Consider the following 72,089-nt stretch of genomic DNA (forward strand, 5'->3'; position numbering starts at 1 on the left):
TTTGAATTACCATCCGGGTAAAGCCAACGTAGTGGCTGATGCATTGAGTCGGAAATCATTGCATATGTCTATGTTAATGGTTAAGGAATTGGATTTAATTGAGCAGTTTAGAGACTTGAGTTTGGTGTGTGAGAGTACTCACAATAGTGTTAAATTGGGAATGTTGAAGTTAACGAGTGGTATTCTGGATGAGATTAGAGAGGGTCAGAAATTCGATGTGCTTTTGGTTGATAAGTTGACTCTAGTGAATCAAGGTCAAGGTGGTGAATTCAGAGTTGATGAGAATGGTGTTTTGAAATTTGGTAATCGGGTGTGTATTCCGGATGTTACCGAACTTAAGAAGAGTATTCTGGAGGAAGGACATCGTAGTGTCCTGAGTATTCATCCTGGGGCTACGAAGATGTATCATGATTTGAAAAAGTTATTTTGGTGGCCGGGAATGAAAAGAGAAATTGCAAGTTTTGTTTATTCTTGTTTGACTTGTCAGAAGTCAAAGATTGAGCATCAGAAGCCGTCTGGGCTAATGCAACCGTTGGCTATTCCAGAGTGGAAGTGGGATAGTATCAGTATGGATTTTGTTTCTGGTTTACCGAGGACAATTAAGAATTTTGAAGCTATTTGGGTGATTGTTGACAGATTGACAAAATCGGCTCATTTCATTCCGATCAGAATGGATTATCCGTTAGAGAGATTAGCTGAGTTGTATATTGAGAAAATTGTAAGTTTGCATGGTATTCCATCGAGTATTGTTTCGGACAGAGATCCTAGATTTACATCGAAGTTCTGGGAAGGTTTGCAGAGGGCTTTGGGAACTAAGCTGAGATTGAGTTCTGCATATCATCCGCAGACTGATGGTCAGACTGAGAGGACGATTCAGTCGCTGGAGGATCTTTTGAGGGCTTGTGTTTTGGAAAAGGGAGGTGCTTGGGATTGTTATTTACCTTTGATTGAGTTTACCTACAACAATAGTTTTCATTCGAGCATTGGTATGGCACCGTTTGAAGCTTTGTATGGTAGGAGATGTCGGACACCTTTATGTTGGTATGAGTCCGGTGAGAGTGTTGTGGTTGGACCGGAGATTGTTCAACAAACTACGGAAAAGATTAAGATGATTCAGGAGAAGATGAGGAGTGCTCAAAGTCGTCAGAAGAGTTATCACGACAAGAGGAGGAAGTCACTTGAGTTTCAAGAGGGAGATCATGTGTTTCTTCGTGTTACTCCGATAACTGGGGTTGGTCGAGCTTTGAAGTCGAAGAAGTTGACACCTCGATTTATTGGTCCTTATCAGATTTTGGAGAGGATAGGGGAGGTAGCCTATCGTATCGCTTTACCGCCGTCACTTGTGAATTTGCATGAGGTTTTTCATGTGTCTCAGTTGAGGAGGTACATTCCTGATCCGTCGCATGTGGTCCAAGTAGATGATGTACAGGTGAGAGATAACCTGACTGTTGAAACATCACCTATGAGGATCGAGGATCGAGAGTTGAAGCAGTTGCGGGGTAAAGAGATTGCTTTGGTAAAGGTAGCTTGGGTAGGACCAGCAGGTGGCAATGTGACTTGGGAACTTGAGAGTCAGATGAAGGAGTCTTATCCAGAGTTATTCGCTTGAGGTATGTTTTCGAGGACGAAAACTCTTTTAGTGGGGGAGAGTTGTAACACCCCGATAAAAATATGATAATTATTTAATTTAAGTTAATAGTATATTTATTAATTTAATTAAATAATTGGATTATTATTGGAATTATTATTATTGGAATAAAGTTGGAATCAGTAAAAAGTCCCATTTGGTAAAAAGGGTTTTTTTCACGTGAAAAGGGAGAAGCACAGAAAAATGGAGAAAGGGCAAAGAGGAAGAGCAAGAGAACAAGGGTCGGAGAAAGGGAAAAGCTTGAAGCTAAAGGATTGCCGGATTTACTCAGGTAAGGGGGGTTTATCGTCGTTTAATGGGTATTATGGGTTAACATGTACTGGGTAGTGATAAACCATTGAATCGACTCTAATTAGAATGATGAATGCTGAAATTTGTGAACTTTTGGATGAATGAGATATGAGTATAATTGAAGAAATTCGTAGGAATTGGATGTAAGAAGATTAGAGAGTGTGAAATTGAATGTGTATGATCTGTGTTAGACAATATGAGTGAATGTTGTGTAAAAATTGGACTGTGGAAGGTTGGATCTGAGAAATCTCGTAGCAGAGAAAACCCATAGCAGATCTGGAATTGTGGTTTCTGGTCATACGCGTATGGCACTAGGCAATACGCGTATGAGATGGTCTGGAGGGAAGGGATCTGGCGCTGATACGCGCCATACGCGTGTATTACGCGTAGCCTGTGAGTGGTACGCGTATGGGGTGAGGCCATACGCGTATGGAGGAAGAAGACGATGTTTTAAACGTAGTTTTGTCTTTGTTGGTACGCGTATGGGAGAAGTGGTACGCGTAGCATACGCGTATGAGACAGGTAATACGCGTATGGGCTTGGCTTGGAAATGGGCCATACGCGTATGGGCATGAGGCATACGCGTATGGGCAGAAGTTTGTTTTCTTTTGAGCTGTTGTTGTGCAGTTTTGGTCGTTTCAGCTGAATGATGTAATTTAGCTGATGTGTGATATAGTAGGGATCATTTCCCGTTGTTTTGAGCAGTATAGGTATTAGTAGAGTGTGCTAATACTGTGATTTATTATTTGGCATGACATGACGTGATTATGTGATAAATGTGCTGATGGTGTATGATGGTATGCATAATACTGTGAATATATCTATTATGTATGCAATTGTGGATTGTTGTTGATGTTTGCATGCTAGGTGATTTGGCGTGCATAACATGGCCTTTATGGTGGTAGCTAATTCCCATGGTGAGGAATTAGTGAGTTGTTTATGGCTTAGAGTGTGAGCATATGTCCATTGTGAATTGTTGTTGATGTTTGCATGCTAGGTGATTTAGCGTGCATATCATGGCCTTTATGGTGGTAGCTAATTCCCATGGTGAGGAATTAGTGAGTGAGTCACTAGGTCTCAAATGAGTGGGACTAGTGAGCTTGGTAGCCGTATCTGGGTTTGATCGGTGAGGTTGAACTATGTGTTCACGAATAGTCGGTATCGCATGCATTGAGTCTCATTTCATAATGTATGCATGGCGTATAATATGAATGGATGTATTCCAATATTATACGTGTGTTTTGTGTTGGGTTGAGTATGATTATGATTTTGAGTTGATGTTGTCGTTGCTGAATGTGTGATCTGATTAGGGTGATAAAATGTGTTAATTTACTTAGCATTACATGATATTTTATAATGCTTATTATATCGATTGAGGAACTCACCCTTACAACTATGTTTCAGGTAGCGAGCAGTGATTGAGTAGAAGCTAGTGCTTGGAGTCTAGTGTAGTTCCTTAGTGGGTCATGCTCTGGTATATGTAACATCGGGAAGGGATGTTTTACCTTGTTTTTATTTTGGTGGTTGAACAATTTTACATGTAATGTGTTACATGGATTTGCATGTTGTTAGATTTATATCCGCTGCGCATTGTGCAATATCTTATTTTGATTAATAAATGAGCATGACAAACTATTTTGGTGAATGGTGTGAAGTGTCAAGTGTGACACCCTTAATTGCATATCTACTCTGATTTATATTTTGTTGTTTTAATTAATTATTGGGGTATTTAAGAAGGGTGTTACATAATCAATTTAAAAGAAATGACGTTTGGGAACTTGTCCCTCGTCCGCGAGATCATCATATCATAGGCACTAAGTGGGTTTTTAGAAATAAGCTTGATGAAAACGGAGTGATTACTAGGAACAAGGCACGTTTAGTAGCACAAGGGTATAACCAAGAGGAGGGCATAGACTATGAGGAAACTTATGCTCCAGTTGCTCGCCTTGAAGCTATACGTCTTTTGCTTGCCTATGCGTGTTCTAAGGATTTTAAGCTTTACCAAATGGACGTAAAGAGTGCTTTTCTTAATGGTGTCATAAATGAAGAAGTATATGTTTCACAACCTCCTGGTTTTGAAAATGCTGAAAATCCAGATCATGTTTACAAATTAAAACGAGCTTTGTATGGTCTTAAACAAGCCCCTCGGGTTTGGTATGAAAGGCTTAGCAAATTCCTAATTGATCATGGATACTCAAGAGGTAAGGTGGACAATACTCTCTTTATTAAACACAAAGGGAAGCACATTCTTTTAGTTCAAGTTTATGTCGATGATATAATATTTGGTTCAACTAATATACACTTGGTCGAAGAGTTTTCTAAGGTTATGCAGGGTGAATTTGAGATGAGTCTAATGGGGGAGCTAAACTACTTCCTAGGACTGCAAATAAAGCAACTTGATGAGGGTACAACAGTATGTCAAACAAAATACTGCAGAGAACTACTCAAGCGCTTTGGAATGAATGACTCAAAATCAATTGACACCCCAATGCCTACTAACGGAAATCTAGATAAGGATGAGCATGGTAAGTGTGTAGATGTCAAAAAGTTCAGAGGTATGATTGGATCTCTCTTGTATCTTTCTGCTTCTAGACCTGACATCATGTTTAGTGTTTGTATGTGTGCACGCTATCAATCAAATCCTAAAGAATCGCACCTAAAAGCGGTGAAGCGCATATTTAGATATCTTCACGGAACACCTAAATATGGGCTTTGGTATTCCAAAGGAAGTGATTGTAGTTTAGTAGGGTACTCCGATTCTGATTTTGCTGGCTGCAAATCAGATAGGAAAAGCACAAGTAGTACATGTCACCTGTTTTCAAATTCCTTGGTAAGTTGGCATAGCAAAAAGCAGGTTTCTGTGGCTTTGTCAACTGCAGAGGCAGAATACGTTGTAGCCGGTAGTTGTTGCGCTCAGATTTTATGGCTGAAGCAGCAACTACAAGACTTCAACATTCAACTCAAATGTATTTCTATAAAATGTGACAACACTAGTGCCATAAACCTTACTAAAAACCCTGTTTTACACTCACGCACTAAACACATAGAGATTAGACATCACTTTCTTCGCGACCATGTTGAAAAAGAAGACGTTGTATTTGAGCACGTTGACTCCAAAAATCAGCTTGCTGATATTTTCACTAAACCTTTGGCAACGAAACCTTTCTTCAACATTCGTCGTGAATTAGGGATCTTAGATCTTTCTCATTTGATGTCTTAAGCATGTTGCCTCTTAATTATATTATGCCTCACCTTGGTTAATAAGATTCGTCTTAGATGACACTTATCCATCACAAGATTACGCCAACAGAGGTAATATCAATCCTTTCTACAATTCTCTTACTGCTAAGTGGGTGTGTATGTTAGAACAGACGTTGATATAAATTTGAGTGCATATACTGTTTGCCTATATTGCTTGCACAGTAAAAATTTGACTTATGAATCTTTCTTGGGCATAACCATCATGACTTAGTGCATAATGCATATCCATACTGCATCAAAATTCATTAAAATCTGGTTTAGCATCAGTATGCATCGACACAAAACATGTATGCATCGATACCCATATGCTGTTTTCAATTTCTTTTAACAAACTGGTTCAGGATGCATCGATGCATCCATCGCATGTATCGATACACAAGCCTGTTATAAACAAATGTGTATAATAGGCATCGATCCATGACCATTTGCATCGACACATACTGATGCTATTTGCTTTAAATACGTTTTTTTCTCTCTCATGCATCGACACATCAGCCAACCCTATCACCTCCTATCTCAAGACTTCATATCATCTGTCCTCAAAACCCCAAAACCAGTGGCTAACCCTAATCTTCCTCATCTTCACTCTCTCTAAAACCCTAAATCTCACATCACCATGCCTCCACGCACTATTCCAGCCAGAGCAAAAGGAAAAGGAAAAGGAAAGGAAACAGCCGGTACTTCTCAGCAACCACCAGATGTTCCTTCAATTGCCTTAGACTTACTTCATCCTGCTATTGCTACAGAATTTGAGGAATCCTTCAAGACAAGGTTAGTCATGAAACCCCATGTCTTTGATAAAACAGATGCTATTCACCTGCATCTAAATGAGGTGGTTGAACTCCTACATGCACAAAGACTTGGGTCATTTCTGTCCACAAAGGATGATTACCATGAGGATTTCATCCGGGCCTTTTATGCTGGCTTACAAACTGGTAGAGGCTATATGTTCCGGTGTTCTATCGGTGTCAGAACATATACCTTTGAAGCCTCTGATTGGGAAACGGTATTTCAAATTCCGCATCCGTCGATGAATGTCAAGTCCTGGCATGACCTGCATTTCGATCCTGAATTTGACTTAAAGGACTTTACTCCATCTATCCTAAAGATAGACAGACCGCTGAGTGAGGATGAACACGTCACGTCTGGTATGATCAAGCAAACTCCGCGTATTCTTCACTGGATTATCACACACATTCTGCGTCCAACAAACAGTGGACATTCTCGGTTGGACAGGCCAAGCATACATCTTCTCTACATTCTGCAAAATAAGGTTCTCTTAAATTGGGCTAACTACTTTGTCAAACGTCTATTTTTCGTTCGAGACAACTCCAAGAATGTGGCTCTAGTGTATGCTTCTCAAATTATGAAAATTCTTAAGTTTTGGAAAGTTGCAATACCTATTGTTCCTCTCCTGTCTCCATCTGCTGCTCAAGAGTTTGACTCTTCCACTCTATCGCATATGGGATATCGGTGGGACAAGGACCGCAAATGTTTCTACTTCTTTGAAAGAAAATCCAAAACCAGAATCTACAACTTTGACGTGCCTTCGGAACGAATCCATGTTGCTGAAGAACAGCATGATGAAGAAATGCAAGATGCGCCTGAAACAGATGTGCCTCAAGCTGAGGCAAATGTTGGTTGGGGTGATTGGGTGCCACGAAGGTGGTCTCCTACCAACTACGTACCTGAACCTACAGCCCCTCCATTCTCAGGTGGTACTTCATCCTCAATACCTACTGCGGACATCACTCATATGCTTCAACAGATGGAAATTGCTAACAAAGAACGCCATGAAGAAGCACGGTATTGGAATGTACAACAATCTGAGTGGCACAAGGAGCATCGTGACTGGCATGATGAGCATACACGGATGTATCAGAATCAACACGCTTGGCACCAAGACTTAGTTAAATGGCATCAAGTTTTCTACAACGAAATGTCTGGTATTATGGACAGCTTTAGAAGCATTGAAGTTCAGAACCGATTTAGGCAATACTCCTTCATGGGCCAAAATCCAGACACAATGCCTCCTCCTCCGCCTCCACCAAGCTACAGAGATCCTACCAGAGATGATGAAGAGTCCTGTGGTGGCAACAATCCAAATTAACCCACCATCATTTCATATCACTGCATTTCATCTCATATTGCTCAAGTTTCTATTTTTGTTGCACAATATATGGTTTAGCTTATGTAATTCTTAAACTCGTTTGAATACTTAAATGCTTTTCACCTTCTGTTTATCTCTATGGTTATTGCCCTTATTCGTCATTCTTTGTGAATGATTCTTTACTTTGTGAATGATAGTCTTTTTATCAATATTTTTGCCATGCCCTGCTACAACATGCTACCTTGATAAACCTGTTTCTTCCTCTTTTTGATGTTGACAAAGGGGGAGACAATGCAGATATGCACAAACTCAGGGGGAGTATCACACATCTTGCCAAGAATTTGCCATCATCAAAAAGGGGGAGTTTGTGAGAAAATTCTTTACTTTGAATTAATTTTGAATGATAGCAAATTATGTGATCATCATACAAATGTCAGTTGTGCATTACATTACATGATACATTTGTGTTTTTATTGTGGTTTTATCCCATTCTATTGTTGCATAACTGTACATAAAGACCTACATTGACACAACTCTTAAAATAACACATAAAATCCATTTTGTGTCAGTATGCATCAACACATAAGCCTATGCATCGATACATACAGCATGTGGTATATCATAAAACTCTTTTTGTTCAGTATGCATCGATGCATACGAGTCATGCATCAACACATGAAAGGCAAAAGGCTCTATGGATCGATCCATACGATCCCTGCATCGATACATGACCAATTGAAACAGCCTGTGTATCAATGCATACGCATTAGGCATCGATACATGTTAGTGGAAAGGTCATATGCATCAATACATACAAATTATGCATCGATACATGATTAATCCATTTCACCAAAAACTCACTTATCTTACAGTATGCATCGATGCATACTCTCATGTATCAATGCATAAAGTTGTTTTGTGCTCTAACAGTTTCTGTTTTTGCTGCATATATAAGACATGTTATGACAGGAGTGGAAAATACGAATTCTTTGAGGGAAAAACAATTGAACACAAGATCAAAAAGCAGTGTTGTAGCAATTGTTGGGGAGCACATAGAAACCTGAAAGAGACTTCATCTTCTTCATCTTCTCAATCACTTTTCTTCAAGAACATCAATACATAACCATTCTTGTTCTCTGAATTAAAGATTTATCGAGATAACGTTCAGTGGTACGATCAAGGATCTAGCTGTGGTTTTCAGTGGAACGATCGAGGATCTAGCTGAGTTGAAGATTGAAGGGGGTTTCGAGGAAAAACCTACTGGTTTATCCTTCAAGAACTGGAGTGTTCTTGAAGGCTTGTGAGTCACGTTTGCAGAACAGATTCAGCCGCAGCGTTGCGTTTGGAGATCGGGGGATTTCGCAAGCAGGTCGTGGAACCGGTGAATTGTTTGCAATTTCGTGCAGGAAATTCTTGATCGTGCTCAGATCAAGTGAAGGTTCATACAAGAAGAAGTTCTTGGAATTTAGAATTCCGTCTTTGTATCACAACCTTGTATCAATGAATTCAGCAATAATTGATAATCAAAGTTCTCAATTTCGTTTGAAATTGAGAGGGAGACGTACCCACACGCGAGGACGACGTGGGGAACTTCCTTACCAAATCTCTGCGTATCGTATTCTTACCTTACTCCTCTTTACGTTTAAAACAGTTTTCGCAATTTCAGTTAGTGTGTTGTGATTGTTCCTTTTGCAAGACAGCAGTGGCAAGAAAACCTTTTTAATTAAACTCTACTGTTGTTCACCATTGATCACACACACATCAACTGTTTGACAAAATTGTTAGCTGGGTTTTATTCATTGGAAATAGACTTTAATGATAAGTGCACTCAATTAGCTAAAATTCTGGTGTTGATAGTTTCTGTCATTCTTATTCAAATCCAGCATTAAACTCGTGTGTCCGGTTTTCTAGTAGTGGTTCAGAATAGACGGAAGTCGATTCGGGACTGATATTTTCCGCCAACTTTAAAAACTCTGATAAAACTTTAAATCCGTTAAATTTTAAAGAGGTGATCTATTCACCCCCCCCCCCCTCTCGATCACTAGCCACACCGTCTAACAGATCACTTCTCCTTGGGTCATATCTCACTGTTCCCCAATTCTCTTTCCTCTTGGTCTTATCCACCGCTTCCAGGTTGGTTGTTGCCTTCCTGTCGAAGACTGCACTGCAGCGTGGGCACAACATCACTTCGGTTTTCATCCTTTGGCACCTCTTGATGAATTCCATTAAGTTTTCCTCCTCTCTAGGATACGCCAGCCTTTGGTACTCTTTCCGACGACGATCTTCACCCTCTTCGGCCTGGTCCTTCTGAGATATTTCCACCATATTTACCCCAACATTTCGTTCGTCGGCGATGCTTAATTCATTCATCTTTCTAATGAGTCTCTCTTCTTCGCCTTCGACGCCTTTTGGTGTTTGGTTGAACTCTTTCTCTGGGCAGCAGCACCAAGATATGGTCCTGGGACCATGTTTGCAACAGCATTTGTTCCAATTACTTCTGGGGTCTTCCATTGTCCTACGCAGAATCCCACTGATCACGGGCTTCGAAGGGCCGTTAGCGGCTTCCGCTTTGATTTTTGTGACTTCTTCACTGAAAGGCCCCATAGTGTTGACGCAGTTGGCGATATCACCTTTCTTCGTTTGGTCAGAATCAAGGCCTTCAGCAGCCTTGTTTTCAATAATGAGGTCTTCAGTAACCTTCTCTTTCGTATTAGGGGAATGCTCAATTGCGTCGACTGTTTCTTCATTGTTGTCTGAAGAAGCATCTCCCCGACCGCTTGGTTGGATTGTGTTGATGTCGATCTGAGAGCTTGCCGGCGCATTGTACTTCACAAGATAATCATATTTCCCACTTGGCTGTCCCAAGCGGTCCCAATTCTCCTCTTGTCGAAACTCCACATTCTCGACAGCATTGTCACCGTCCTTCTTGTCGAAACCTTCAGTAGTTTCCATTCTTTTCTGGCTTGCGAGATCATCAGCAATCTCGACCATGTTGACATTTGCGTCGAAACTTCCAGGGGCTTCCACCATTTCCAAATTGCCATCAGGAGCAACTTCGGCCTCCACCATGTTCACGATGGATGGTTCAGCGTAGTGGGCTTCGACTGCCTGCATAGGATTCGAATCGATCTTCATCTGTTGTTTTGGTTTGTCACCAAACTTCAGCCTTCCGTCACGGATAGCATTTTGAACGAGATCCCTGAAAAGGAAACAACGAGACGTCTTATGGCCCAGAAAATTATGGTATTTACAAAAACCTCTCTTTTTCTGTTGTTCCATAGGCGGTTCTTTAGCGCCTGGCGGTTTTATTAATTGACCATCTTTAACCAACAGATCGAAGATTTCGTCACATTTGGTGATGTCGAACGTATAAGTCCTTTTGGGGAACTTATCGTTGGTTTCGACTGGGTTTCCGTTCGACGGAGTTAGTACTTTGCACGAATAAGGTGGGCCTTGCTTTAGTTCTGCTAGGTCAATCTCTTGTTCGTCGAAGTTACTTGGTTCGTTTTCGTCGTACTCATCATCTTGGCGAACCCCTACATAGGCTACCCTCTCTTTTTTATTCTTATTTGCCCTGAATTTTTCGTCCCTTAACCTTTCGACCTGTCTCACTCTATCTGCTAATTGTGCCATATCCCTCAGATACTGGGTATCTAGTTTCTTCCTTATAGAATAATCTAGTCCCCCTGCGGCCATTTCGACCAACTCATGTTCTGGCACCGGGGTGAAACATCTAGCCTTTAGCAATCTGAACCTATTTAAATAACCATCTATTGGTTCGGAGTGTTTTCTCTTAACACTGGCTAATTCTTTCAGACTTATTTTTGTTTGTCCCATGTAGAATTGTTCATGGAACAGCCTTTCTAATTGGGTCCACGTGTATACCGAGTTTGCAGGCAAAGATGTAAACCAAGTAAATGCGTTTTTTGTTAAGGAACTAGGGAAATATTTTATTTTCAAATTTTCATTACGGGCTATTTCCCCTGCCTCGATCAGATAACGTGCCACATGTTCTATAGTGGACTCACTAGTGTCCCCTAAGAACTTTGTGAACTTAGGGACTTTCCACCTTGGTGGCAGTTCTTCTTGCAGAATATATTCCGATAGTGGGGATGCGTAACTAGGCCTTTGTAAACCCATGTTCATCCCATTTTGTGCCATTATCGTTTCGACCATGGCTGCCAAATTGTTTTCGACAGGCGGATTATTATACCGTATCCGTTGTTGCAATACAGCATCCGCGTCTTGGCCTCTCTGGATTACTATCCTTCTAGGCTCTTGTGGAATAGGGACTTCGACACGAGGCTGTTCGACTACATCCTCTTGGTTTCTGACGTTTGTTTGAGGATTATCCAACGGTATCTGGTTTATCGTAGGCTCTTCCTGGACCGCTACCACTGGGTTATGAATCACTTGTTCTCTGTGTCGAGTTTGAGGAACTCCAAAGAAATCAGCAATGCGCGTCATCTGCGCTGCCAATAATTGGTTTGTTTTGGTGGTGTTTTGTATTAGAGGGTTAAACACCGCTCCCATTTGTTGTGTCAACATTTGGACCATATCATGATTACTCTCATCCATTTGTTGTCTAATTACCTGCGCAGAATTATTTGTTATTGGCGGCACATAGAGTGGTTGTTGATTCAGTCTACTCATGTTTCCACCATACCCTGACCCTTGTAAGGGTGAAGACACGTTGGCCATCGAATCAGAATATATTAACGGGGAATTGTGTAAATTTGCCATTACCGAAGTTGGCATTCCGAAGGGTTGTTCCCTACCAGGCGGAGGCATGGTGAAATTCGTTACAAAAGGCCTAGAAGTGCTCCCCACCGGAGGGGGTGTCCCAACGGGCATCTGTTGTGCCCTGAAGGACGAACTAGGCGCGTTTTGCGATATCGAAACCGCTGGCATTGACCCTGTTGACGAAGGTACAACCTCTGACACAGGGACCGATCCTATATTGCCTTCTGTCGAAGAGGCAAGGTTGGATACTGGGATGGATTCGTTTGGATTATTTTGCTGGTTCGCCATTTTCCTTACTCTTGTTCTTTTAGGTATTTCTACGTCGGATACAGCTAATTTACCGCTTCTCAGTCTCATACAACGAAGAACAAACTTTGACTAGTGATTATCTAAATTTCTAGATTTCTGCACTGTCCCACTGGGCGTGCCAATTTGTTCGCTGTGAATTTTGGCGAACAACCTCTGGTTTACCAAAACTTGTAGAATTGGGTTACTTGCAGGATCAACCACACAAATCCTAGGACATGTGCAAATCTAGATGGTCTTTGAAGATGTTTAGAACGACTTTTGTATCTTTCATTTTGGCTCTCTAAATGTTTTATGTCGAAGAAATGTTGATTAAAGCGTTTAAAGAGATGTAAATTTGACGAAATAAGGTAAAATGGCCGAAAATAAACTGACGAAATGTAAAGTGTCGAAAATAAAGCGTAGAAAGGTAACAAACTGGAAAGCGTAAAGGGAAAATATAAATAACTTTGTTTTCTATGAAATATAACTTTGAAAGAAATTGGTGTTTGTTTACACATACATGTTCCAAATATGACTCTTTTCTCTCACACGAGTACTTTGAGTGTTTTCAGGAATTCTGTACAAGTAATTTTCACACCCTTTTTCCGATAACAACTACCCTATTTATATACAAATAACATAACTGTTACTAACGACCAAATCCTAAAACTGTGACACATGGCTTTCTTCCTTTCGCCAGATGCTTCCACGCGTCTTCTGCCAAACGTCACAACTCTTTTGAATTTGAATTTGTACTTTAAGTCGAAATGACGTCTTCCTTCAGGCTTTTTGTCGAATTGTCGATATACTACAATGTTCTCCATGTCTGTCAAAGGTGTCTAGCTGTAGATATCTTGTCGAAATGTCGAAACCTCCATTTTGTCGAAGTGTCGAACCATACTTATTAGCCAAACGTTTATCCCATGTTGTTATTTGTCGGAAGAAACATTTTGTACACCAAATCCCATGGCGTCGAAAACGCATGTATACAGAAAGCTAAATAGTTTGTCATAGAAAATACAATCCAAAATAGTGGAGTTATCGAATCCATTCATTATATTATTTTTAAAGTGTCTTTATTTAATTGCAAGTGGGTTCCCGTCACCATGGCTACTCAAGTAAAAACAACTTTTTTATGTGACAGACTCCGCAGACTTATCGAGGAAAATTTTGATATTCCTTCTGCTCCTTCTTCCGCAACACAAGTGTCTACTTCATATGAAGAAGTTGATTGAGACGATGTGTATGTTATTCGTAACGATCATCAAGAAGGCATATGAAAAAATTAACAAGTATTTTATACTCTTTATTCATAATTTATTGTAAGTTATAATTTCTAAAGTTATTTACTTAACAAGTATATTATTATTTGAAATTAAAGGTGTTTAAAGTCAAGACACCAAGACACCAAGACACCAAGATACTAATATTTGATGTAATTATGTGTAAATTGTAGGTTGTTTTGTTTCATTTTGGTTTTGATGTAATATACAATTTTTTGTTCTTGATGGAATTTTGTCTTTAATGTAATACAATTTTTGGTCTAATACGATTCACAAATGGGCGTGTTGTTGTTTTTTGTCTGACACGATTCAGAAAAATTTAGATTAAAAAATTGAGAATTTTGTAAAATAAAAATATATATATTTTAAAAAATAAATAATTATGCATCGATGGTTTAATACAATTGTTATTATAGGATTAGTGTTATCCAGAATAATAAACACAAAATATGGCGTCGTTGGCTATCAAACACAGAACCTATAAAGAATTTCACAACGGTTGATTAGTACAATTATTGTTATAAGTAGCACACTTTCCAGTTTACTATAACAGACAATAGATCATGGTTGTAAACTACACACTTACAATCACACCCTACCTCACTACGGTTGGTCAACCGTGATGGTAATCAATTATCAACCATTGTGAAATGTGTTTTCCGTAATAGTGATTAGACATAACCCACAAGTCAACCATCTAGAGTAAAAAGAGTATGTCATCCAAAAGACGCGTCTGATAGTGATTGTTGTACAATTGGAAGTGTACATCATTTGCTGCAGTATGATCAAGATACACTTTAAAGGACTCGGTTGACTAATTCCTTCTGAGCGGGGAAAATCTACAAGCATGTGGCATATCCTCAGTGTAGCCATCAACATATGGTCAACCGAAGATACGTGAAAAGTGTTAGAGGATTCATACCTGAAAGTGGCACATATGAATTATTAGTAATGTCGTAGAACAAATGTTATGAAAATGGTACATAAACACCAGCGGATGCAACTATATTATCGTCAATAACGAGCAACGAGCTATCATATGTCTGGTCTTTCAAAGATAACTATTAGCTAACTTGGATTACAGGTAGACCAAACAAGCAACCTCTAATTTGTACTCATGAATTCGCTCCAAGTCAGTGAAGTATTTGAGGTAACATGAGGTGACTGCCTTCTCAGAGAAGATGAAGTCGGAGATGCATGAACCTTGGAAGTTGACGCCTCTGCATCAAATGAACTAGAACATGCCATTGGTTGCAAGGGTCGTGCTCTTTCCATGCGGATCGATGCATGGTCTGACACTTTACCAAGCCTCGTTTGATCTTGGTTATTAGCCATGTTTCCATACACAAGCAATACATCGTAGAAAGGGTCAAACCCAAATGAGACACAATGAAAATCAAGTCAAAGAATGCAAATAGACAAATTATAGAAATGCACTTCCGTATTTCTGGAAAATCAATTTTTTAACAAATACATAAATGATTTTATGTATTAACCTGCAACTCAGAAAAAATGTAAAATGACAGAAATGAATGGAAATCCAACATTCTTGAAATGCATTGCTCATCTAAACTACCTATCAAACACATTGCTCAGTTAAACTACCTATCTAAACTACCTACTACACAACATAATGCTCATTTTCTATAAATGCATGTATAGAGAAATCAAATGAGAAAACCTTGAATTCAAACAACTTACCAAATGTGAGTTTGATGTTAAACACTTTGATTGATTGGATGTTGAAAGTAGAAACTTGGAAGTGAGTTGAAAGAGTTTGAGAGAGTTTAAAAGAGTATGCTGAAAATGAGGAAGGGGTGGTCTCATGCCTTATTAATTAAAGTATGTTCAGAGGTGCATTTCTGTAAGTGATACGGAGATGCATTTTTGTACTAATTTTTGAAAAAAATGAGGGTCTGGCTCACATGAATGGGTTATGTGTGAATTGGGGTGCGTTCGAAAGTACATTACCGTATTTCAAAAAGACTTTTATTTTTCTTTTAAGGTTGTTGCACACAAATTAAGAAAAATAATGACTAAAAGAATAAATATAACAATTTTACAAAATTGTCCTTAATTGTTATTGGTTACACATACGTTGTCATAAATGTAGAGTAAGATTTAATACCTGGAGAGTAGTGCAGACAAAATTAATTAGGAGTAAAACTGGTACAAATGAATTAATGTTGCATTAAAAAATTAAAACGACATTTATTTTGTGGCAAAAATTTTAGACTAAAAAGATATTATTTTGAAACAAAGGAATATCTTTATGTTCTTCGCTCAGCAAACTGGGTGCTGGTGAAGAATATCTTTAAGAATTTATCCTCCAGCTTTTTCCATGTCTGAATAGTTTCATTTGGAAGGCAAAGCAACCAATCATTGGCTCTTCCAGTTAACGAGAACCCAAATAACCTTAACTTTACTTGGTCTTCCGTGATGTCAGTTGGTCTACACATATAAGTTGTTTCGTAGAAGCGAGTAAGATGCTCCCACGGATCTCTAATTTCCTTTTGGTCGAATAGATTGTCTCTTAAACCTGAAAGCGCATAATTTTTTATATCAAAGCTAGTTGGTTTTGTCGGTATAAACCCTCTAGAAATCTGTCCTTCGTCGGTCCTTTTGCAATAATCCCCCATAGTGGGTGGTGAAGGAGAAGGACGATCCAAAACGCAGCGGAATTTAAAATTTCTCCTTTAATGATCCTTACGAATGGGCATGATCAGTGATAGAATCGTTACCTCTTGTGGTGATTGTAACCTTTGATGCAGATCTACGGAGCGATCACGAACGTTGAACGATGACAACGCCTCTACTCAGTCCACACGAACGGATTCCTTCAATCTCAGTGCTAGCTGCTACGAATGAAGGCTTTGAGTGTGTGTGTGTGAGAGAGAGAGAGAGAGAGAGAAAAACGAAATTACAACTGCACAAATGCTTATACACAAGGTTTCTATTTATAGAACCACTTGTGTGGGCTGCAAGCTAAAAAGCCCACTCAAGTGTATATGACCCATATCTTATAATATGCCAAAATCACTTAAGCGCGTGGTATCTTACCATATTTCGTATTCTACTTAAGTACACCGTACCTTACGATGTTCTACAATTGACTTAAAGGAACCGTACATTACGGTATTCCTTAGTTACTCTATCTCTCATCAATTCGTCCTTTGTGTGTGACCCTGTAGGTTTTCGCGGTATTTGCAATTATATTAAATCACGTATTTAACATAACAAACAGTGAGCGGTATCTAGCAACACATCACTGCTACCCAAGACACAAAAATGTCATGTGATCTGACAAATCCTTCTGTGATAATACTTATGTGTATAATTACCCTTTTGCCCTTATGTCTATATTGAACACAAGGCATAGACCGTGTCATCCTTGTCTAGTTCAATATTGGGCCCATAGACATTTATCCTGTTATGCAGGATGGGCAAATTCCATCTAGGTCACTCATGTCCCTTAGCATGCTTCGTGGAATACCCATCAACTGTCTTTATGGTCATCCAGTTACGGACAACGTTTGATCAGCAATAAGGCACCCGACTCTACATCTAGGGTCCATAGTGGTTTCAGGTCGAAGAGTGATATACACCATTATCACCATGAGAATAACTTATGACACTTTGCATAACATTTTATATAGTATTCTCATAGCGGGTCAATCCAGTATAAATATTACTCTTAATATTCATACCTATGTTTAAGACTTGATAACTCCTTATCCATGATCCATGAGATGTGATCATCAGTCTATATATATAATAGTCTTAATGCTTTAATGTTATCCCACTTCACAATAAAGCTCGACTACAGATACTTTAAGAATAGTGTCCTTATGTTTAATGTGATCCCATGATTAAGTCACACTTGATACATTAAACGGACTATCTATTCTATGGACTTTATTAAACAAACATAATAAAGAAAAAGCCTTTTATTATTAATAAATAATTCGATATAAGTACCAAAAGTATTGGCCTCTAGGGCTTACACCAACAGGTGGTGGTACGACTGCCATGGTGATTTCTTCTTCAGGGTCCGAAGAAATCAATTGGTTATTTTCTACTAAGATCCTTTGGGCTACTGTTGCTTCTCTAACTGATCTCATGATAGCACATATAATTCTTTCAATTTCTTGATCAAATGGTGTCAATGTTGATCCTGAGCCGCGCATACAAAAATAAGAAATACCTCAGTAATATGGTAAATAACGAGAAAATAGAAACATCAATAAAAAAACTAAATAAACAAGCATTGCACAAGCATTTCCTAGTTGAAATTATCAACAGTCTCCGACAACGGTGCCAAAAACTTGATGACTTCTCGGCAAGTGTATCGATAATGTCACAGTAATAAAAAGATCGAACTCTTAGGGACTGCTATTTAATAAGACAATATTGTGCAATGCGTAGAAAATAGTAAATTAGTGGGGGTTCAAGTTTTGATTACAAAAAGAAAATAAATTGTTCTGACAGTAATACAAAAGCGGTCAGGTTGTGTATAGAATCTCATATTTCTTTATTGTTGATGTTTGATGCATTACATGAATGGTACTGTCACTATAACCCTATAGTAAATTAAAAAAATCGCTATACCCAATCTCTTGGTGTATAGCTCACTAATTTATACTAAGAGTTTTCTATCCCTAGTACACCAGTGTAAGCAAGATTAGGCGATGCAATAGAACATTAATTCCTAAGCCATTACTCGGAGTTTCCTATCCCTAGTCCACTAGTGTAAGCACAACAACTTCCCTATGTCTAGCAAAGAACCTGATAGCACATGGAAGAAGCAAACACATCGAAATAAGGTTACATTATCTTCGAGAGCAAAGGGAAAATGGAAAGCTGGACTTTAAACACTGTAGAAATGAGAATCAGATTGCAGATATCATGACGAAAGATGTGGAGGTCGAAGTGTTCAAAAGACTAAGAACAGTGATGAATGTAGATAGCTTAGACATAATGAATTAGGGGGTGCATTGAGAATATATGTGTCAAAGCACAATTTCGACAGAGTCTATTGTTGTCGAAATGCTCTGCATGCAGAATTTGTATAGTTATCGAAGTGTCAAAGAAGTGTGTCTTCGACAGAAGTTTAAGACTTGGTTTTATTTTATGTTTTTAGTTGAGTTAGATTAGTTGAAGATTGCTTGGTGTGCAAACAATCTTAGCCTATTAATAGGGAGATACCATATCATTGTAATAATGCCGTTGCATGGAAAAAAGATTTAATAAACTTTAGTTTGAAGGCAGGGAGAAACTCTGCAGAATTAATTTCACATTCTTTCCCTTTTCTCTAAAATCCTAATTTCTCTTTTCTTTCCCAAATTATTTTTTCGTTCTCAAATATATGTGCAGCGGAATCATTTTGTAACCAAAGTTTGGTTGATTCACTCGAGTGAAGAGTAAAAAATAAGAGGAATAATCAATCAAAAAATTGATTATTATTCATCAAAAATACTAATTAAATAATCACCCTCTTCGATTATTGAATCCTAAAGATTATTTAGCTTATGAATAAAATGATCCATAATTTTCATATGAAGACTTTAAAAAAAGAAAAATCCCTCACTTTATATGTTTTAATCTAACACTAAGAAGATGTAAAATGTTTTGCGATCTATATGATTTTCTCATTGAAAATCTATTGAATGATGTTGGATGAAAAATATTAAATAATTGCTTTATATAGAACATGGGTTCAATGAGAAAAGACAACTTAATCCATTTAAAAACTGAAAAAGTATGTTTGTTTGAATCAATTCATGTACCTCGTAGAAAATCTAGAAACACATTTTTAGTTGTCATGAATCAATTCAACTAGTAGCAATAATTCATTTGTTCTTTATAAGTATAGAAGTTGGACTTTTCTAATCATGGATCAATTCGCCATAACAAATGAACTGATTCATTGTTGTGATTTGTAAAAACTTGAGAATTGACTTTGCTAACATGAATCAATTTACCAGATCACATTAATTAATTCGTTGTATTATTTAATTTTCTTAATTTAACATACAAATCAATTCCCAATGTTGTATGAATTGATTTATGGTTTCTCAATTTGATTTTGACTAAAGGACCAAATGTATTTTATTTATTTATTTGTAAACAAATTTAATTCATTCATTCATCCAAACAATTTTAATATAAGATGAAATATGGTTACCTTTAAATTATGTTTGAAAACAGAATAAATAGGAACGGAACGGAACGGAACGGAACGGAATGAAATAAAAAATTTATTCTACAAGATATAAAGGAATAGAGTGAAAAATGAAATAAAAATAAATATTTTGTGATTAGATTTAAGAGATGAAATAACTGTTGAGTACCATTCTAAAATATTAACTATTTTTTTTAATATTATAAATTTGTTTAAAGTATATATCAACTAAATAGTTTTATCAAATTAAATCAATTTTATCATAGAAATAAAAAATTATATAAAAAATAAAAATGCCACATCATCCTATAATAGATGCTGTAAAGCATAGACATAGATCACAGTGTATGTGACAGTAAAAGAGAATCCAAAATCCAAAACTCACACAGCAACAACAACAAAAAAGCAACCTTTACTCTCAAAAACCAAACCCTCGTATCGTGTCTTGTCGCCGAAAAACCTCCATTCCCAATCTCTGTTGGGTTTCAAGTCGTTTCTTGTTTTCTTCAACTTCCAAATAGATAGAGATAGTTTGTGAAAAAAGCTTCTACTTTTAGGGATATATACACAATATGTATGTTGTTCCTCCACCTCAGAGATCCGATCCGGCTTCAGGATCCTCTGATTTGCGTATTTACCAAGCTTGGAAAGGTTCTAACGTATGTAACACACTTTCTGTTTCATTCCTTTTTCCAATTTGTTGTTTTTTAGTTAATTTAGGATGGAATTTGGGTTTATGCTTTGTTTTCATGGATGAGGAATTTACATTTTTAGGGTTTTGTTTAAGAACTTTGATAGGTTTTGAAGTAGCATTAGGAAAAAGATAGGTGATGATGGTGGCTTTTTATTCCTTTTGTTAAGTTAAGAAATAATTAAGTATAACCCTAATGTTGGTGAAGATTTGGTCCTGAGAGTGCGATTCTCTCGAGTCTCAGGTTCAAATCCCGCTAGGTGCTAATAATTTATGTAATAGGCTAAGTCCATACAGAGGTTTGCTCTGGCTTTAAATAGCCCCTGCAAGTTGACAATGAGATTGGTCCCTTTTGATTAGTCGATCGTAAGATCGGATACTATGCTTTCAAAAAAAAATTAAGTGTTGATTCTATAGTGCTGTTTATTTTAGGTTTTAGATTTTTTTTTTCTTTTTCTCTTCTAGTGGTTACTATTTTTAGATAAAGCTACTATTTTTAGTTTGTTTGGACTTTGGAGTATGATTTTGCAGAGAGTAAGCAACTATATAGTGGTGACTGACTGACATAAATTCTCATATTCATGATCAATTCTGTGTTATTAGGTAAAAATTGTATACTCTTTTCCATTAATGGTTTTATCCACAGATTTTGTAAGGAATGAAACTATGTCGGTGACCGTTGCTGCAATTTTATTTGGAATATATTGTTATTTTCGAGTCAATTTCGAATTATGTCGATACTCATTAATTGTTTTAAGCCCTTTCTTGCAGAAATTCTTTCTTCAGGGTCGGTTCATATTTGGACCAGATGCAAGATCGTTAGCCCTGACAATTTTTCTTATCGTTGCTCCCGTTGTCGTATTCTGTATCTATGTTGCCAGAAAACTGATAGATGATTATTCTGATCACTGGGGGATATCAATAATCGCAGTTGCTGTTGCCTTCACAATTTATGTGAGTCTCTCTCGCACGCACACCCTTCATTTGTGTATAAGCATGATCAGAAGCACTGTTCTATGTTGCAACTCATACACACTTGTTTGCACTAAAATATTTACCGTATGCTAATGCTATAGTCTTTTGCCAGATCGTAGTTCTTCTCTTGTCAACGTCTGGCCGTGACCCTGGTATAATCCCGCGTAATGCACATCCTCCAGAGCCAGAAGGTCTTGAAGGCGGTTTAGATGTTGTGGCTGGTCAAACTCCGCAATTGCGATTGCCTCGCATCAAGGAGGTTGAGGTCAATGGAATTGTTGTTAAAGTTAAGTATTGCGATACTTGCATGCTCTACAGACCTCCTCGATGCTCTCATTGCTCAATTTGCAACAACTGTGTAGAGAGGTTTGATCATCATTGCCCCTGGGTTGGGCAGTGCATTGGACTGGTAAGTTGGACCTTTCAATTGTATGTGTATTTCCGCGTTTCAGCATCTTACATGCCGTTCTTGACATTCTGTATATCTGAACATGTGCAAATTATCATGCAGCGTAACTATCGGTTCTTCTTCATGTTTGTCTTCTCGACTACGCTACTTTGTATATATGTTTTCGCATTTTGTTGGGTCTATATTAGAAGAATTATGAATGCCGAGGAGATAACAATTTGGAAGGCAATGATCAAAAGTCCAGCCTCCATAGTCTTGATAGTTTACTCCTTCATATGCATGTGGTTTGTCGGTGGCCTGACAGCCTTTCATTTATATCTCATAAGTACAAATCAGGTAATTGCTTTGTTTTTCAGTCTTCATATTTCTTTTAGAAATCGAACTGCAGATCAAACCGGCGAGGTTCAATCTGTTCGGTTTTTAAAAATAACCTAGCAATTCTAAGGTACTTACAGCTTCATATTGGTGTTCATTGTTCTTGCAGACTACATATGAGAACTTCAGATACCGATATGATCGGCGGGCCAACCCATACAACAGAGGATTGTTCGATAATTTCAAAGAGATATTCTTCACCAGCATTCCCCCATCCAAGAATGATTTCAGGGCAAAGGTCCCAATTGAACCAGTATTACCCGCTCGATCAGTGGGTGGAGGCTTTATGAGTCCGAGTATGGGAAAAGCTGTCGACGACATAGAGATGGGAAGGAAAGCAGTCTGGGGTGACATGGGTAGCAACATCGATCATTGTGAAGGTCAATTAAACAATCGCGTGGCTGTGAAGGACGGGGAGTTTGGCGAGTTGTCTCCGGAAATCAGGACAACAGTAGACGAGACGAGTGACCGTGTTGGAATACATCCTAGGCGATCTAGCTGGGGACGAAAAAGCGGAAGCTGGGAGATGTCCCCTGAAGTTCTTGCTTTGGCAGCCAGGGTCGGGGAACCAAATCGCGTCGGCGGAGGAGGTAGCAGCAGTTTGAGCACCGAGAGCAGACGTACATAGCAACTAAGTGACACTAATTTATAAATGTTAAATCTTGACAACTAAATTAATTGTATTTGAAGTGTGAGGGATTGAAATTTGAAAGGCTTCTAATACATTCTTGTTTAACTTGCTTTCTGGATTCAATATTGAGGATTGTGCATTGAAAATCATACAACAAAATCTAATAACCATGGATATATCTGGTTAACTCCAAACTTTAACTCGTTTGATACCAACAGGTATCTAATATTTGAAAGTTTAATTACAAAGACAGTGAAAACAACACCATAGAGAGAGATCTGATTCATTACAAACAATGTATTTGGTGGAGTTTAACAAGTAGCTGCTAATATATAAGAAAGATTGAGGTTGAAATCTATTGTGGTGGAATAAGAACATTTCCAATGTTGTTGTGCCATGGATCAGCCAAGTGAGTTGCCAAATTCTCCAAAGGTCCAGTTCCTGGATACGCTGATTGTTGAACACATATTCCAACAAAAGCCAACAAAGCAAGACGTCCTAATAAAAAAACATTCAACAAAGTATAAGTAACACTATCGCAGTTGATTAACCACGAGTCAGTTGTAACAACTGAAATCGTGGTTAATGATGTTCAAAGTATGTTAACCATTTCAATGAGATGTTACTTACCATTCTTAACTTCTTTGATTTTGTATTCATGGAACTTTTTAGGGTCTTTAGAGTAGCCCAAAGGATCAAAAGCACCACCAGGATATTTCTTCTTTTCAGGGTCTTTCTCCATACTCCTTTGGTGCTCAACAAAAGCAATAGAAAGGAATTCAATGACCAAAATGGTGGGTAGGGTGCCCCATGGAACAGGGTTTCCTAAGTAGGTTGCTTGTCCTCCAGGAAGTGCTGCCCATTCCTGTGCTTTCACCCAGTTTCCTAACCCCAATGCCTCTGGTACCAAAATCCCCGGCTGCAAAATATAACAAACTTACTAAGGTGTCACCGTGCAAAATTAACAGCGAAATCATCACTCACCGTGATGATTTCACTGCTAATCCAAACATGCGTTTCTTAAAAGGAGAGATACTCACAACAGCAAGCATTGCCCATCTGCAGTGAATGAGTTCAGACTCTTTGAATCTCTCAAGATTCTCAGGTACTTCACCAAGACGAAGAGGATCAAATCCAAAGTCACTGAAACACAATCATTCATGCAATAATTCATTACTACATTCTCGAGAGAATTTGAACCGAGTATCTTAAGTTTACACAATTAAACTCTTATCATTAAACTATTAATGCTAACATATGAATTCAACTATTGAACTGAATTGACCAATCTACGTAACCAAAAAAAGAAAGAAAAAAAATGAAAAATGAATCTATACATACCCTGGAGCTGAACCATCAAGATAGGAAGGTCTAGGTTGACCAGGCATCCAATCAGAAGTCATGGTGAATCTAGAAGAAGCATTGGCAGAAGCAACATAAGGAAGTGGAGTTGAAGTTGAAAATCTTGATTTTGAGGAAGAAAGAAGAGATGGAAAAGCTGAGAAAGCTGAACTCATCAATGTGTTACAAGCCATCTTTGTGCCTGATTCTTGTCACACAATGAGAATAGTTTTTGTGAGTGACACTTCTTGCAATAGTATTATGTGTGCGAATGAGTGAAAGTAGTTTGAAGGAATATAGAAGAGTGGTAAGGATATAAGCAAATCCAATATTAGATTTCCATTGGGTAAAGATGTTAGCTATTGAGTTATAATTGGTCCACGTTTCTATTTCTTCATCCAATTTCATTGTTGAGGTGGAATCACTTGTGGTGGATATTTCCCAAGTTTGTTTGTGGTTGAAGTTTCTTTGTCATATACTTGATTTTTTTATAAAAAAAAAATCAGTAATATAGTCTGTCTTTGCTAGAATATTTTTGTGGAAGGTAATTTTTTTATATATTCAAAATTTTGTGGCTGTACAAATTTTAATTATTTGGCCACTTTGTTGTTATTTGTGTGGTAAGATATATATAATTGAATGTGTGTACAAAATTTAATTACATACCAACTAAAGTCAAATTAAAAAATGGTATTTTTATATACTTTTTCTTACACTAATTTTTTAAGAAAAAAAAAAGATTTGGCTTATGTACTTTTCATTAACAGAGAAAAACTTAATAAAAGAATGTGATTGGAATGATTATCAAAAGTATTTTTATTTTCCATTAAAATTTATATTCTTATCGTTTTGACCTTATAGACTATTTTGGGAGAAAGTATATTTAAATTTTTTTAAATAAAATAAAATTTAATACCAAGAATGAGAATCTTACTAAATTGACTTTAAAATGTCAATTTGATATTTTCAAATTTACTTTATTAAATACATATTGGTAACTTCTCATCCAAACTATTAAACCAACTAACCTTAAATCCAAATGTGGCTATTCTAAGAGCAAATATGTAAATAAACACTTAGCCTGAGTATATAGTACAAATTTTATAGCAAACAGCAATAGAATTACTACTATGTAAGACTCATTCATGATCATAATATGATAGTGTCATTCAAGAAATCATTGATAGAGGAAATGCAAAGATTTGCATAATACCAACAACACTAGATAACATCGTAGGTCGATGTTGACAACATGTTTTGGGCATTCAAAAAAGTGCATAACAAAAAAAAAGTCTCCTCTTTCTTTTTTACAAGACATATTTTCTCTGATGTTCTCTTTATACATGTTAGTGATGTAAATACGTGTATCAGCAGGCAATTTACAGGAACCTGTCTAAAAGTAATTTAATGTACTGCATCAAAGTTTACTTTCCCTTCTTGGCAGTTGTTTTCTTTTTGGATTTTTGGGATGCTGCTCCACTCTCCTGTAAACATCAAAAGGAAATCAGTGATAGATACCTCAAAAAAAGACCATAAAACAACATTAAAATAATTTGCAAGTAAATGTATGTACCTTCCGATAATTTCTATAAGCATTTCGGCCTGTGGACTCCTTCCCACTTTTGTTGACATAGACCTACAATGTGAAAGATAAACATTCAGGTATTGATTAATTGATACAGTATGCTGAAATGTGTTTCTGATAACTAAGAGAAGGTCCAAGACAAATCATATGGAGAATTGCAAGAATGACTATAGGTTAGCGAATGCAGAAGTGTGGTCATTGCTAGAAGATAGAAGGAATTGCAGAACAAATTTCCATATTTTGGATCAACTAAAAACCATCAACTTCACATTTTGTTACAGAAACAAACACATTCAGCTGCAAATCCTTGATTTCTACCATGAGATGTAAAACAACACTGATATTTTCTTCATTAAATTTGTTGCAGTGTCTAGAATAATAAAATGGAATAGAAGTAAGTAGCAAGAGCGACATTAGAAAGATAGAAATTCGAGGATCGATTGAATTTTACAATATATTTCCTCAGAAGAAAAATATATAGCAACATATAATGATATCTATGAAACACTTAATATTTCCTCAAAAGGGAAAAATAAGGCAACATATACTAATATAACACATACAATAATAATTCCTCAAAAAGGAAAAATATGACAAGATGGTTGCCTTTTTTATTTTTTGTAACAAAATAACACATCAAGTTTGTAGCTTTTTATGAGCAGCATCTAGCAATAAGAATAAACAAATTGAGCCTGCTAAAAGGATAAAACATCCTTCAGAAATTGTAACATACCTTTCTTCCATCTGATCCTGTATACCAATGACCAGCCGGTTCACCGCTTGCTTGTACACGCCTTTGACCTGCATCTTTCGGTTCCACCCAACTTGCAGAATCATTTGAAGAGTTTAATTTGCTTGATTCATTATTTTTCTTAGTGTTGTTTCTCTTTGTTGCTTTCTTTCTAGTACTACTAGAAATGATTTTGGGATCTACCCAACCTTCAGAACCATTCAAATTTTTTGATTTGCTTCTTCTGCTTGTTGATCCTCCATTGTCAAATTGTCCCCTGAAATCAAAACATAAGCTTGTGAGATACTTCTTAACTATGATCAAAAAATAAAAATAGTTAAGGAAAGAATATTTATGGGTTACATGTAATCAATATTTTCTTGCTGATTCACTGTGTTGTCACCTAATGGAGAAAAGTTACACAGGCGATTGCGAACTAACTGCTGAATTTTTGGATTGTCATGGAAAAAATAACAATGAGCCGGAGGAAGAGGACCTGACGCTTCCCACATTTGTTCATCCTTTTGACATCCAGAATTAGCCCCGCGATATGGCTCGTTAGATTTCGGTACCTGTGTGTTCTTGGCAGAATGGAAGTACTCTTCACACACATTATTGAAGGCAGGTGTAGGAATAGAAAAATTCTTCTTCACCGGGGAAAGATGTTTCTGATTTTGGTCTACGTCAACAAACCGCACCTTTTTATCCCTTTTCAAAGAATTAGGAGGTCTGTTTCGGTTACCTGTTGACGAAGAGGGGCCAACTTTAACCTTGCAGACCATAACAGCATCATCATCGTCATCATCAGAATCAAGCAATTGAAACCTGCGAAGATGACTAGTCGCTAATTGGCCATTGGGAAACACCGACCCACTCTGGCCCGTTTCCAATCCAGCAGAAGCTTGGTTCAAATTATCAAATTGCTTCTTGCTATCTTGCTTAAAAGAAATCACAGGTTTGTTTGTATTACACATTGGCCCCGTCGGCGAGGCAGGGCCAGGTTTATTTCCACCATTAAGATCCTCACCAACTATATCATCATCATCATCATCATCATCAGATTCAATCAATTGAAACCTGCGAAGAGGACTAGCTGCTAACTTGCCATTGGGAAACACCAACCCACTCTGGCCAGTTTCCAATCCAGCAGAAGCTTGTTTATCCCTATGAATGGGGAAATTCTTCACTGGAGAAAGATGTATCGGCAAATCCTTCTTATTTCTGTTCACATCATCAAATCTCTTCTTGCTATCTTGTTCCAAAGAAATCACAGGTGTGTTTCTATTAAACATTGGCCCCATCGACGAGGATGGTCCAAATTTACTTCCACCATAAACATCCTCACCAACCATATCATCATCAGATTCAATCAGCCGAAACCTACAAAGAGGACTAGCCATTAACTTGCGAAACATGGACCCGCATTGGCCAGTCCCCAATCCAACCGAATCAGGAATTTCTAAATCCAGCTTTCTTTTTTTATCCCTAGAGTTGGTAGTAGATGAATGAGGAGTTAAAACTCCAATACTTTTCAAAGACACTTTTGAGCTGCGACATATAGAACCATTCTGAACCGAGGAACGCGCAGATACTAATCAAAATCACAAAAATGAACACACTTACATCAGAATCAATCAAAATAAATAAATAACTTAACAATCATAAGCAGAAATAAAAAACAAATATTATATAAGCTGGTGAAGAAACTTCATAACCAAAATAACTTTTCTTTTAATTCATAAGCAGAAATGGATATAAAAAATAGCTTGACAGTAACAAATCCTCTTTCGGCATCCAACGCGATGATAATATATACTAACAAAAAAATATAAAAAATAAAAAATAAAAGAATAAACTATTTGACCTTGAACAGGTTCATCTTGATCTGAGAACTCCTCGATATCATCGTCGTCAACATTGATGCACGGAGGCGGTTCGGTTTTGTGGCGAACGGAGGAGGTTGGGAGACCACGACGGAGACGTTTGAAGATGCGGCGCGGTGGATCGGGTCGGGTTTCGGGGTAGGATTCGGATTCGGAGTCCGGTACTATTAGGAGCGGGTCATGATTGGGTGAATGTGGAGGCGAGTCTTCGAGATCAAGATCGAACCCTAGAGAGAACGAAGGAACTTCACATTCCGCCATGGAAATTTTCAGAATCAGCGAAAATGGTAATAAGAATATGAAGGGATTTTTAATTTTAATTTTGTTTAATTAGGGTTTAATTTAAATTTTGTGAAATGGAGGGAATCCAAATTGGAGTCATGTTGGCGGGGGGTATTTTTAAACAAAAGGTTATAATTATTTATATTGAAACAAATTTTATTTCGTATAATTATTTTTGTTGTGGAATTTAGAAAGTACTAGTAGATGAAAAACAAATAGTTTATTTGACTTGAATAAGAGATAAAGATAGTTAATGTAATAATGAATAAGAATTTATATTAACTAATTTATATATATATATATATATATATATATATATATATATATATATATATATATATATATATATATATATATATATATATATATTGTTAGCCTCTTAAATAATTTTTAGAGACAAAATTAAAGTTATTTTAGTAATTTTGCATTTTCATTTTTTTTATTTTATTAGTTAGTTATTAAAAACTATTTTTTCCCATTAACTTTTATTTATTATAACCCACCCACTAACTATATTAATTTAAAGAATTTTTTAGATTATTTTTTAGTTATTAATTAACTAAAGATGGCTAAAATAATTTGCTTCCAATTAAGTCTTACTTAGTCATTTGGATTATCTACCCATTAACTCCCTTAACTTATCACATTACATTATCCATTAACTCTCTTAACTCATCACATTACATTATGCACCCACTAACATATTACTATTAGAATTACTGTTTTATAGTTTTTTTCTCTTTTTTTTTTCTAATTAATTAATTAAAATTAAAATAATATTGCACTCCACTAACTCACATTCTTATTTATCCCACTAAATCACAACATCAATATTCATCCCACTAACTCATACTTATTTCAACAATTTTAAGTATAAATCAAACTTTCAAATTTTTAAACTAATCTCATTTCTACGTTGAATTCAATCACCCAATGTTATAATTTTTTTTAGATCAATCAATTTTAAAATTCGAGAAAGCAAAATGAAGCAAAAGGGATGGACCCATACTCCAATTTTGCAAGTACTATTCATCAAGGTTTATTTTCATACCTTCACTTTATTTCTCATTTCTATCTCTTTATAAAGTAGTAGTAGAATTTCTCTAGGACGATAAAAATTGGAACTTCATCCATGACTTTGCTTGATTTTATTTTTTTAATTATGTTTTTTTTTTCATTTTATTTTTGTTTTAACAAGTATAACATGTCATAGAAAAACTAATTACATATAAAAATAAGATATTCTTTATTTTTGTTTTTTAACATTTTTATTTTATTAATTTAATATATTATAATATATTTTCATAAGATATTCTTCAATTATGTTGTTTATTTTTTTTATATTTTATCTTTTTCATTTTATTGTTGTTTTTGCAGGTATAGCATGTCATAGAAGAAATAGTTACATATGAAAAATAAAATATTTTTTATTTTTGTTTTTTAATATTTTTATTTTATTAATTTAATATATTATAATATATTTTAATAAGATATTCTTCAATTAAGTTGTTTAATTTTTTATATTGTATTAGTTAAATATATTATTATATGTTTTCTTTTATGATTTTTCTATTTTCTTACTTATATAATTTTATATAATTTTTGCAGGTATTATGTCATTAGTTTCTTTTTGCTTGTAATTTACTATTGATATGATCAAAATATCATCTGATCAAATAATTGAATTTCATCTATCTTTAACAATTTTTGGAACCAATGTTAAGATTATTTAGTAATTTTATATTTTTATTTTATTTATTTCATTAGTTATTTATTAAAAATTATTTTTTTTCCACTAACTTTTACATTTATTTAGTTTTATTTATTATAACCCAATCACTAACTACATTAACTTAAATAATTTCTCAATTACTCTTTAGTTATTAATTAATTAATTAGAGATGACTAAAATAATCCAACAAGTTACTTTCTTTTTATTAATTCCCTTCAATTAAGTTTCATTTTATTACTTAGTCATTTGTATTGCCCACCCACTAACTTTGTTAACTCATCACATTACATTATGCACCCATTAACATATTATTAAGAAAAAAAAAGACTTTTTCTTCTAATTAATTAATTAATTAATAATTAAATTAGGATAATATCGCATTTCATTAACTCATGTTCTTATTTATCTCACTAAATTAAACATCAATATTTATCCCACCAAATCCCAACATAAATATTTATCCCACCAAATCCCAACATAAATATTTATCCCACTAACTCATATTTATTTCAACAATTTTAAGTATAAATCAAACTTCCAAACTTATAAATTAATCTCATTTCCACGTTGAATTCAATAAACCAATGCTATAATTTTTTTTAGATCAATCAATTTTAAATATATTATTATATGTTTTTTTCTATTGTTTTTCTATTTTCTTATTTATAATTTTTTGCGGGTATTATGCCATTAGTTTCTTTTTGCCGGTAATTTATTATCGATATGATCAAAATATCATTAACTCAATTAATTGTTCATCTAATATATTATATCAATTAGTATAAGTTTTAAAATAAAAACCACCTATTATTACTTATTCTCCACTAATCCTTGTCATACCCCAAAATTTGTCCTACTTTTTTCTATTTTTATCCGGCTTACGTTAAAATCATCTGCATACATGATTCTCGATTCACTCAATTGGGTCATGCGTTTAACATACCATTCATCATATTTTACATAGCACAATCATTAGGTCAAAGTTCAGTAATAATGGATGTAATTGGTTTAAGCGGATTTTTGTGAGAGGTATTATCTGATAATTTTTTGGGTTTGTTTCTCAGATCAGTGGTGGTGTGGAATATCTCTTTATTTGAAATTCATGGTTGTCAGATGAAATGAGATGTTTGTTATTTGATTCGATTGCTTGAACTTAAGGAAGAAATTCAAAATTGGAAATTCAAAGAATACTTCATTCATTCATGGAAATTCGTGCTACAATGCTTATTACTTGAGATACAAGTTGAAAAAATTGATTACAAGGAAAGAAGATAAAAAATTACATCAATTTGGTAAAGTTGACTTTTTGGTTATGTGTTGACTTTTTTAGTCAACTGTTGACTTTTTGTCAACTTTTGATCATCGACTCAAGTTTGACCCCTGAATTTTCCTATACCTACCCTATAAGCATTTAATCAAAAGAATTATCAATTTTCATCAACAATCAAGAATTTCATGGTTAGGTTACATGTTATATGATGCAAGTTTCCAACAATTTTTCCTTCCATGAAGTCTCATTCTCATGGCTTTTCTTCACTTTCCAATGTCGCCTCAAGCCCATTCTTCCACCCCCAATGCTCCATTTACTTCAAAGAAGAAGATACACCAAATTGATCATTAATATCATGGATTGAAATCATCCAAAATTCATCAAAAAGTCATGAAAACAATTATGCACTTAGAAAAATTATGCACTTGGAAAATTCTACATTATGACATTTGATTTTTCAACATTTCCCAACTTTGTTTCAAGTCATTTCATGCACAAAATATTCGATTTTTCGATCCATAAATTTACACCACTCAAAAGTATTTATTTTCAACACAAGACCACTCCTCAAAAGCATTTAAGTCCATAGTTTGATTCATCAAAAAGACATGGAAAAAGTGGTAAAAATCCAAAGTAAAATCAAAGTAAATTCAAGCCAATTTCAAGTTCTAACCAAGTGATCATTTACCTTATCCCCTAACTTGATACGTTTGCTAAACTTCAACACCATTGGTTTCTAACTATCCTTAACTACCTATTTCTCCACAAACCATTCATTTCACTAATTACCCCTAACTTTTCTAACTACCAAACTAACACAATTTCTAACTTTTAATTTTCAACCATTGATAAAAGCTTTACTTGGATCATAATCCAAAGGTTCACAGACATTCATAAAAACTATATAAACATGTCATTCTTCCCAAATTTGGGGTTAACCACTTTGAACCAATTTAACCACTTTAATATTTTCTCACTATTTTTCCATTTTCTCACCATCTCTCACAATTTCTCATCATTCTCTTGATTCCTTAACACTCACCAAAGTTCATATTCATCACCATTTTAGAACTTCACATTGAAATTCTAAGTTGGTGGAACTTAGTCACAATCATTCAACAATTCACCATTTAATTTCAAGCATAATCATCAAAATTTCAACAATTCACCATTTAATTTCAAGTATAATCATCAAAGTTTCAATACTATTCAACAATTCACCATTCAATTTCAAGTATAATCATCAAAGTTTCAACAATTATCAACAATTCAAGAAAATTCATCACCAAGAATTCATCAATTTCAATCATCAAGATTCAAGCACCATTCATCAAATTCTACATTCAAGCTTGGGAGATAATGGAAGTGTAGGAGTTTATCTTCCGAATTTTTCCGTTTCTTTTTGACGCATCGTCCGCAAACAACTTCTTATCGGAGCAAACCTCAGCTCCGTCAGTAATTCTTCATCTCTTCCTTTCCATACCATTGTCATGAATGCTTGAGTGAATGACTCTTGTTGAATGTATGTGGTAGAGCCTTAATTTATCCTCTTGTCCAAAACAACTTATTTAATAAGCACTTTTTGTTATATCCACAAAACCATACTCAAGTAGCAAAGAAAAATCAACATAGGAGTTTCTAACATAGTTTTTTTGCATAGAAGTGAATTAAGCATTGTATTAACATTGATACAAGCATATAATATGAAGCAACTTATTTTGAAAAATCACTTTTTAACACCAAAACCTCAATTTTGACATAAACTCACAATAAGCACTTTTCTTGAATTTCAACAACCAAAATCAAACCATGTTCATAACATTAGCTTAGAATTAATACTAGAATAATAAAACCCATTGAAAATCTAACATAAAACTCTTTTGTTTCAAGATTTTTGACAAAAATTGGATTTTCACTTTTACCTTCAAGAGATCATTAATGGAGGAAAGCATGAGGAGGAAGGTGAGACAAGACAAAGTTGGCTTATGCTTTTAATTTATGCATGTGCTAATCCATGTAAATTCATAATAAATTCATGTTTTATGGTTAATTAGCATATTTTCTCTTTTGTCATTTTATTGAATTAACTCTCTATTTAATTCTTTTCCATGTCATGTTAGCTCATGAATAATACATATGAAAAATGACTATGATAGAGATCTACTTGAGACTTTAATTTTCAATTAAAAAGTCATTAGAAATTAATTATTTCACTCTTGATTGCATGCATGAAGTATTGTGGCATGAATGAATTATTTTTGCACTTTAATAATTCTTTTATGGATAAATATGTTAGACTATGGCACTGATCTAGAAGGGGGGGTTGAATAGATCCCAATTAAAAACTTGAGTCGGCGCTACCAATTTAACAGAAAAATTGGTTTTAAAAATTGTTTTAGGTGCGGAAGCGGCCGAGGAAAATTTAGTCTAAAACGAACCGTTATTGGAAAACCGGATATGCGTTAAGCTAATGGATAAGTGATAAATTGAGATACAAGTTGCTACACTAATTGCACAATCAATGATATAATTCACTAACTAGCAAGCCTAGTTCCAATGAATCAAGACACCAAATTAAACTGATCCAAACTTAAGACAACTTTGGCTTAAGCAAATTTGCAAACACTTGGTGTGCATAGACACTCCAAGTGATATTTGAGTTGAGTAAGTAATTCAATTTATCCTAGTACAATATATTATTGTACTTAGTATTCAAACAGCAGTTTTAATCTCTTACTCAACTTATATCAAAGTTTGGGAAAATTGCTTAAACTAAAATCACTTAATTTTTAAGCTGAAAAACAGATTATGCAGAAAATTAAAGAAGACGCAGATTTGATGAGGCAGTTCCCCCGCCGTCCTCGCTTCGGGGTACGTCTGCCCTCAATTCTAAAAATAGAATTGAGATGATTAATTAGATATCACCTGTGAAATTTAATCGTTTATACAAGGATTGTGTCATACCCCAAAATTTGCCCGTTGATATTACAAGGCATCTTTCAAGGCATTCCGACTTGTTTTGCAAGGCACCGACTCTAAAGGAACGAAAGCCCAGCTCACAACGGGCCCAATCCAAAGACGGCGCAAAATAGCTTGCTCGCTAGGCGAGCAATTCCTTCGCCTAGCGAACACTTCATCATGACCCTCGCCCAGCGAAGCGTCAGATCCAGAAAAGGCCCAAAACTAGCTTGCTCGCTAGGCGAGCAATTCCTTCGCCTAGCGAAGCTTGCGAAAATCTGAAGTTTTGGACCTCATGTTAAGCCCATTAGGTCACCACCACTACTACTATAAATACCAGCTCTTCAGCCACGGAAAAGACACACACACAGACGGACGGACACCGAAACGGAGAGACCAAGACGAAAGACGGAAACCCTGGTGCAAAAACCCTGCTAACCTGAAGGCCGCCCATCCGCGCCGAAACTACCGCCGCCCAACTCAATCCGGCCTCCAAGCAATCAGTCCCTTTCAATATCGCAATTGCACACAGGTTTGCGTATCACCGCTGTTTTACGTTTCCAATTGATATTCTTTATGTAACACCCTTCTAAAATACCCCAAATATTTAATTAAAATAACAACATATAAATCAGAGTAATCATGCAATTAAGGGTGTCACACATTTATTTCGCACCATTCGTCATACTATTTAGTCATGCTCATTATTTAACTCAAAACATAAAGTATTGCACAATACGCAGCGGATAAAGATCAAATCGATCATTCAAAACATGTAACATACTACATGTAAACTGGTTCAACAATCATCAACAACACAATTAAAATATCCCCTCCCGATGTTACATCTATCAGAGCACGACCCACTAAGGAGACTACACTAGACTCCAAGCACTAGCTTCTACTCAATCACTGCTCGTTACCTGAAAAATAGTTGTAAGGGTGAGTTCCTCAATCGATATAATAAGCATTATAGAATATAATGTCATGTTAAGTAATTTAACACATTAATCACCCTAATCGTATCACACATTCAGTAACGGCACATCAACTCAAATATCATACTCAATATCAACACAATTCATACTCATGCTCAATGCCAACACAACACACGTATAACATTGGAATACATCCATTCATATTATACACTACACATATATTATGCAATGAGACTCCATGCATGCGGTACCGACTATTCGTGAACATATAGTTCAACTTCACCGACCAAATCCAGGTACGGCTACCAAGCCCACTAGTCCCACTCATTTGAGACCTAGTGACTCACTCACTAATTCCTCACCATGGGAATTAGCTACCACCCCAAATGGGCCATGCTATGCACGCTAATCACCTAGCATGCAAACATCAACAACAGTCCATAACGACTAACTCACTAATTCCTCACCATGGGAATTAGCTACCACCATAAAGGCCACAATATGCGTGCTAATCACCTAGCAATGCAACATCAACCACAATAATCCACAATGGACCTATGCTCACACTCTAAGCCATAAAACAGTCCATTCACACACACATGCATAACATACACATTCACAACATTATGTATACCATCATACATTATCAACACATGTATCAACACATCATATCATGTCAAATAAATAAACACAGTATTAGCACACTCTACTAATACCTATACTGCTCAAAACAGCGGGAAATAATCCCTACTATATCCCACACCGATATAGGCAACCATCAATTAGGCACACAACATTTTAATTAACAATTTTTCCACTCTGCAACAGTGTTAACCGGTTAACGCCCTGGGTTAACCGGTTAACGCAGCACAACCACGCTTCCTGCCCAAAACTTAACAGTGTTAACCGGTTAACGCCCTGGGTTAACCGGTTAACGCAGACAGAACAGCAATACCTCAGAAACCACAACAGTGTTAACCGGTTAACGCCCTGGGTTAACCGGTTAACGCAAGCAAAACAGCAATATTTTCACAGTTCATAACAGTGTTAACCGGTTAACACCCTGGGTTAACCGGTTAACGCAAGACAGAAAGCTGTTCCTGCGCTAACACGAAGCAGAACGCAGAATTTTCCGCATTTTCCGCCGTTGGAGGACTTCCGGACCTCCGATTCCGATTCCGTAAAAAGCTATACGTTCGGGAAATCACAACTCACACAAATACAGATTCAATTTCAGTTTTAACACAACTTATCCAACACAATTTCTCAGCATTCAACATCCCAATTAGGGTCAATTCAACGGTTTATCACTACCCATTACATGTTAACCCATAATACCCATTAAACGACGATAAACCCCCCTTACCTGAGTTAATCCGGCAATCTCTAAGCTCCGAGCTTTTCTCTTCTCCAACCTTTGCTCTCTGGTTCTTCCTCTTTGCCCCTTTCTCCTCTTCTTTGCAGCTTCTCTATTTTCACGTAAAACCCTTTTACAAAATGAAAACTCTTTTTCCTTATTCCAACTTATATATATATTTTCCAATAATTATTATTCCAAAATAATAATAATAATAATAATCCAATAATTCCACTTATTTAACTAAATTAATAAATATAATATTAATTTAAATCAAATAATTATCTTATTTTTTATCGGGGTGTTACAACTCTCCCCCACTAAAAGAGTTTTCGTCCTCGAAAACATACCTCAAGCGAATAACTCCGGATAAGACTCCTTCATCTGACTCTCCAGTTCCCAAGTCACATTGCCACCTGCTGGTCCTCCCCAAGCTACCTTCACCAAGGCAATCTCTTTACCCCGCAACTGCTTCAACTCTCGATCCTCAATCCTCATAGGTGATGTTTCAACAGTCAGGTTATCTCTCACCTGTACATCATCTATTTGGACTACATGCGACGGATCATGAATGTACCTCCTCAACTGAGACACATGAAAAACCTCATGCAAATTCGCAAGTGACGGCGGTAAAGCGATACGATAGGCTACCTCCCCTATCCTTTCCAAAATCTGATAAGGAGCAATAAATCGAGGTGTCAACTTCTTCGACTTCAAAGCTCGACCAACCCCAGTTATCGGAGTAACACGAAGAAACACATGATCTCCCTCTTGAAACTCAAGTGACTTCCTTCTCTTGTCGTGATAACTCTTCTGACGACTCTGAGCAATCCTCATCTTCTCCTGAATCATCTTAATCTTATCCGTGGTTTGTTGAACAATCTCCGGTCCAACCACAACACTCTCACCGGACTCATACCAACATAAAGGTGTCCGACATCTCCTACCATACAAAGCTTCAAACGGTGCCATACCAATGCTCGAATGAAAACTATTGTTGTAGGTAAACTCAATCAAAGGCAAATAACAATCCCAAGCACCTCCCTTTTCCAAAACACAAGCCCTCAAAAGATCCTCTAGTGACTGAATCGTCCTCTCAGTCTGACCATCAGTCTGCGGATGATATGCAGAACTCAATCTCAGCTTAGTTCCCAAAGCCCTCTGCAAACCTTCCCAAAACTTCGATGTAAATCTAGGATCTCTGTCCGAAACAATACTCGACGGAATACCATGCAAACTTACAATTTTCTCAATATACAACTCAGCTAATCTCTCTAACGGATAATCCATTCTGATCGGAATGAAATGAGCCGATTTCGTCAATCTATCAACAATCACCCAAATAGCTTCAAAATTCCTACTTGTCCTCGGTAAACCCGAAACAAAATCCATACTGATACTATCCCACTTCCACTCTGGAATAGCCAACGGTTGCATTAGCCCAGACGGCTTCTGATGCTCAATCTTTGACTTCTGACAAGTCAAACAGGAATAAACAAAACTCGCAATTTCTCTTTTCATTCCCGACCACCAAAATAGCTTTTTCAAATCATGATACATCTTCGTAGCTCCAGGATGAATACTCAGGCCACTACGATGTCCTTCCTCCAGAATACTCTTCTTAAGTTCGGTAACATCCGGAATACACACCCGATTACCAAATTTCAAAACACCACTCTCATCGACTCTAAATTCACCACCTTGACCTTGATTCACTAAAGTCAACTTATCAACCAAAAGCACATCGGATTTCTGACCCTCTCTAATCTCATCCAGAATACCACTCGTTAACTTCAACATTCCCAATTTAACACTATTGTGAGTACTCTCACACACCAAACTCAAGTCTCTAAACTGCTCAATTAAATCCAATTCTTTAACCATTAACATAGACATATGCAATGATTTCCGACTCAATGCATCAGCCACTACGTTTGCTTTACCCGGATGGTAATTCAAACCAAAGTCATAATCCTTCAGAAACTCTAACCATCTCCTCTGTCTCATATTCAGCTCTTTCTGATCAAACAAATACTTTAAACTCTTATGGTCACTGAAAACCTCAAATCTCGACCCGTACAAGTAATGCCTCCATAACTTCAGAACAAATACCACAGCTGCCAACTCTAAATCGTGCGTCGGATAGTTCCTTTCATGAACCCTCAATTGTCTCGAAGCATAAGCTATAACCTGCTTATTCTGCATTAACACCCCCCCCAAACCCAACAATGAAGCATCACAGTAAACCTCAAAAGATTCCGACGAACTCGGTAATATCAGAATAGGAGCAATAGTCAACCTTCTCTTTAACTCTTGGAAACCTTCTTCACATTTTGAGTCCCAAACAAACACTTGCCCCTTTCTAGTCAACATCGTCAACGGTAACGCCAACTTAGAAAATCCCTCAATAAACTTCCTATAATAACCAGCCAAACCAAGGAAACTTCGAATCTCAGCAACAGACTTCGGAGCTTCCCACTTAGATACCGCTTCTATCTTAGAAGGATCAACAGCAACACCACCTCTTGAAATCACATGACCAAGAAAACTAACCTCTTCTAACCAAAATTCACACTTAGACAGTTTAGCAAATAACTTCTTTTCTCTTAGAACTTCTAAAACCACTCTCAAATGTTCAGCATGCTCTTCTTCAGATTTCGAATACACCAAAATATCGTCAATAAACACCACAACAAACTGATCTAGGTACGGATGGAAAATCCTATTCATATACTCCATAAATACTCCAGGCGCATTAGTCACACCAAAAGGCATTACAGAATATTCATAATGTCCATACCTTGTTCTGAAAGCAGTCTTCTGAATATCCTCAGTTTTCACACGTATCTGATGATATCCCGATCTCAAATCTATCTTGCTGAACACACTCGCACCAACCAACTGATCCATCAAATCATCAATCCTTGGCAAAGGATACCGATTCTTGATCGTCACTTTATTCAGTTGCCTGTAGTCCACACACAACCTCATAGTACCTTCTTTCTTCTTAACCAATAACACTGGTGCACCCCACGGTGACACACTCGGACGAATAAATTTCTTATCTAACAGATCTTCCAACTGACTCTTCAATTCAGTTAACTCAACAGCAGACATACGGTAAGGAGCCATCGATATCGGCCTAGTACCAGGTACCAAATCAATCGAGAACTCAACTTCACGCTCTGGCGGTAATTCATTCACTTCTTCAGGAAACACATCAGGAAAATCACACACCACGGCTAGATCGCCAATCACCAGTTTATCTTTAGCCTCCAAAGTCGCTAACAGCATAAACAACTCTGCCCCATCTGCTACTTCCTCATTCACCTGCCTTGCTGATAGAAACAAATCCTTCCCTTCCTCAATCTCAGGAAATATCACAGTCTTATCAAAACAGTTGATAGAAACTCGGTTAAACACCAACCAGTTCATACCCAAGATAACGTCAATCTGCACTAGTGGAAGACACACAAGGTCTATCCCAAGGTCTCTACCAAAAATACTCAAAGGACAATTCAAACAAACTGAAGTAGTAGTCACTGAACCCTTCGCAGGAGTATCAATCACCATACTTCCATGTATCTCAGATATCTCTAACTTAAGTTTCACAGCACAGTCCAAAGATATAAAGGAATGAGTAGCACCGGTGTCAATAATAGCTACAAGAGGAAAGCCATTAATATAACACGTACCTCGGATCAAACGATCGTCTGCAAAAGTCTCAGAACCCGATAAAGCAAAGACCTTGCCTCCCAACTGGTTCTCCTTCTTTGGCTTAGGACACTGTGGACTGATATGACCCACCTCTCCACAGTTGAAGCAAGTCAGAGTCTTCAACCGGCACTCTGCAGCCAAATGACCACCTTTACCACACTTGAAACACTTCTTCTCAGCACTGGTACACTCGTGGAAACGATGTCCCGCCTGACCACATCTGTAACACTTAGCAGGAGCACTAGAGTTTCCCCCACTAGGCCTCTTCATCCCACTCTGTCTCTGGAAACCTTTGCCAGCTGCATACGGTTTCCCACGATCATTCTGATTCTTGCCTTTCCTATCAACCCTCTGTTGATAGCTTTCCGCTCTGGTTCTGGAATCCTGTTCAAAAATCCTGCAACAGTCAACCAAGTCAGAAAACACTCTGATCCGCTGATATCCAATAGCCTGCTTGATCTCGGGACGTAACCCGTTCTCAAACTTCACACATTTTGAAAATTCCTCAGCAGCCTCATTATAGGGAGTGTAATACTTCGACAGCTCTGTGAACTTAGCAGCATACTCAGTAACAGACCGATTGCCCTGCTTCAATTCCAAGAACTCTATCTCTTTCTTTCCTCTGACATCCTCTGGAAAGTACTTCCTCAGGAATCTCTCTCTGAACACAGCCCAAGTGATCTCAGTATTCCCAGTAGCTTCCAACTCAGTGCGGGTAGCAACCCACCAATCATCAGCCTCTTCTGACAGCATATGCGTACCGAACCTGACCTTCTGGTTATCGGCACATTCAGTCACTCGGAAGATTCTCTCTATCTCCTTCAACCACTTCTGAGCGCCATCTGGATCGTATGCTCCCTTGAACATTGGAGGATTGTTCTTCTGGAATTCACTCAGTTGACGAGCAGCTCCCATTCCCACAACATTCGGATTCCCTCCAAGTACTCCAGCTAGCATACCCAGAGCCTCAGCAATCGCAGCATCGTCTCTACCTCTTCCCGCCATCTCTATTCTGAAAACCCAACAAGCTAAAACAATAAGTACTGATAGGGTTACACAACACCTATCCCGTACAGGGGAAACAGAATAATTACGACTCGACTCGACCGACTATGCTCTGATACCACTAATGTAACACCCTTCTAAAATACCCCAAATATTTAATTAAAATAACAACATATAAATCAGAGTAATCATGCAATTAAGGGTGTCACACATTTATTTCGCACCATTCGTCATACTATTTAGTCATGCTCATTATTTAACTCAAAACATAAAGTATTGCACAATACGCAGCGGATAGAGATCAAATCGATCATTCAAAACATGTAACATACTACATGTAAACTGGTTCAACAATCATCAACAACACAATTAAAATATCCCCTCCCGATGTTACATCTATCAGAGCACGACCCACTAAGGAGACTACACTAGACTCCAAGCACTAGCTTCTACTCAATCACTGCTCGTTACCTGAAAAATAGTTGTAAGGGTGAGTTCCTCAATCGATATAATAAGCATTATAGAATATAATGTCATGTTAAGTAATTTAACACATTAATCACCCTAATCGTATCACACATTCAGTAACGGCACATCAACTCAAATATCATACTCAATATCAACACAATTCATACTCATGCTCAATGCCAACACAACACACGTATAACATTGGAATACATCCATTCATATTATACACTACACATATATTATGCAATGAGACTCCATGCATGCGGTACCGACTATTCGTGAACATATAGTTCAACTTCACCGACCAAATCCAGGTACGGCTACCAAGCCCACTAGTCCCACTCATTTGAGACCTAGTGACTCACTCACTAATTCCTCACCATGAGAATTAGCTACCACCCCAAATGGGTCATGCTATGCACGCTAATCACCTAGCATGCAAACATCAACAACAGTCCATAACGACTAACTCACTAATTCCTCACCATGGGAATTAGCTACCACCATAAAGGCCACAATATGCGTGCTAATCACCTAGCAATGCAACATCAACCACAATAATCCACAATGGACCTATGCTCACACTCTAAGCCATAAAACAGTCCATTCACACACACATGCATAACATACACATTCACAACATTATGTATACCATCATACATTATCAACACATGTATCAACACATCATATCATGTCAAATAAATAAACACAGTATTAGCACACTCTACTAATACCTATACTGCTCAAAACAGCGGGAAATAATCCCTACTATATCCCACACCGATATAGGCAACCATCAATTAGGCACACAACATTTTAATTAACAATTTTTCCACTCTGCAACAGTGTTAACCGGTTAACGCCCTGGGTTAACCGGTTAACGCAGCACAACCACGCTTCCTGCCCAAAACTTAACAGTGTTAACCGGTTAACGCCCTGGGTTAACCGGTTAACGCAGACAGAACAACAATACCTCAGAAACCACAACAGTGTTAACCGGTTAACGCCCTGGGTTAACCGGTTAACGCAAGCAAAACAGCAATATTTTCACAGTTCATAACAGTGTTAACCGGTTAACACCCTGGGTTAACCGGTTAACGCAAGACAGAAAGCTGTTCCTGCGCTAACACGAAGCAGAACGCAGAATTCTCCGCATTTTCCGCCGTTGGAGGACTTCCGGACCTCCGATTCCGATTCCGTAAAAAGCTATACGTTCGAGAAATCACAACTCACACAAATACAGATTCAATTTCAGTTTTAACACAACTTATCCAACACAATTTCTCAGCATTAACATCCCAATTAGGGTCAATTCAACGGTTTATCACTACCCATTACATGTTAACCCATAATACCCATTAAACGACGATAAACCCCCCTTACCTGAGTTAATCCGGCAATCTCTAAGCTCCGAGCTTTTCTCTTCTCCAACCTTTGCTCTCTGGTTCTTCCTCTTTGCCCCTTTCTCCTCTTCTCTGCAGCTTCTCTGTTTTCACGTAAAACCCTTTTACAAAATGAAAACTCTTTTTCCTTATTCCAACTTATATATATATTTTCCAATAATTATTATTCCAAAATAATAATAATAATAATAATCCAATAATTCCACTTATTTAACTAAATTAATAAATATAATATTAATTTAAATCAAATAATTATCTTACTTTTTATCGGGGTGTTACACTTTACATACATGATGCATCCCGATTAAAGTTTCGATATGTAATTCGATTTCGTATGTGAATCTAAGTATGAACATCCTGTATAATTGCCTATGCTATGCCTGTGATCAAATGCCATAAGAGTGCAGGTTTTCGGAAGTCATGCTGCTGTCAAACTCCAAACCCGTGGCCGCTCGCTAGCTCATCGCTAAGCGAGCCTGCAGCGAGCATTCGCTGAGCCTTCGCTAGGCGAAGCAGAGGCGAACAGGACAGCGGCTGCTTTGTCTCTTTGTTGTCCATTTTATGTTTATCTAATCATGGTTCTGCATCATTTGGCCTGAATTCCTGACTGTTATGTTGAATTTTTATGGTGCAATTGTCAAAACATATTTTATCTTAATGCTCTAACCCGTGTGTTGAATGGTGTAAAAGCTTCCATATCCCCAATGAAGTGGCCGGCTAGGTACTCCACTTTACGTGTGGGAGACCTTCGTGGAGATGGATTCTAAATTACTTCACTTTAATGTGAAGATTCATATTGATTGCCTAATTAATTTTAATGTATTAATTTTTAATGTATTGATTTTAATATGTTGATTTTAATGTGGAGATTCATCATAATTACCTAATGAACGTTAAAATATGGACTTTAAATAAATGATATCGGACCTCTCTTTGTTACCCCCCGATTACGTAATACGGTCATGTCCCGCGAATGTGGGGATACCCTTAGCAAAGACCCTTCGGTTAAATCATCATGGTCCCTCGGATGTTGCCTTCGGAAATACGATTTTGTCCCTCGATGACCCTTCGGTGTAGCCTACGGTTAAATGATGATAGTCCCTTCGAATGCTAAGGTATCCTCACAACTGTTGCCTTCAATGACCTATCGATGACCCTACGATGACCCTTCTACATCCCAAGGATAAAACTACTTACTTCTCAATAGTAAGGACAGTTTTACCCTCACAAGGATAGAAAATGACAGTAAAGACCTCGGACAGGTATAACCCTTAATTGCTCATTCATAACCTAAAATATTTTTCCACCTTACACATTTCCAAACATCCTTTTTAGAAAACCACCACTTGACATACATCCGTACTAGGATCATTGCCGAGTTATATTTTTCTAACAACTTTCAAAAACTAAACGAGATAACCACTTTGTATACATTCATGCAAGAATCATTACAAAGTTAAATTCTCCTTTTCAAAACATCTTCCACACATTTCTCAACCACCTTTTTCAAACTAGAAAACATAAATGATTGAGCAATTAAGAGCCCATGGATAACCATGGATACAAAGGGTGCTAACACCTTCCCTTTGTATAACGTACCTCCCGAACCTAAGAATCTAAATTAAGGTCTTTCCTGTTCTTTTCCACCTTTCCTTATGGGATCAAAGAAAAGTCGGTGGCGACTCTTGCTAACCGCGACATTGCGATTAAAAATCCAATAAAGTCAGTTCACCGTATGACAGAACTGGCGACTCTGCTGGGGACGAACTGAGAGGTCCATCTTAAAAAAAAAAAACAAAAAAAATCATTTATGTTTTCTTAATCATTCCTTCTTTTAAGGGTATCATTGAGTGAAAGATCCTACACCCGGATCTAGTGTACCTTAGGTAAGTAGCAAAAGATCATCGCGACTATCCGGCGTATACTGGAATGGTCAAAATGATGGCTACGGTTAATGTGACACTTTGGATGTCCTGATGTTCCTCATGTTTACTTGAGGAAAACTTTGGCTTCCGCGTGGTGTCATCAAAGCATTAACCAGACCTTTAGAACCCTAATTGACTCATCCTAGCCATTAGAAAGTAGTGAGATAACTGACTTCGGTTCCGACTGGGGTTGGTTGAGACTCGATACTACACTCTTTGAGATTGGACTTTAGGGAAGCTTCGGTCAACCACTTGGTGTTGCACTGAAGTGGACTTAAAGGAAGGTCAATGATTTGAGATCCTTCTAGAACCCGGTTACTATTCTAGGACAGGTTGAACCAACCAAACTTCAGTGGGGAGGGTACTTACCTATGGAACTCATGCAAGCCTTAAAACCTAGGATTGATTGTTGTGTGACATGTCTGTGCTTACATAACATCATAACATCATAACATCATAACATCATGGCATCATACTAACCATTTCAAGGACTTAGGGATTTAGCTTTGCTCTGTTGCACAGGTTATGGCTTCCAGGAAGACTATCTGGATCAATCTCGTAGCAATCTCTCCTCAACTCAAGGATTTGGTGTCAGAACTTCCCGATCATGCTCAGTTCATCAAGAAACATGGTCATCTCCTCAATTTGGTTACCACTGGTTTCAAAGAAGATATGATGAGAGTCCTATTCCAGTTCTTCGATCCTAAGCATCATTGCTTCACTTTCCCAGATTATCAGTTGGTACCCACATTGGAAGAATTCTCCAAGCTGCTTGAGATACCTATCCTTGATCAAATACCTTTCAGTGGTTTAGAAAAGATGCCAAAGTCTGAAGAAGTTGCCGCAGCTTTACACCTGACAAGGTCTGACATTGAGACCAATTGGGTAACAAGGAGTGAAATGAAAGGTTTACTTGCCAAATTTCTGATAAGTAAGGCCCGAGAATTCCAAAAAGTTATGAATGTTCATGCTTTTGAAGATGTTCTAGCATTGCTAATCTATGGTCTGGTGTTATTCCCTAATCCAGACCAATTCATAGACATGAATGCTATTAAGATATTCCTCACTCATAACCCTGTGCCTACCTTGCTTGGAGATATTTTGCATTCCCTTCACACTCGTACTATGAAGAGGCAAGGGACTCTCATGTGCTGCGTGCCTTTGCTGTCTAGGTGGTTTATTTCTCACCTCCCCCAAGCGGTCTTGAAGGATGATCAAAACCTGAAATGTTCTCAAAGGATAATGGCACTCTCCCATTCAGACATTCGGTGGTGTTCTAACCTCAGAGAAAATGCTATCATCATCGACCGTTGTGGAGAATTCCCTAATGTACCACTCATGGGGATAAGAGGAGGTATTACTTATAATCCTGCCTTAGCCCTACGTCAGTTTGGGTATGCTCGAAGAGATGGTCCACATGAAATGATTATTCAAGGTATAGTGTTTGACTATGACAATGACTCTCAAGGTCTCCGCCAAAGGTTTGTAAGAGCTTGGGGCATGATGAAAAGAAGCACTTTAGGAAGGAAAAATTCTATTCCTATGGAGCCTTATCTCAGATGGGTACGCGCCAGAGCTCGTGAACTTGTCATGCCATATCTTGCAGTCGGACCATTGATTGTTGAATCAGAGGTCGAGGAGGGTACTTCCCAGATCATTTCTTACCCAGATATGCCTACCGATGTTGAGGAATTGAAAAGATCCTGGACCCAGTTGAGAAGCTCAGTTCAATGCAGAAAGGAAGAGAGTACTAGAGCTCACCAGCCAGCTTAATGAGGAACGAAGACTCAATGCATATCTTCGCCCAAAAAGAAGTCGCCCCTGGGAGACTTGAGCTTTCATTGTTTTTCCTTTTGTAATGAACATTGATCAAAAAAAAAATTAGCATTAAACATTTCTCCCTTGTTGGTGATTTACGCAAAGTTAAATTCCAAAAGTCCTTGAAAACATTTCATACATTGCATCGCATAACATAACATCGCATAACAGGTATTCCAAAGGACCATATTCTCACGGTCTGCCTCTTACACAGAAAAATGGATCTCGAGCAAACTGTCAAAGATCTCCAGACTCAGAATGCTCAATTCAAGGAGATGATGCTAAGCTTATCCAAGGGGCAGGAGGAACTGAAGGCTCTTTTGGTCGAAAAGAAGAAAGACAAGAAAGCTGTGAGTTTCATTAACCCGGGAAGAAGGCGTAAAGGACAGGCTACGGGAATCAAATTTGGAATCCCGAATGGTCCAGAAGAGGGGGCGGAGAATGATTCAGAGGAAGAAAATGCTGATTTCTCCAACCCTGAGGATGACGATGAGAATTATGAAAATGAACAGTACTCTCCAAGAGACGATAAGTACAAATTGCTGGAAGAGCGCATGCTAGCCATGGAGGGTCAGAAGGCGCCTGGTCTGGATTTCGAAAGCTTGGGCCTGGTCTCCGATGTGACCATTCCTCGCAAATTCAAAATCCCCACTTTCACTAAGTACGATGGCGCATCCTGTCCTCAGATGCATTTAAGGGCTTATGTGAGAAAGATTCAGCCGCATACTACTGATAGGAAGCTGTGGATCCACTTCTTCCAAGAAAGTCTGTCTGGCACACAGTTGGAATGGTATTATCAGCTCGAGAGTTCTGACATCCGCACCTGGACTGATTTAGCAACAGCTTTTTATAAACAGTACCAGTATAATTCTGAGCTAGCGCCTACTCGGCTACAGTTGCAGAATATGGCTATGGGATCTAGAGAAAGTTTCAAAGAGTATGCTCAGAAATGGAGAGATTTGGCCGGCAGGGTCAAACCCCTTATGACTGACCGAGAATTAGTAGACCTGTTCATGGGTACCCTGACTGGCCCATTCTACAGCCACCTACTGGGGAGTTCTTCATCCGGTTTCACTGAACTTATACTGACAGGTGAACGGGTGGAGAGCGGCATTCGAAGTGGAAAGTTACAGGCAGCTACTTCTACAAGCAGTAAAAAGTCCTATCATGGGAAGAATGAGTCAAATGCTGTGTACGGTCAAAAGAATCATAATAAGAAAAATGGTGACCATGCCGTGGGAGCAGTGACAATCGCAGCCCCGCCAGCTCAAAACTTCCAGCAAAGACAAGACAGACCAAGAAGGCAGTTTACCAAGCTTAATATGACTTTAGCACAAGCACTGCAAAGTATGCTAAAGGCAAACTTAATCACTCTCAGAGGTCCTCCTGCAAATGTCAACACTGCTTCGCCTCGTTATAATCCCAATGCCAGGTGTGCATATCACTCCGATAGCCCCGGGCATGATACAAACGATTGTTGGTTGTTGAAGAACAAAATTCAGGATATGATCGACGCTGGGGAAATTGAATTCGAGCCTCCGGAGACCCCTAATGTCATCACTGCTCCTATGCCTAACCATGACAAGACTGTTAATGCTATGGACGACGATTCTCTCATCACTACTGTAGCGGACTTAACATCTCCTCTCCCGATCATAAAGAGGAATTTATTGCAAGCTGGTTTATTTCCAGGTTGTACTGAAGATTGCAATCTCTGCATACTCTGGCCCGAGGACTGTTTGAAATTGAAGAATGGTATTCAACGGCTGATGGACGATCGTACAATTCTCTTTGAAAGGGTTTCTAAGGCGGAAAACCCTATTGAAGAAGTATCTGTGATTGCAAGGTCCAAAGTTCCAGTGAAGATTACTGCTCTCAGAGTACCTGTGAAGATTATTGTTGAGCCCAAGGTAGCCCCCCTGATCATTACTGCACCTGGCCCAGTACCGTATTCTTCAAGCAAAGCCATTCAGTGGAATTATGGAGGTGATGTTTATATCCATGGCGTAAAGCAAGTTGGTAATTCTGCTAATCCTAATGGCATTGTTGGGACTAGTAAAGTTACTCGAAGCGTAAGGATCTTCTCTCCAGAAATCTCACCTCCGGTTCCCGAAAACCGAGGAAAGGAACTAGTCAACCCTTCTCAGTCAGAGACACCGATCGAAGCTACTACTGAAGACGTTGCCAAACGAGAAATGGAAGAAGTGCTGAAGATCATCCGCAAAAGTGATTTTGATGTGGTAGAACAGTTGGGGCATACCCCGTCTAAGATCTCGATGTTGTCCTTGTTGTTATCTTCTGAATCTCATGCCAATGCCTTGATAAAATTCCTGAAGACTGCCCATGTACCTCAGGAAACATCCGTCGATCAGTTTGAAAACTATGTTGCTAACCTGACTGTTGATGATGGCCTAGGTTTTTCCAATGCTGACCTGACACCAGCAGGGAAGAATCACAATAAAGCCCTGCATATTTCCATTGAGTGTAAAGGGACCACCCTGTCTCATGTGTTGATCGATAATGGCTCTTCTTTGAATGTGCTACCGAAAGCCGTGCTCGATAAACTTGACTGTAAAGGCATTGAATTGAAGCCTAGTGACATTGTGGTACGTGCTTACGATGGTGCGAAGAGTGTTGTCCATGGCGAAGTGGTTCTCCCTATCAAGATAGGGCCTCAAGTCTTCAACACTACCTTTCATGTAATGAACATTCGCCCCGCCTATTCCTGCTTGCTGGGACGCCCTTGGATTCATGGGGCAGGTGCTGTAGCTTCGTCTCTCCATCAAAAGTTGAGATATCCAATAGAGGGTAAGATTGTCAGTGTGTGTGGGGAAGAGGAGTATATCGTCAGTAGCGTGCATACCTTCAGATACATCGAGATGGATGGTGAATTCTTCGAGACTCCGTCTCAGTCATTTGAAGTGGTCCCTCCGCCCCGTCCTGTCCTTAAGCCAACTCCCCTTGTGCCCGAGGTTATTCGAGCTCCTCCTGCCATGGTTTCCCTGAAGGACGCTCAAGCTGTGGTTGAAGATGGTGACTGTACTGGCTGGGGTCAACTGATCAACATACCCTACAAGTCTGATAAATCTGGTCTGGGATTTAGCTCTGAAAAGATGGTCAAAGATCAAATCAATGTTGTAGAAGATGCTGACGGTGATCGCGACCTGGATAGCTGGATCTTCCCAACAATTGGTGGCGGACTCAATAATTGGAGGGCTGAAGACACTATCCCGATCTCCTTTAGTCAGGAGTAATTGTTATTGTCCATTTAGTATTGCAAATTTTTAATTTTTCAATGGAACTTCTCCAAGCGTTGTGTCTATGCCCGGGGCACAATAGCTAATTTGTTAAGGGTTTTGTCATTTCATAAGCATATTCATATTCAATAAATCAATGGACTTTGTTGCATTCAAATATTGCGCTCTTTATCTTTCCTGTCGTCTTTCAAACAAGCTATGCTTTCTTACACACACGCACGTAACGAATTGCAGATCCGTGTCCACTCTGGATCCTATTGATAATGATTCCGCTACTGTTCATTATTGAAATTCTAGTTATCAGACTTTGGATGTCACACAGGTTGTTATGACATCCAATTCTGCACAGACAGGGATTATGCAGAACTTAATTATAAGTGCAGTAAATAACACAAGTAATTGTTCACCCAGTTCAGTCCAACATGACCTACATCTGGGGGCTACCAAGCCAGGGAGGAAATCCACTATTAGTAGTATCAATTCAAAGCTAAACTCACCCGTTTACAACTTATCACTTAATCCCTACCCAATGCAATTTCAATCTTAATCTAAGATCAGAGTTCCTACTCACTCCCCCTCAATCACCTCAGTGATATTAAAAACACTTTGAAGTCACACTTCAAAAACAACTCTTGGTTATGCTTCACAGCTTAAACCAAGATACACAGCACTCACGCTTAAAAGCTTTGAGTGACACAACACTTACAACTCAATGAACACCCTATGCCAAAGCAATCATCTATTTGATAATGACTTGGCTTACAAGATACGTCTAATTCTAGACTCACAAAAATACAGCAGTGAAGTAAGATGGACACACTAAATCTTCACGCCTCAAAATCCCTGAAACTGAATGGAGGAATGCCTTCCTTTTTATATTGCAGCACCTGGGCTTTTGCACCTGTATTTTCCTGAATTTTAGGTCACATACGTTCCCTCAAATTCAATATTTAGGTTGCTAACAAATAGGCTATTTGTTAGGTTCATTGAATGTAGCTTGGTTGTTGATTTCCTGGATTTTCTCTAAGCTGTTGACTTCCTAAAGAATAGCCTGAGAAAGCTGTAACAGAAAACTGAACAACCTACAATTTAGCATATGCTGTCAGGCATGAATGTCACGACATTCAGCTTGACATCAAGGTCCATATGCTGAGTCTGTTTTCCCAGAAAACAGACTGTACAAATCTGCTGACCTGTACATGATCAATATGACCATACTACAGTACCAGATTACATTAGTAAATGTCAAAGTGTCCAACTTAACATTTACACAGTTGGCCTTAGGTTAGTTCTGTAATTCTCTTGAAGAACAAACTAACTAATATGCTGAAGTATAGCAGAACACCACTCTGCCCAATCTTCAGTAGCTGCTGTCAATGATGAATGTCACAACATCCAGTTTGACATTCAATCAGTAGGCCTTATGCCAGGTCTGGTTCTTCCTTGATAACCAGACTGCAAGTGAATACTAAGTTCTAACAGAGCTTCTGTTCCTTAGTATCTGTTGACAGGTATGAATGTCACAGCATTCAATAATCCTGTGTTAGCTAGTCCTGCAATAACTACAATGTAGTTACATATACATGTCATGACATCAGTCAAGACATTTGTGTTTTACCATACAATGCAGCCAATTAAACACCTACAAACTCCCCCTTTGGCAAATTTTTGGCTAAAACACTTTGATCCCCATAACAGAGTTCATGGCAGCGGAATAAAACTAGCTAATACACTCAGAGTGGCAGCACACTCACACACATGGAAGTTAAATAAAACTTCACATAGCAGCACACATATATTCGAAGTTGCACCTAAACTTCAACATCAGCTGCAAGGGGGGAATCTTCAGATCTGTCATGAGAGTCTGTTGTAGAGACCCACTCTGTTTGTCAGGGGTATTGGTGGTTATTACTCCCCCTTTTTGTCACAAATGTTGCCAAAGCCAACAACATAGTCAGAGCACAATGACAGAGTTCCAGACTTGGTTTTACTTCACAGTTTCAACCAAGTTCACATCCACTTGATCTTGCTTCACAGCTTCGATCAAGTGATCACCCACTTTTGCTTTACAGTAGGTACCACCATATCAGATGCCATGATTTTGTTTCTGACATCCAGAACCACTCCTGCATGAACAGCATCCTTGAACTCCTGCAGGTACAGTGGCCTTCTCACTGTAGGGTGTCTCCTTACCCTCTTGTATCCACCCTTGTTGCAAGCAGCATAGCTATGATCTGTTGACCAATCATAGCCTAGTACAAATTGTTTAATAGGCAGAGATATTAAACAATTTATCCCAAACATCAGTGGTTGCTATAAGGTCTCAGAGAGACATATTCCCAGTTTGCTCCTTAAGTTTTCAAACTGAGTAGCATCCAGAGCCTTTGTAAATATGTCAGCCAGTTGAAGATCCGTGGCTACATGTTCCAAAGTGATCACCTTGTCTTCCACCAGATCTCTGATGAAGTGGTGCCTAATGTCAATATGTTTGGTCCTGCTGTGTTGGATGGGATTCTTGGAGATGTTGATGGCACTGAGATTATCACAGAACAATGTCATGACATTTTGAGTGACATTGTACTCAGTGAGCATTTGTTTCATCCAAACCAGTTGGGAGCAACTGCTTCCAGCAGCTATGTATTCAGCCTCTGCAGTGGACAGAGAGACACAGTTCTGCTTCTTGCTGAACCACGATATGAGGTTTTCTCCTAAGAAGAAACATCCACCTGATGTGCTTTTTCTGTCATCAGCACTTCCAGCCCAATCAGCATCACAGTACCCATATAGGACAGGCTCAGACCCATGTGAGTACAGCATCCCATAGTCACATGTCCCATTGATGTACTTGAGGATCCTTTTGACTTGATTCAAGTGACTCACCTTGGGCTCTGCTTGATATCTGGCACACACTCCAACTGCATAGGAAATGTCAGGTCTACTTGCAGTTAGATACAGCAGACTACCTATCATGCTTCTGTACAGGCATTGATCAACACTGGGTCCTCCATCATCTTTGGTTAATTTCAGATGAGTAGGAGCTGGAGTCCTCTTGTGCCTGGCATGATCCATACCAAACTTCTTAACTATGTTCTTGGCATACTTGCTTTGGGAGAGAAACATGGAGTCCTCCATTTGGTTTACTTGCATTCCAAGGAAATAGGTCAGTTCTCCCACTAGACTCATTTCAAACTCAGATTGCATCTGGTGAACAAATTTTTTAACCATTTGTTCTGACATTCCACCAAAGACTATATCATCCACATAGATTTGAGCTATCATGATTTTGCCTTCCTCATCCTTCACAAACAAGGTTTTATCTATGCCACCCTTTCTGTATCCATTTGTGGTCAGAAATTCGGTTAACCTTTCATACCGAGCTCTGGGTGCTTGCTTCAACCCATACAAGGCTTTCTTCAGCTTGTATACATGCTCAGGTTGGTTAGGATCACTAAACCCTTTGGGTTGTTCCACATAGACTTCTTCATTCAGGTAGCCATTCAAGAATGCACTCTTCACATCCATTTGCAATAGCTTAAACTTCAGGATGCATGCTACCCCCAACAGCAATCTGATGGACTCAAGTCTAGCCACAGGAGCAAATGTCTCATCAAAGTCTACTCCTTCAACTTGAGTGTATCCTTGAGCTACTAGTCTTGCTTTATTTCTAGTAATTACTCCTTTCTCATCAGATTTGTTTTTGTAGATCCACTTGGTACCAATGATGTTGGACCCTTCAGGTCTTGGAACCAGCTCCCATACTTCATGCCTTGTGAACTGCTCGAGTTCCTCTTGCATGGCAATGATCCAGTATTCATCAGTCAGGGCTTCTTTCACATTCTTTGGTTCAACCTTGGAAACAAAGCAGGAATTTGAGTTTATTCCCCTTGACCTGGTAGTTACACCACTGGTGGGATCCCCTATGATAAGATCCTTAGGGTGGTCTTTCTGAATTCTGATAGATGGCACTTTGGCAGGTGCTTCTACTTCACATTCAGGAGGAGGTTCCTGTACTTCTTCAGGCTTGACTGGACTGTCAGTTGGACTATCAAGGAATGTTTCAACATCCTCCATGACATCGGTTCCTTCCTCTTTATCATCCACAATGACATTTATGGATTCCATCAGGACATTGGTCCTGTAGTTGAACACTCTATAGGCTCTGCTGTTCGTGGAGTATCCCAGAAATACGCCTTCATCACTTTTGGGATCTAGCTTCCTTCTCTGTTCACGATCTGTGAGAATGTAGCATTTACTTCCAAAAATATGAAAGTACTTCACAGTGGGTTTTCTACCCTTCCATATTTCATACAGAGTGGAGGAGGTTCCTTTTCTCAAGGTGACTCTGTTGTGAACATAGCACGCCGTATTCATTGCTTCAGCCCAAAAGTGCATAGGGAGCTTCTTTGCATGAATCATTGCTCTGGCAGATTCTTGAATAGTTCTATTTTTTCTTTCAACTATTCCATTCTGCTGAGGAGTTATAGGGGAGGAGAACTCATGGCTTATTCCTTCAGATGAGCAGAACTCATCAAACTTGGAATTCTTGAACTCAGTGCCATGATCACTTCTAATCCGGACCACACAGCTGTCCTTTTCTCTTTGAAGTCTTATGCACAGATCCTTGAAGACATCAAATGTATCTGACTTCTCTCTGATGAAGTTTATCCACGTGTATCTGGAATGGTCATCAACCACCACGTAGGCATACTTCTTCCCTCCAAGACTTTCCACCTGCATAGGTCCCATTAGGTCCATGTGCAGCAGTTCCAGAACTCTGGAGGTTGTGGAATGTCCCAGCTTTGGGTGTGACATCTTGGTTTGCTTGCCCACTTGGCATTCTCCACAGACTCTACCATCATCAATCAGAAGCTTTGGCATTCCTCTGACTGCTTCCTTGGATATGATCTTCTTCATTCCACGTAAGTGGAGATGGCCAAGTCTTCTATGCCACAGCTTCACCTCCTGTTCTTCCTTGGCTGAGGAGCACGTTGTGGAAAAGTTAGAGAGGTCAGGTTCCCACAGATAGCAGTTGTCTTTGGACCTGGTTCCTCTCATAACTTCCTGATTGTCACCATTTGTCACAATGCACTGCTCCTTCGTAAACTGAACATGAAAACCTTGATCACACAGCTGACTTATACTGATGAGGTTTGCAGTGAGTCCTCTTACTAACAGCACATTGTTCAGTTTTGGCACTCCAGAACAGTCCAGTTTGCCCACACCTCTGATTTTTCCTTTGGCACCATCACCAAAAGTCACATAGCTGGTGGTGTGAGGTTGAATGTCTACCAGTAGATTTTCCATACCAGTCATATGTCTTGAGCATCCACTGTCAAAGTACCAGTCTTCTCTGGAAGAAGCCCTTAGGGCAGTGTGTGCTATCCTAGCATACCATTGTTGCTTCTTAATGGGAACACATCGCTTGCGTGTGTTATGCTTAGGTCTGACAGGTGAGGCTCTGTTAGGGAAGCCATGAATCCAGTAGCAGAAGGCTTTTATATGTCCAAGCCTGCCACAGTGGTGACACCGCAAATTCTGGAATATTCTCTTCTGATGATCATTCATCCTAGCTCCTCGATGTTGAGACATCGGTTGTGACATCTGCTTGAACTTCTGAACTTTAGCCTTTGGGCGTTTGTGTTCAGTTCTTTTTCTAAATCCTAGCCCAGATTTGGTTCCAGACTGCTGTCCCACCTTTAGGATTTCTTCCAAGGTGTCAGTTCCCTTATTCATCATTCTGATGGATTTGGTCATCTGGTTCAGCTTGGAGGTCAGCAGGGCTATCTCATCATTCAGCCCTTCTATGGCAGACAGTTGTTTCTGTCTCTCATCTTCCAGTTCCTTGATGAGTTTCTTCTGCTTTTCACCTTGTGCACGTACTTCTGCACTGGTGGTACACAGCTTCTTATATGCTGCAGCAAGTTCATCAAAGGTCAGCTCATCTGCACTTGTGTCATCTTCAGAGACACACACACTAGTTAGTGCAGTGACATGTTTGGCAGATTCTCCTTCAGATTCACTTTCAGAATCTCCTTCAGACCATGTGATAGCTAGCCCCTTATTTTGCAATTTGAGGTAAGTAGGACATTCAGCTCTGACGTGTCCATACCCTTCACAACCATGACACTGGATTCCTTTCCCATGGTTGAACTTTTCTTCAGAAGTTGATCTTTTCTTAATGTCAGACGGGATGTTCTTGACATTGGGTCTACCTCTTTGATCAATCTTCTTCATGAACTTGTTGAATTGCCTTCCAAGCATGGCTAAGGCTTCTGATATACTTTCATCACCTCCAGTATATCCTTCTTCTGCCTCCTCTTCAGCATTAGATACAAAGGCTATGCTTTTCTTCTTCTCAGCATACTCACCTAAGCCCATTTCAAAGGTTTGGAGAGAACCAATGAGCTCATCTACCTTCATATTGCTGATGTCCTGAGCCTCCTCTATAGCAGTGACCTTCATAGCAAACCTCTTAGGCAAGGACCTGAGAATCTTTCTTACAAGTTTCTCTTCGGTCATTTTCTCACCTAGTCCACCAGAGGTGTTTGCAATTTCAAGAATATTCATGTGGAAGTCATGAATAGTCTCATCCTCTTTCATCCTCAGATTTTCAAACTTGGTTGTCAGCATCTGAAGTTTTGACATCTTCACCTTGGAAGTACCTTCATGAGTTACCTTGAGGGTATCCCAAACTTCCTTAGCTAGTTCACAATGGTGCACCAGCCTGAAGATGTTCTTAGTGATTCCATTGAACAGTGCATTCAAGGCTTTGGAATTTCCAAGAGCTAATGCCTCTTGTTCCTTGTCCCAGTCTTCTTCAGGAATCTGCACACTGACTCCATCTTCACCTGTCCTCATTGGATGTTCCCATCCTTTGTTGACAGCTCTCCAGACTTTGCTGTCTAGAGACCTTAAGAAGGCTATCATACGAGGCTTCCAGTCATCATAATTAGAGCCATCCAACATGGGTGGTCTATTTGAGTGTCCTAAGTCCTTGTCCATGGTACTAGAAAGTAACTTCCCTAGATCTCACCCAGAACTTCACAGGCAGGGTGCCTGCTCTGATGCCAATTGAAATTCTAGTTATCAGACTTTGGATGTCACACAGGTTGTTATGACATCCAATTCTGCACAGACAGGGATTATGCAGAACTTAATTATAAGTGCAGTAAATAACACAAGTAATTGTTCACCCAGTTCAGTCCAACATGACCTACATCTGGGGGCTACCAAGCCAGGGAGGAAATCCACTATTAGTAGTATCAATTCAAAGCTAAACTCACCCGTTTACAACTTATCACTTAATCCCTACCCAATGCAATTTCAATCTTAATCTAAGATCAGAGTTCCTACTCACTCCCCCTCAATCACCTCAGTGATATTAAAAACACTTTGAAGTCACACTTCAAAAACAACTCTTGGTTATGCTTCACAGCTTAAACCAAGATACACAGCACTCACACTTAAAAGCTTTGAGTGACACAACACTTACAACTCAATGAACACCCTATGCCAAAGCAATCATCTATTTGATAATGACTTGGCTTACAAGATACGTCTAATTCTAGACTCACAAAAATACAGCAGTGAAGTAAGATGGACACACTAAATCTTCACGCCTCAAAATCCCTGAAACTGAATGGAGGAATGCCTTCCTTTTTATATTGCAGCACCTGGGCTTTTGCACCTGTATTTTCCTGAATTTTAGGTCACATACGTTCCCTCAAATTCAATATTTAGGTTGCTAACAAATAGGCTATTTGTTAGGTTCATTGAATGTAGCTTGGTTGTTGATTTCCTGGATTTTCTCTAAGCTGTTGACTTCCTAAAGAATAGCCTGAGAAAGCTGTAACAGAAAACTGAACAACCTACAATTTAGCATATGCTGTCAGGCATGAATGTCACGACATTCAGCTTGACATCAAGGTCCATATGCTGAGTCTGTTTTCCCAGAAAACAGACTGTACAAATCTGCTGACCTGTACATGATCAATATGACCATACTACAGTACCAGATTACATTAGTAAATGTCAAAGTGTCCAACTTAACATTTACACAGTTGGCCTTAGGTTAGTTCTGTAATTCTCTTGAAGAACAAACTAACTAATATGCTGAAGTATAGCAGAACACCACTCTGCCCAATCTTCAGTAGCTGCTGTCAATGATGAATGTCACAACATCCAGTTTGACATTCAATCAGTAGGCCTTATGCCAGGTCTGGTTCTTCCTTGATAACCAGACTGCAAGTGAATACTAAGTTCTAACAGAGCTTCTGTTCCTTAGTATCTGTTGACAGGTATGAATGTCACAGCATTCAATAATCCTGTGTTAGCTAGTCCTGCAATAACTACAATGTAGTTACATATACATGTCATGACATCAGTCAAGACATTTGTGTTTTACCATACAATGCAGCCAATTAAACACCTACAATTATGACTTTGAAAATCCGATCTACCAAGCCGAAGATGGAAGTGAGGAAGATTGTGAAGTACCTGGAGAGCTTGCCAGACTGTTACTGCAAGAGGAAAGGACTATACAGCCGCATGAAGAATCACTCGAAATCGTGAATCTAGGTACTGAAGTGGACAGAAAAGAAGTCAAAATAGGAGCAGGCTTGGAAAACAGTGTCAAAGAAAGATTGATTCAGATGTTGCGTGACTATGTGGAGATCTTTGCTTGGTCTTATGAAGACATGCCAGGATTGGATACTGACATAGTAGTACATCGTCTGCCGATGAAGGAGGATTGTCGTCCTGTTAAGCAGAAGGTTCGCCGCATGCGTCCTGAAATGTCTGAGAAAATCAAAGCTGAGGTTATGAAACAGTTCAATGCCGGTTTTCTAGCCGTTACTTCTTATCCTCAATGGGTTGCTAATGTGGTACCGGTACCGAAGAAAGATGGTAAGGTGCGAATGTGCGTAGATTACAGAGATTTGAATAAAGCGAGTCCCAAAGATGACTTTCCACTCCCGCACATTGATGTTCTGGTAGATAACACCGCTCAACACAAAGTATTCTCATTCATGGATGGATTCTCGGGTTATAATCAGATTAAGATGGCACCTGAGGACATGGAGAAAACTACGTTTGTGACGCAATGGGGCACTTTCTGCTACAAAGTAATGCCATTCGGTTTGAAGAATGCAGGAGCAACGTACCAGCGTGCTATGGTGGTTTTGTTCCATGATATGATTCATCATGAAATAGAAGTATACGTGGATGACATGATAGCCAGATCTCATACTGAAGAAGAACATCTCGATCATTTATACAAACTGTTCGAGAGGTTGAAGAAATACAAGTTGAGATTGAACCCGAACAAATGCACCTTTGGAGTAAGATCCGGTAAACTCCTGGGCTTTATTGTCAGTGGTAAAGGAATTGAGGTTGACCCGGCTAAAGTGAGAGCTATTCAAGAAATGCTAGTTCCCCATACGGAGAAAGAAGTCAGAGGTTTCTTGGGACGCTTGAACTACATTGCCCGATTTATCTCCCACTTGACCGCTACCTGCAAACCCATCTTCAAATTACTGAGGAAAAATCAAGAGATGATATGGAATGACGAATGCCAAGAAGCTTTTGACAAAATCAAGAACTATCTCCAGGAACCTCCGATTCTGATACCACCAGTTGAAGGAAGACCTCTAATCATGTATTTGACCGTGTTAGAAAATTCAATGGGGTGCGTATTGGGGCAACATGACGAGTCTGGTCGAAAAGAGCATGCCATATACTACCTGAGCAAAAAGTTCACCGACTGTGAAACAAGATACTCACTGCTCGAGAGAACTTGCTGTGCTTTGGCCTGGACTGCTCGCCGACTAAGACAGTATATGTTGAATCATACCACTTTGTTGATTTCTAGGATGGATCCCATCAAATACATGTTCGAGAAACCTGCCCTCTCCGGAAGAATAGCGAGATGGCAGATGATCTTAACGGAGTACGACATCCAGTATACTACCCAGAAAGCAATCAAAGGAAGCGCGCTTGCTGATCATTTGGCTCATCAAGCGGTGGACGATTACCAGTCTATGAATTTTGAGTTTCCGGATGAGGATGTCATGCTCGTTACTGATGATGAAAAACCTAGACCGGATGAAGGACCCGAACTGGGATCCCGATGGACTATGGTTTTTGATGGATCTTCTAATGCAGTGGGCCACGGCGTTGGGGTTGTACTTATTTCTCCCGGAGGTTACCATACACCTCTCACTGCTAGGCTATGTTTTCATTGTACCAATAATATGGCTGAGTATGAAGCATGTATTTTGGGACTCAAAGCTGCTATAGATCGGCGAATCAAGTTTTTGAGTGTGTACGGAGACTCAGCATTAGTTATCAGTCAGATCAAAGGAGATTGGGACACTAAACATCCGAATCTCATCCCTTATCGAGAGTGGGTGATGACATTAATCCCATACTTTGAAGAGATTACATTTGAACATATTCCACGAGAGGAGAATCAGTTGGCAGACGCATTAGCTACCATGTCATCTATGTTCAGAGTCAGATGGGACGGTGAAGCCCCTAGGATCACTATTGAACGATTGGATGAACCAGCACACTGTTATGAACTTAACACTGAGAGGGTACAGGGGAAACCTTGGTTCCACGACGTAAAAAGATATTTAGAAGCTCAGGAATACCCTGAGGGGGCATCCATCAATGACAGAAAATTCTTGAGGAAGTTCTCCGCTAAATTCTTTCTGAGTAATGGAGTGTTATACAAACGTAATCATGATTCGACTTTGCTTCGCTGTGTGGATAGAAAGGAAGCAGAAAGGATTATGGAAGACATGCATGACGGTATTTTTGGGACTCATTCTAATGGACATACAATGGCTAAGAAGATTCTGAGATCAGGGTATTATTGGTCTACCATGGAAGCTGATTGCCACCATCACTCCAGAACCTGTCACAAGTGTCAGATCTATGCGGATAAAGTACATGTGCCTCCTGCTTCATTGAACGTGTTGACAGCTCCTTGGCCCTTTGCAATATGGGGCATCGATATGATCGGAGAGATTAAACCTACGGCTTCTAATGGACATCGCTTCATTCTCGTCACTATTGATTACTTTACAAAGTGGGTAGAGACAGCCTCATTTGCTTCTGTCACCAAGAATGTGGTGGCACGGTTCATCAAGAATAGTCTTATTTGTCGGTATGGCATCCCTGAAAGAATTATCACTGACAATGGTACTAATTTGAACAACAAGATGATTATTGAACTCTGCACGCAGTTCAAAATTAAACACCATAACTCTTCTCCGTACCGGCCAAAGATGAATGGCGCCGTGGAGGCTGCTAATAAGAACATCAAGAAGATCATACAAAAGATGACAGTAACGTACAAAGACTGGCATGAGATGTTACCGTTTGCTCTCCATGGTTATCGCACCTCAGTACGCACTTCGACAGGGGCAACTCCTTTCTCTTTAGTCTACGGAACGGAAGCTGTTTTACCAGTGGAAGTTCAGATTCCCTCTTTAAGGATCATGAAAGAGGCGGGTTTAGACGAGGATGAATGGATTCAGACTCGGCTCGATCAGATAAATTTGATTGACTAGAAGAGACTTGCGGCTGTTTGTCATGGGCAGATATATCAGAAGCGCATGACCCAGGCATTTAACAAAAGAGTCAAGAGACAGGTGTATCAAATTGGCGACTTGGTGATCAAGCGTATCATTCTACCACAAGGGGACCCCCGAGGCAAGTGGACTCCCACATACGAAGGGCCATTTGTGGTTAAGAAGGTATTCTCCGGTGGAGCCATGATACTTGCTACAATGGATGGCGAAGACTTCCCGCATCCTGTGAACGTGGACATAGTTAAAAAATACTACGCATAAAAGAGACCCGCTAGGTCGACGTACCTAGGCAAAAGTAAGGGCATCCCGGCGAACCAAAAGGGTTCGGGCAAAATTAGGGATAAATATATAAAGACGTACACCCGGCAAGCCGAAAACCTGAAAAGGTGGCTTGGGCAAAAAGGGGTATCCCGGTGGACTGAAAACCTGAAAAGGCGGTCCAGGCAAAAATTAGGGATTAAAGCGTATGACTATGTCCCGTCTTCTGTCAGCTTCAACCAAGTTCAAGGGACTGAACAAGCCAATCACCTCTATCCGACAGCAGGAGATGAGATGCTTGAAGACATGATGACAGTAGTGGAATTAAAATCAATAGGACTTTTTCTGCATAGCTTTCTCTTTGTTTTCTTGACAATTTCCTCTTACTAGGATTTCTGTCTCCTTGTATTCAAATTGCCTGTTTATAGGCCCTCTTTCAAAATCAATCCAATTTTATTTCCAAAAAGATGCTTTTGTTTTACTTCCTCTGTTTTGTTTGCGGAAACGTCCATTGATTTAATTTGAATTGATTTATGCATTTGAATATGGCTAATGTTTATCAAAAATACATGCCTAAAATGGAAATTGCAATTACTACGAGACTTCAGGACCAAGGAGAAGGTCTAACCATGCTTTCCAATGAATCCGTTGCTAATTCGATTCCCCGGCAACGCCAATTATTCCCCAGAAGAGAGTGGCATTACTAGACAAATGGGTCATCTTTTCTATCCCCAGCCAGGCTCTGTTGAATGTTTCTACCATCAGACAGAATTCAAATCCCCCAGCTAAGGAAGGGTCATCAATGCAAATGTCTCCAATCAGAAGAGGAGATTTATTTCCCCATTAGAGTTCCATGGAAGAATGTTCAAACGCATAGTGCATTCATTACATCATTTCATATTACATACCTGCATACTATGCTCACATTTACTTCATTCCGCATCATATACTTTACATCAGTTCATAGCATGTATATGCATACCATGTTCGCAAGCATAAAGCATCTCATGCATCATGACATTGCATGAAACTACAACAGTAACAATACCTCAGAAACCACAACAGTGTTAACCGGTTAACGCCCTGGGTTAACCGGTTAACGCAAGCAAAACAGCAATATTTTCACAGTTCATAACAGTGTTAACCGGTTAACACCCTGGGTTAACCGGTTAACGCAAGACAGAAAGCTGTTCCTGCGCTAACACGAAGCAGAACGCAGAATTCTCCGCATTTTCCGCCGTTGGAGGACTTCCGGACCTCCGATTCCGATTCCGTAAAAAGCTATACGTTCGAGAAATCACAACTCACACAAATACAGATTCAATTTCAGTTTTAACACAACTTATCCAACACAATTTCTCAGCATTAACATCCCAATTAGGGTCAATTCAACGGTTTATCACTACCCATTACATGTTAACCCATAATACCCATTAAACGACGATAAACCCCCCTTACCTGAGTTAATCCGGCAATCTCTAAGCTCCGAGCTTTTCTCTTCTCCAACCTTTGCTCTCTGGTTCTTCCTCTTTGCCCCTTTCTCCTCTTCTCTGCAGCTTCTCTGTTTTCACGTAAAACCCTTTTACAAAATGAAAACTCTTTTTCCTTATTCCAACTTATATATATATTTTCCAATAATTATTATTCCAAAATAATAATAATAATAATAATCCAATAATTCCACTTATTTAACTAAATTAATAAATATAATATTAATTTAAATCAAATAATTATCTTACTTTTTATCGGGGTGTTACACTTTACATACATGATGCATCCCGATTAAAGTTTCGATATGTAATTCGATTTCGTATGTGAATCTAAGTATGAACATCCTGTATAATTGCCTATGCTATGCCTGTGATCAAATGCCATAAGAGTGCAGGTTTTCGGAAGTCATGCTGCTGTCAAACTCCAAACCCGTGGCCGCTCGCTAGCTCATCGCTAAGCGAGCCTGCAGCGAGCATTCGCTGAGCCTTCGCTAGGCGAAGCAGAGGCGAACAGGACAGCGGCTGCTTTGTCTCTTTGTTGTCCATTTTATGTTTATCTAATCATGGTTCTGCATCATTTGGCCTGAATTCCTGACTGTTATGTTGAATTTTTATGGTGCAATTGTCAAAACATATTTTATCTTAATGCTCTAACCCGTGTGTTGAATGGTGTAAAAGCTTCCATATCCCCAATGAAGTGGCCGGCTAGGTACTCCACTTTACGTGTGGGAGACCTTCGTGGAGATGGATTCTAAATTACTTCACTTTAATGTGAAGATTCATATTGATTGCATAATTAATTTTAATGTATTAATTTTTAATGTATTGATTTTAATGTGTTGATTTTAATGTGGAGATTCATCATAATTACCTAATGAACGTTAAAATATGGACTTTAAATAAATGATATCGGACCTCTCTTTGTTACCCCCCGATTACGTAATACGGTCATGTCCCGCGAATGTGGGGATACCCTTAGCAAAGACCCTTCGGTTAAATCATCATGGTCCCTCGGATGTTGCCTTCGGAAATACGATTTTGTCCCTCGATGACCCTTCGGTGTAGCCTACGGTTAAATGATGATAGTCCCTTCGAATGCTAAGGTATCCTCACAACTGTTGCCTTCAATGACCTATCGATGACCCTACGATGACCCTTCTACATCCCAAGGATAAAACTACTTACTTCTCAATAGTAAGGACAGTTTTACCCTCACAAGGATAGAAAATGACAGTAAAGACCTCGGACAGGTATAACCCTTAATTGCTCATTCATAACCTAAAATATTTTTCCACCTTACACATTTCCAAACATCCTTTTTAGAAAACCACCACTTGACATACATCCGTACTAGGATCATTGCCGAGTTATATTTTTCTAACAACTTTCAAAAACTAAACGAGATAACCACTTTGTATACATTCATGCAAGAATCATTACAAAGTTAAATTCTCCTTTTCAAAACATCTTCCACACATTTCTCAACCACCTTTTTCAAACTAGAAAACATAAATGATTGAGCAATTAAGAGCCCATGGATAACCATGGATACAAAGGGTGCTAACACCTTCCCTTTGTATAACGTACCTCCCGAACCTAAGAATCTAAATTAAGGTCTTTCCTGTTCTTTTCCACCTTTCCTTATGGGATCAAAGAAAAGTCGGTGGCGACTCTTGCTAACCGCGACATTGCGATTAAAAATCCAATAAAGTCAGTTCACCGTATGACAGATTGCAAAGCAAGTAAACAACAGAACTTCCAATGTGTTGAATGATGCTTCCTATCCTTGCTCCTTGATTCAAGATGAATCAAGACCTTCGATCGTTGATGCTGGACCTCCGATTCCAGCCCCTTTGTTGAAGAATCTTCCGTTCTTCAAACCCTCGGCCCGGCTGATCTCAAACACAACGAGTCGAACCCGAATCCTTCAATACAATGCCACCGAATCCGCTACTAGACTGATGAAGACTTCCCTCTTCTCAATCACCTTCGCTCGGCTGAATGTTGAAAAACGATTCGTCCAAAAAAAACCCCAAACACAAACCCGTATTGGAGGATAAAACCCTAATGGTTTTATTCAAGAAAGAACCTGCCAAGACTTCAACTCGAACCCGATTCTCCAATCGCAGCTACGAACCTTATCACCTTCAAACTATCACGAATCACATCAAAAGTTATTGTGTGCAGTTGATGTATTGTGAACTGTTGAAGATGAAGATGATGAATCTTTGACACCTTTTTCACTCTTTCTTGTTTCCCTGAACACTTGAATACAAATTGACAAATGTTAGTTAATAGAAGTGTTTTGACTTCTATATATAGTAACAGACAAAACCAAACAAACATAACAGAATTTTAAACAGTTGAAATAACTCAGAAAACTGAGATTGCGCGCGAGCGGTCGACCATAGGTCGGCGTGCGCTGAGCCGTGAGTGATGCGCCGACCCCTATGGTCGACCTATCGTTCCATGCGCTGAGCCGTGGACAACATCACTATGTCATGCGCCGACGTCTTGGTCGACGCAAGGGGTTTATGCGCCGACCCGTGAGCTGTGCGCCAACCCTATGGTCGACGCAAGCAGTTTTGCGCTGACCATCCTCCAGTTTGGGCTGAGCTTCGCGCTGACCCGTGAGCTTTGAGCTGACCCCTATGGTCGACTCAAAGCCTTCAAATCTGCAAAAACAAGTGTTTTGTGATTTTTCATGCATTTTGTCATGATCACACTTTGTCCACATGCTTTTAATGATTATAACATATTTAGAAAAACGTAACAAAGGATATGGTGGCTAATGTGTTGCATTTGTTTGTAGACGTGCATGATGGTCTTTTGTCATCATCGAAACTTGATATCGTATGTTGTATGACACTTGTCTTTACATACTCCCCCTTTTTGATGATGACAACCTGTATAAATCAACGTGACAAACAGCATACGGTATTGACACATTTTGCACACTCCCCCTTTCTTTTGTAATCTAAGGCTATTTGCAGAAAGCGAAAGTGACTGTTTAGTTGTGGACATTTTGTCAGACTGTTAGTTGTGAACATTTTGAACATTTTGTCAGCACTTTTCTCCCCCTTTGACAACATCAAAAAGAGAGACAGAGTGATTATTCAAGATAACAACGAAAAATTCACAGGTAGTAGCAGAGATATAGATACCAACGAAATAATATCACACTTATATCATTGCTTATCAATAGTCATTAATCAAAAGGAGAAAATACATAAGGAAATTACGGTTGCATAAACAGGCAAAGCAGAGAAAAACAGGAATACATGCAAAACAGCAAGCAACATGTAATGTGCATATGAAGGGCTATTGTCTTAAGTGACGGTGGCCGGGATGGTAGCAGACGCTTGGGTTTCTGCTAGGGTCAGCCAGAGTTTCTAGGTAATCACAAACACCTTCCAGATGCCTAAGACTCCCGTTAACATTCCGATCCAAATCTGCATACCGTTCATTTAGGCTTGTGGAGAGGTTGTCGAGCCGCTCATTTTGGGTTTGAAGTTGACTGTTAATTTGAGCAAGTTGGTCATCCTGGGATTGCATGAAGGATTGTTGGGCAAGTTGCATGCTTCGCATCATCTCCAACAGCTCTGAAGAATCAGCTTGATGTGGAGGGGATGGAGGAAATTCTTCCTCAACTTGGTGATACGGCTGGTAAGATTCACGTTGAGTTGTCCAACCCGTATGTTGCCATTCCCCCCAGCCACCCCATCGTGAAACATCTTCTTCATATGTATCAGGCTGCTGTACCCAAGCAGAGCCGGAGTAGTCATGCGTGCCAACGGGTGAAGGACTGTCGTCTCCACCATTGTAAGCAGCATCGTGCCTAGCTTCTTCTTCTTCTTCTTTTTCTTCATTTTCCACTTCATCGTCTTGTTCTTCGCTTTCATCACTGTCAGCCCTTGGAGGAACGCCTCCTCTTCTAACAAACTTATATTTTCTCCGCTCCTTGCACCAAATATATCCCATCATAGACATGGTTTTTGTGCTAAACTCTTTGTCAGGTGAGATTGATGTGAACGGGAAAGACGGATGATTAACATTGGCCGCAGTAAGGACTTCTTGAATGAATGATCCGTAGGCAAGAGCAGTCCCTCGTCCGGAATCACGTAGATTATATATTCTACTAGTAATGTAGTATGGCCAGTTGATTTTTATCTTATTTTTCAGAATGTAAATCAAATGAACCTCGGGCTGTTCGACTCTGGAGAGACCGCCCTTCTTCGGCCGCAGGATGCGTGAGACAACCCAATGAAGAATTCTTTCTCCGGCGTCCAGCTTGCCGGCAGTGACGGTTCGTGGGAACAAGTCACTTTGCACAAACTCATCAGAATATGGCCGTTCCAACATGTCATTTAATGCACTCTTAAACTCATAGCCATCTATGTGGTGAGAGTCAGTCACCTCAGGTAGAGGATTCTCAGCATTATTCACAGACATGTCAAAATACTTGTTCCAGAAATTTGATTTAATTGATACCTTTGTAGAGCCAACTCTGGAGGAAAGCTTGTGCCCGCGAAAGTTCTCATGAAGACCGGCGTAGAAAACACGGACAAGGTCTTCACTGTATTTGGTGTTGCACTCCAAGAAGTTGATGAAGCCTTGATGCTGCAACAGAGCCAAGATTTGAGCGAGGTACATGCGTTCAACGGTAAGTTTGTAGAGCGCATGTTGTGGCACAACTCCTCGTTTACCTATATCTTTGTTGAAAATTTCGACACGAGCGGGTGGAACGAGTGATACAGCAGATACGGGAAGAGATGCAGCGGATGATTCTCGGGATCTTTTGCCGGAAGGTCTGCGTGATGAGGAGGCCATTTGAGCAAGTGTGAAACAGTGTGTTTGTGTGTAGAGAGAAGGTTTAGGAGGGGTTTTGAAGGAGATTCTGCTAGAGAGAGGTTTCTCCCAATTTATAGTGGAAGGTTAGGGTTTTGGGAAGATGGAAGATCAAATAACAATAGCCACTAGGTAGATGCAAGTTACAACTTAGTGGGTAGTTTGAAATGTGATGGAAAGTAAATGCACACTTAATGGTGATTTTTGAATGAGAATGCATGAAAAGCGATTTGAATTTTTCTGCAGAAAAACAAAATTTTCGAGCGATGCGTCGATCATACCCCTGTATGCGTCGACGCATACTGTTTGATTTTTGAGAAAATGCAAAAATTATTTAATCATGCGTCGACCATAGCCCCTGCTGCGGTCGACTCATACAGTTCAAATTTCCATTTTTCACTATTCAGCACATGCAATGACCAGTTTGATGCATAATTAACAGTTCATACAGCAATAAACAACCAAAGAGAGATATCAAATGTATATATATAAACAACATCATTATGAGATATAACTATTGTAGTTAAGAGACTTAGCAGAGAGAGAGAAAGAGAGGAACAATATCACCTCAATGCCGGAGTGACTTAGTGAACGGTAGACTTGTGCTTACAACAACATAGATTTGTTAGAAGTACAAGATTAAAGTCGTATATGGAATTAGGTAAAGCAGTAGATTATAGTTCCCGTTCCGAAATATCGAGAATGCCAAGTTCTCGGCGGATATGAAAGAAAGGTTCAGTGGCTAGCGGCTTTGTGAAAATGTCCGCTAGTTGATTTTCAGTAGTGACATGTTCAAACACAATGTCACCTTTCTCTACATGATCCCGAAGAAAGTGGTGTCGTATTTCGATATGTTTGGTGCGAGAATGTAGCACAGGATTCTTGGATAGGTTAATGGCACTGGTGTTGTCACAAAAAATAGGAATACGTTCAAGTTTGAGGTTAAAATCCAATAGTTGTTGTTTAATCCATAGGATTTGGGCACAACAACTACCGGCGGCAACGTATTCCGCCTCGGCGGTTGACAAGGCAACAGAAACTTGTTTCTTGCTATGCCAACTGACCAAAGAGTTTGAAAATAAGTGACAGGTGCCACTGGTACTCTTCCTATCCGATTTGCAACCGGCAAAGTCGGAGTCGGAGAAACCTACCAAGGAACAATCATTACCTTTGGAATACCATAGTCCATACTTCGGAGTACCAGATAGATATCGAAGTATCCGTTTAACGGCTTTTAAATGGGATTCCTTGGGACATGATTGATATCTTGCACACATGCATACGCTAAACATAATATCAGGACGAGAAGCAGTGAGATAGAGGAGTGAACCAATCATACCTCTATACCGTTTTACATGTACTTCCTTACCGTCTTCATCTTTGTTCAAGTTGGTACATGTAGGCATGGGGGTGTCTATGGCCTTGGCTTTTGCCATGTCAAATCTCTTGATAAGGTCCAAACAATACTTTGTCTGGCTCACGAAAGTTCCTTCTTTGAGCTGTTTGATTTGCAGACCGAGGAAGTATGTGAGTTCCCCCATCATACTCATCTCGAACTCGCCCTGCATAAGGTCAGAAAACTCTCTCACAAGATTCATGTTAGTAGACCCAAAAATGATATCATCTACATAAATTTGCACTAATATCAAGTGCTTTCCTTGACGTTTAATGAAGAGAGTTGTGTCAACCTTTCCTCTTGAGTATCCTTGATCGAGTAAGAACTTGCTTAGTCTCTCATACCAAGCTCTAGGAGCTTGTTTGAGGCCATACAAAGCCCTTTTCAGTTTATAAACATGATCAGGATATTCATGGGATTCGAAACCCGGAGGTTGTGCGACGTAAACTTCTTCATTTATGTGACCGTTAAGGAAAGCGCTCTTAACATCCATTTGGAATAGCTTAAAATCCTTTGCACAAGCGAAGGCAAGGAGAAGGCGTATAGCCTCGAGTCGGGCAACCGGCGCATAAGTTTCCTCATAGTCGATGCCTTCCTCTTGGTTATACCCTTGCGCAACTAAACGCGCCTTATTACGGGTTATTACCCCGTTTTCGTCCAGCTTGTTCCTAAACACCCATCGGGTGCCGATTACTCGATGATCTCGCGGAGGAGGGACAAGGTCCCAAACCTCATTTCTGGTGAACTGATTAAGTTCCTCCTGCATTGATAAAAACCAGTGTTCATCGAGTAGGGCTTCTTTAGGGTTTTTAGGTTCCATCTGTGAAACGAAAGCGAAGTGATAACAGAAATTACTTAGCTTAGATCGAGTTGTTACACCCTTTGAGATATCTCCGATAATGTTGTCGATTGGATGGTCTTTGGAAGACTTCCAAGCTTGAGGAAGATCATCGTTTGAAGGCGGATGGTCTACCTCGGTTTCATCATGGAGTACATCTTTGTCCTCCTCAATTTTGACTATGTCGGGTTGATCAATCCCCGACTCGCCACCTTTGAGTATGTCTTCGGTAGATGTACCTGCACCATGAAAAACACTACCCTTTCCGACGTTTCTCGGATTGGATTCATCAAAAGTAACGTGCACAGACTCTTCTACAGTAAGTAATCGCTTGTTGTATATTCTATATGCTTTGCTAGATTGAGAGTATCCGAGGAAGATACCTTCGTCGGCCTTGGAATCGAATTTCCCTAAGTTTTCCTTTCCATTGTTCAATACAAAACATTTGCAACCAAAGACATGTAGGTGAGAAACATTTGGCTTTCGCCCTTTTAAAAGTTCATACGGTGTTTTGTTTAGAATGGGGCGAATGAGCACCCTATTCAAAACGTAACAAGCCGTACTAATGGCGTCAGCCCAAAAATATTTTGGTAAACCACTTTCATTGATCATTGTTCTTCCCAATTCTTCCAAAATTCGATTTTTGCGCTCCACAACCCCATTTTGTTGAGGAGTACGTGGAGCGGAGAAGTTATGATCAATACCATGGTTACCACAATATTCTTCAAATAAGTGATTTTCAAATTCACCTCCATGATCGCTTCTAATTGCAACAATGTTTGTATTTAGTTTATTTTGGGAAAGCTTAGCAAATCGTTCAAAGGCGGCGAATGTGTCACTCTTACTTACTAAGAAAATAGTCCAACAAAATCGAGAAAAGTCGTCCACTATTACGAAACCGTAATAGTTTCCTCCTAGACTTTTAATCCTAGATGGCCCAAATAAATCCATATGGAGAAGCTCGAGAGGTCTCGTTGTTGAAACAATATTTTTGGATTTAAAAGAGATCCTCGTTTGCTTCCCCTTTTGACAAGCATCACAAAGGTGATCCTTGGTGAACTTAATTTTGGGGAGACCTAGGACTAGGTCTTTTGAGACTACTTTGTT

The 72,089-nt window shown here is 38.9% G+C and overlaps 3 protein-coding genes across 3 annotated transcripts; 1 reads left to right on the forward strand and 2 right to left on the reverse strand.

Moving 5' to 3' along the window:
* Positions 1-20,143: 20,143 nt before the first annotated feature.
* LOC127126469 (probable protein S-acyltransferase 7) lies at positions 20,144-23,009 on the forward strand. The gene is made up of 5 exons (XM_051055403.1): positions 20,144-20,464; positions 21,268-21,450; positions 21,584-21,880; positions 21,983-22,216; positions 22,365-23,009. Exons 1-5 carry the CDS (start codon positions 20,378-20,380, stop codon positions 22,881-22,883), a joined length of 1,320 nt encoding a protein of 439 aa, XP_050911360.1. The 5' UTR covers positions 20,144-20,377; the 3' UTR covers positions 22,884-23,009.
* Positions 23,010-23,062: 53 nt separating this feature from the next.
* LOC127126478 (chlorophyll a-b binding protein 6, chloroplastic) lies at positions 23,063-24,583 on the reverse strand. Its single transcript, XM_051055412.1, has 4 exons — positions 24,228-24,583; positions 23,927-24,029; positions 23,517-23,805; positions 23,063-23,384 (listed from the first exon to the last, which is right to left on the reverse strand). Exons 1-4 carry the CDS (start codon positions 24,419-24,421, stop codon positions 23,242-23,244), a joined length of 729 nt encoding a protein of 242 aa, XP_050911369.1. The 5' UTR covers positions 24,422-24,583; the 3' UTR covers positions 23,063-23,241.
* A 790-nt stretch (positions 24,584-25,373) lies between these two features.
* LOC127126488 (uncharacterized) lies at positions 25,374-28,739 on the reverse strand. Its single transcript, XM_051055424.1, has 5 exons — positions 28,407-28,739; positions 26,906-28,133; positions 26,546-26,819; positions 25,801-25,863; positions 25,374-25,711 (listed from the first exon to the last, which is right to left on the reverse strand). The coding sequence occupies exons 1-5, from the start codon at positions 28,684-28,686 to the stop codon at positions 25,652-25,654; spliced, it is 1,905 nt and encodes a 634-aa protein (XP_050911381.1). The 5' UTR covers positions 28,687-28,739; the 3' UTR covers positions 25,374-25,651.
* Positions 28,740-72,089: the final 43,350 nt, after the last annotated feature.

This window comes from Lathyrus oleraceus, chromosome 1 (assembly GCF_024323335.1).
Source record: "Lathyrus oleraceus cultivar Zhongwan6 chromosome 1, CAAS_Psat_ZW6_1.0, whole genome shotgun sequence".
NCBI lineage: Eukaryota > Viridiplantae > Streptophyta > Magnoliopsida > Fabales > Fabaceae > Lathyrus > Lathyrus oleraceus.

Bases quoted from the DNA above. Each gene is read 5' to 3' on its own strand.
- LOC127126469 (XM_051055403.1), top strand. From the start codon at position 20,378: ATGTATGTTGTTCCTCCACCTCAGAGATCCGATCCGGCTTCAGGATCC. The intron at 20,465-21,267 runs GTATGTAACACA...CCTTTCTTGCAG, and splicing joins AAGCTTGGAAAGGTTCTAAC to AAATTCTTTCTTCAGGGTCG. The intron at 21,881-21,982 runs GTAAGTTGGACC...ATTATCATGCAG, and splicing joins TTGGGCAGTGCATTGGACTG to CGTAACTATCGGTTCTTCTT.
- LOC127126478 (XM_051055412.1), bottom strand. From the start codon at position 24,421: ATGGCTTGTAACACATTGATGAGTTCAGCTTTCTCAGCTTTTCCATCT. The intron at 24,030-24,227 runs GTATGTATAGAT...ATTGTGTTTCAG, and splicing joins CTTGATGGTTCAGCTCCAGG to TGACTTTGGATTTGATCCTC. The intron at 23,385-23,516 runs GTAAGTAACATC...TTTTTTTATTAG, and splicing joins AATCAAAGAAGTTAAGAATG to GACGTCTTGCTTTGTTGGCT.
- LOC127126488 (XM_051055424.1), bottom strand. From the start codon at position 28,686: ATGGCGGAATGTGAAGTTCCTTCGTTCTCTCTAGGGTTCGATCTTGAT. The intron at 28,134-28,406 runs GTCAAATAGTTT...GATTTTGATTAG, and splicing joins TCAAGATGAACCTGTTCAAG to TATCTGCGCGTTCCTCGGTT. The intron at 26,820-26,905 runs GTAACCCATAAA...TTTTGATTTCAG, and splicing joins CAAGAAAATATTGATTACAT to GGGACAATTTGACAATGGAG.